At 38.0% G+C, this 72,089-nt stretch overlaps 3 protein-coding genes across 3 annotated transcripts; 2 read left to right on the forward strand and 1 right to left on the reverse strand.

Moving 5' to 3' along the window:
* The first annotated feature begins 21,788 nt into the window (after positions 1 to 21,788).
* LOC149254132 (FRIGIDA-like protein 3) lies at positions 21,789 to 35,231 on the forward strand. The gene is made up of 2 exons (XM_089454690.1): positions 21,789 to 21,915; positions 34,762 to 35,231. Exons 1-2 carry the CDS (start codon positions 21,789 to 21,791, stop codon positions 35,229 to 35,231), a joined length of 597 nt encoding a protein of 198 aa, XP_089310816.1.
* Positions 35,232 to 35,611: 380 nt separating this feature from the next.
* Positions 35,612 to 36,763, forward strand: LOC149254133 (FRIGIDA-like protein 1). Its single transcript, XM_089454691.1, has 5 exons — positions 35,612 to 35,720; positions 35,817 to 35,905; positions 35,994 to 36,065; positions 36,183 to 36,327; positions 36,414 to 36,763. Exons 1-5 carry the CDS (start codon positions 35,612 to 35,614, stop codon positions 36,761 to 36,763), a joined length of 765 nt encoding a protein of 254 aa, XP_089310817.1.
* A 2,397-nt stretch (positions 36,764 to 39,160) lies between these two features.
* Positions 39,161 to 45,997, reverse strand: LOC149254134 (pentatricopeptide repeat-containing protein At2g22070-like). Its single transcript, XM_089454692.1, has 4 exons — positions 44,755 to 45,997; positions 44,153 to 44,673; positions 42,620 to 42,769; positions 39,161 to 39,289 (listed from the first exon to the last, which is right to left on the reverse strand). Exons 1-4 carry the CDS (start codon positions 45,995 to 45,997, stop codon positions 39,161 to 39,163), a joined length of 2,043 nt encoding a protein of 680 aa, XP_089310818.1.
* Between the last annotated feature and the right edge of the window lie 26,092 nt (positions 45,998 to 72,089).

Here is a 72,089-nt window from a genome sequence, read left to right on the forward strand (position 1 = left end):
CACATATACTTTTTCATCAAACTACAATATACATGAACATATGGCCTTCAATTTGAACCATTTGAACAACTTTGCAATACACAAATTGACTGTTTTCTTGATCAATCCTTTAATATTACAAGCATTGAACTTCAACCTTTACTTGTTATAGATCTTATATAATATAGGGGAGGGTGTATTAAACCATGAATAACTCCAAAGGATATAGAGAGTTGTTAATTGCTTACATCCCAAAAATAGAGTAGGGGGTAATGCCATTAACATATAGAACTTTTGCTAACATGGGTAACTACTTGTATGCTGGAATACGATATTTTCATGACATGGCATGCATGAAAATATCCATGCCACTTTCCAAAACCTTCAAATTGATTAACTATTTAATTGTTGTTGTGTTTTATGCATTGTCACCTTGTGTTTGACTTGAGCATTGACCGTGAGTTGTTGCCTTCCTTGTTTAACCTAAAAGCAACCCAACCAACACTGATCCATCTTGAGCCACCTATAAATGAAAAACACATGGCATATTTCACCTTGGGGGTGCATAGATATGACAAATAATTATTTGGGTTACTAGATTTTGACTAGTGCTACACGATCTGATACTCACATTAGAAAAGGTGAGCTCTAGCTGAAATAACTCATTAAAAATAAGGAAAATCATTGAATTTAAAACCATCACACCTTATCGGCATGTGATCAACATAATGAAGTGACTGTGACAAAATGGGAATGATAATGGGCTATATGAGGGAGTAGAAATGGAAAAAATCACACTTTTGATAGTAGTAAATGTTATAGACATTTTTGTGTCTTACAACTCTAAGCATGAAATGTCCATAAACCAAGGGCTCCTAAGTCCCTAAAAGTGTTGTTCTAACTCCTAAAGGAACAAGGTCAACAAAATACAGCTTCTCCCAGAAGTTCTCCACCAGAAACTGCTCAGAATCAGTCAAATCAGGATCATTTCAGCTGCTCCACTGGCTAGCTGCGTTGCATAGCACCCAAATACACTAGCTAGGTGCGTTGCAATGCACCTAAATGCACTACCAGGGTGCGTTGAGCGGGAAATGACAAATGGCAGAGTCATTCCACGAGGTGGACAGACAATGGAAGCTTCCAGAATCTTCTCCAATGACACTTGCCTCACTGAATTCGACCAAGGATGAGTAAGAGGCTCTCAGTCTCCAAGTGGAAGCAAGAACTGACAGAGAGAAGCCACTAATCAATTCATGAGCTGACTCATCCTCTTTGCATACATCTATATATGGATCCCTCATCCCAGAGATCCAGAGGCTAGAATATTGTACATTGCAAAGAATTGCTGTTGGTTTTGAGATAGATATCAGAGTATTGGGTGATTTATGCTTTGTTGGAGGTGAAGAGGGGATTCTCTGCTGGGAGGTTGATGCTAGATCAGGAATCATCGGTTGTAACTCCTCCTGGATCTTCTTGTTATATCAATAAAACTATTTGAGTTTCTCCTACATGCTTGTGTATCATTGATGTCTGTTACATTTGTATGTTTAGCTTAAATCTGATCCTAAGCTTTTTATGAGTATGAACCCATGTCTTTGTATAGTTTCCTTCTTCTGTGATCTTGCAGGTACTTGGTGAAGCGGGGCAAGTAAGGGAGCAGGTAGCTGGAAGCTGTCAAAGAGGAGAGAGATTGGATCAAAGGACTAGCGCAAGACACAGGTTGGTTCATGTTATGAAACCAGCTCAAGAAAAGATAGAAAAGATAGATCAACGCCTTAGAATTCATCCTCTTCAAGGGGGCAACCTCCTTTACATTACATAAATGAACAATTCTTTGATGATACAAATGACAAAACCTCCTTTCTATATATAGGAGTCTAAGGAGTCACAATATAATCCAGCCGACCTAACAATAATAATATAAAGCCACAAAAATAACAATAGAGGGATTCTATGGGGCACAGAAATAATAATATGGGGGTAATAGGGGCACAACAATATAAATAAGGGGTATAACTACAATAGTAATGGGTAATCACTAGTATTATAGGGACCCAACATGCCCCTCTCCTTCAAAAAAGTGTTGTCCTCAACGCTTGAGTAGTTCTGGATACTTCTGCATAAAATTCTCATCCTCCCATGTGGAATCTTCAGCGGATAAGTTCTTCCACTTGATAAGATACTCTGAAATTGATCGATTTCGTAGCTGTCGAGTTCTTGTTTCTGTGACTGCTTCCGGTTCCAATATAATTTTTCCTTCCTCGTCAAGTTCTGGCAATATTGTTTGAACTGGGAGCTTGTCGCCTATAACCTTCTTTAAACATGAAACATGGAAAACTGGGTGCAATCGAGAAGCTGCAGGAAGCTCCAATTTGTATGCCATAGTACCAATCTTTTCCAACACCTTGTACGGACCATAATACTTTGGTGATAATTTATTATCCTTCTTAGCTTGCTTTAGGGACATTTGCTTATATGGTTGTAGCCGTAGGAATACCCAATCACCTACATCAAAACTTCTTTCACTGCGATGTTGATCTGCCTGTTGTTTCATTCTATTTTGTGCCAACACGAGGTTATCCTTTAAGAGTTGGAGGACTTGTTGTTGATGTTCGATGTGATGTTCCACTGCTTGAACCTTAGAATTTTCTCTTAAATATGATGTGATGGATGGTGGTTGATACCCATAAAGTGCCATAAATGGGGTCATTTTTGTTGCTGTATGGAAGGAAGTGTTATACCACCATTCAGCCAGAGGCAACCATTTGACCCATTGTGTCTGTTTATCAGATACAAAGCAACGAAGATATCCTTCCAAACATTTGTTTACTATCTCAGTTTGCCCATCAGATTGAGGATGATAAGATGAGCTATGAGCTAACTGAGTACCAAGACAAGAAAATAATTCTGTCCAAAAATTTCCAGTGAAAATGGGATCTCTGTCACTTACAATAATCTTTGGGTTTCCATGTAGCTTTTGAACTGTTTCCATAAATGCAGTAGAAACTGTACTGGCTTTAAATGGATGTGATAATGCACAAAAGTGTGCATACTTGGTAAGTCTGTCAACTACCACCATGATGACACTCTTTCCCTCAGACTTGGGTAAACCTGTGATAAAATCCATTGAAACCTCCTCCCAACGTTGGCTTGGAATGGATAAAGGTTGTAATAGACCCGGTGTCTTAATTGTTTCAACTTTATTTTGTTGGCAAACCAAACATTCCGCCACAAACTTTTGAATATCTGATTTAAGGCCATCCCAAAAAAATTCCTTCTTAACCCTGTGGTAAGTTTTTAAAAATCCTGAGTGCCCTCCTAAGGGAGAAGTGTGCAATTCCATAAGAATCTTTTGTTTTAGCTGGGAATTCTTACAGAGGTATAAGCGATCTTTGTACCATAACGAATCATTTTGCCAGCTAAATGTATCAGAAGTACTGGAATCTTGTTGTAGCTTTCGAATAAGTGCCCACACTTCTTCGTCATTCTTCCATTCCTCCCTTGCTTCGTTTATCCAATCTGGTTGGATAATAGAAATGGCACACAACAATGCTTCCACATCCTCATCCTTTCTTGAGAGTGCATCTGCCACCACATTTTGCTTCCCTTTTTTGTAGATGATTTCAAAGTCATAACCCAACATCTTTGTGACCCACTTTTGTTGCTCTTCAGAGGATAATCTTTGTTCTAAAAAGTATTTAAGGCTATCATGATCCGTTTTTACCTTGAAGTGTCTTCCCATTAGGTAGGGTCGCCATTTCTTAAGTGCATGGAGTATTGCCAACATTTCCTTCTCATAAATAGCTTTGCTTAAAAACTTTCCCTTGATTGGACGACTTTCAAAAGCAATGGGTCTTTCATCTTGCATTAGAACAACACCAATTCCATTTCCTGAAGCATCACATTCCACAATAAAGGTTTTTGTGAAGTCCGGTGTAGCTAAGACCGGTGCTTGGCACATTGCCTCTTTAAGATGTTTAAAGGCCTTTGTTGCTTCTGGAGTCCATGAAAATGAATCTTTCTTCAATAATGTTGTTAGAGGTGCTGCTATTCTCCCATAATTCTTAACAAACTTGCGATAATACCCTGTCAACCCAAGAAATCCTCGCAGATGCTTTATGGATGTGGGGATTTTCCATTCCTTAATGGCTTTAATTTTGCTAGGGTCTACCTTAACTCCTTCATGAGATACAATATGACCCAAATATTCCACCTCCTGGACTCCAAAGAAACATTTGGATCTTTTTGCATATAATTGTTTCTCCTCCAATAGTTGTAGCACCTTGTCAACATGTTCAACATGATCCTTCCAAGACTTGCTGTAGATTAGTATATCATCAAAAAATACTAACACAAATTTTCTAAGGAATGGTTTGAAAATTGAATTCATCAAACCTTGAAATGTTGAAGGTGCATTGGTAAGGCCAAAAGGCATGACCAAAAATTCATAATGACCCTCATGAGTTCTAAATGCCGTTTTTGGAATGTCTTCAATCTTCATTCTGATTTGATGATATCCCGAACGAAGATCCAACTTGGTGAAGTAAATTGATCCATGCAATTCATCCAGTAATTCATCAATGACAGGAATGGGGAACTTATCTTTAATAGTGAGCTTGTTGAGCTCCCTATAATCTGGACACATGCGCCATGATCCATCCTTCTTGTGCACCAATACTACTGGAGCTGAGAAAGAACTTTGACTCGGTTGAATTATACCAGCCTCTAGCATTTCTGCAACCATACGTTCAATTTCACTTTTTTGGACATATGGATATCTGTACGGCCTGATGTTTGGAGGAACACTTCCTGGAATCAGATGAATAGCATGATCATGATCACGCATAGGTGGGAGACCTTTGGGAGTCTCAAATACCTTGGAATGATTGTCCAGGACTTTTTGGAGATCTGGAGAAATAGATGATTCCAATGTGGAAACATCTAGCGAACATAATTGTGCAATTACACCTCTTTGCTCCTTTTTTAGAAGCTTTGTCATGCCATTAGAGCTGATTATCTTTCCTGGTTTCCCTGCAATACCCCTTAATTCAACTTCCTTTCCTTCCACAGAAAATTTCATGAAAAGTTCTTGAAAATTAAAAGCTATTGTACCCAAGGATTGTAGCCATTGGACTCCTAGTACAACATCAACACCTCCCATTGGAATGGAAAGCATTGGGCTAGTCAATACATATTCTCCCATGGATAGCTTGATATTATGGCACTTTCCAGAACAATTTATTGTTCCTCCATTTGCAATCATCACTTGACACTCTGGTGCTGGATATAGGAAGCAATTCAATTCTTTTGCTACCCTACAATGAATAAAATTGTGGGTGCTTCCTGAATCAATCAACACTATTACCTTTTTCTTCTTGATTTGTCCTTCTATCTTGATGGTTTGAGGAGTGGTAATTCCCGCCAATGCATTACAAGATATGGTCGGATTTATTTGTTCTTCATCTAGGCTTTGTTCCTGGAATATATTCTCTTCTTTTGACCTTTCTTGCTCCTTTTCTTCTTCCTCTTCACAATCTATGTAGAATAATTTCTTCTCAGCACACTTATGACCTTTTGTGTATTTGCTATCACAATTGTAACAAAGCCCTTTTGCTCTTTTTTCTTCCAATTGTTGTGGTGTCAACCTTGTAGGTTGTGGAAGACTATGGGCAACAACACTTCCGTCTTTATAGTTGTGAATGGTATGCTTCCTAGTTGCCATAATTTTGCTTTCCATTTTTCTTGCTAACCTGAATGCCTTCTCTAATGAATCAGGTTCCCAAAGGCACACATCATGTTGGATATTATCCTTTAAAGACCCTATGAACACATCAATCCTATGCTCCTCTGGAATATCTTTTACCCTTATGTTCAATTTTTGGAACTCCTCAATGTGCTCCATTATTGAACCCTTTTGTTTGAGACTTATCAATTGGCTAAAAAAAGTGTTGCTTTTTGTATCCTCATAATGTGCTATCAATTCTTCCGTAAAAATTGCCCAAGTGATAAATTGTTTACGAGAACAAAGCCATTGATACCATACAAACTGATTTGGTTCCAAATATAAATTTGCCATACGTACCTTTTGTGTGTTTTGCACATTATTGAGATCGAAGAATTGCTCCATCTGTAATATCCATGTGGCGGGATCCTTGCCATCAAACTTCCTCATATCGATTTTTGGAATGTGGTGATTCTTCGATCCAACATTAGCGTCTATGGAATCATGATTAACATTTCTTTTGTTCTCATCATGAGTTTCCTTTACTACCTTTTCACCATTAGTAAGTATTTCTTGTAAAAAATTAGTCAAATCTGTCTTCAAATCTGCCATGCCTGTCTTCAAATTTGTGTTCAAATCTATCTTCAAATTGTCCATCTTAGCTTCCATGCCATTCATCTTAGCTTCCACGCCATTTATCTTAGCATCTGTTAACTTTTGTGAGCGTGACATTTGTTGCACTTGTTCTTGTAATTTTGATATATCATGTAGCATTTCTTCCTCTTCTTCATGAGTCATGCTAGAGCTTTCAGGTTCCTTACTAGGTGTTTGCATTTTCTTTCCTCGGGGCATCAGTTACCGATAATAATGCTCTACTATGCCCTTTGAATTCCTTCAAAATAAATTTTCAAACCAAGCTTAAGTAAAAATTTAAAAAAATCTACACACCTTTTTTCACTTTGTAGGAGCTCGATATTGCTTCTGATGTATCTCTGTACTTTCCAGTCATCTAGTTTTGAACTTGTGACCTGTAGTAGCTCTCTGTGTCCTCTTTCCAATGCCACAAGTCTGACCCAAATTGGATTCTCCAAGGAAGAGTTATGCGAAATCTCCCACAGTGACTTGATTATAGACTAGTTCAGTAGAGCTAACTTGTACAACGTGCCGCGAGTCACTGTTTCAACCTTTGGATCTAAAAAACACCCACAAGAAACTAAAGTCCGTCCTCTTTTTGTACCTTTTTACGAAATTTCAATCTGATCCTCAGAGAGAAAGTTATGACGATTTTCCCCAGGTCACCTGTTTTGAATGTAATTCAGGAGTCTGCAAAAAGACCAACTTCCTCAGATCATATCTCCGAAAATATCACGCAAAACGCTCTGAAATTTGGACCCAAGGTTCAGCGCCAATTCTTCTCAAATGGGTTTTTTTTGCAACTTCTGAAACGTCACAGAAAAAAAGTTATAGCGAAAATTCCATGATGACCTGTTTGGAGCAGCGAAACCCTAGAATCCAAAGCTCTGATACCAAATGTTATGAAACCAGCTCAAGAAAAGATAGAAAAGATAGATCAACGCCTTAGAATTCAGCCTCTTCGAGGGGGAAACCTCCTTTACATTACATAAATGAACAATTCTTGGATGATACAAATGACAAAACCTCCTTTCTATATATAGGAGTCTAAGGAGTCACAATATAATCCAGCCGACCTAACAATAATAATATAAAGCCACAAAAATAACAATAGAGGGATTCTATGGGGCACATAAATAATAATATGGGGGTAATAGGGGCACAACAATATAAATAAGGGGTATAACTACAATAGTAATGGGGTAATCACTAGTATTATAGGGACCCAACAGTTCATCCTATTTCTCTTTGTTTATAGTTCATAAAGAAGAATACAAAAGTAGTTTTCTCTGTTTGTTTCTAAGGTCACTGTCACACCTTAGTGGGATAGGGTCGTTCTGAATAGACACTTTTCCCGTTAACAAAATGGCGACTCCGCTGGGGAACGTGTCTAGTTAGTTTGTTTGTGTTTCTCTTGTTGTTTGTTTCATAAACTTAGAAGTAGCAAATCGAACTGCATTTGCCATTAACAAATGCAAAGTAGACATCTGCTGCTTCAATCCATTCATTGGATCTGTTTCTGATTTGAACAGCTGATTCACAAATGATCTAATTGCCCTTTGTGATAGCTCTTAGACCTTCTTTAAATCTACCCTCCGATTGTGCATTACTGATTGCTTTTACTCGGCCAAAAACCATAGATTAAACTGCAAACCGTGACCCAAAACCCGGATAGAATTCTCGTTTCTGCCCCAGCGCAGGTACTATGAAGAGTTCCTGCATTTCAGCACAGTTCCTGAGAGGGAAACCTGAGTTGCAATCCAGTTTCTCTGTGTAACAGGTGCGCTGATCAGCCTAGCCTTGTGCAGCTGAGGTTCTTTGCTTCATTTTTTCCAGTTTTGTCTCTGATTTTTGCAGCCTGTGATCAGTGTATGTGTCTGTTTAAAAACCCCTTTTCTTTGCTGATATTCCACCTCAATTGTACAAAAGAAACTGTAGATTTTTTTGTGTGTTTGTTACGTCATTTACAGTTTTCCATTGCAAAAGTAGAATAGTCGTACTGTCGTCCTTTGATTTAGATCTATCGCAAGTGTCGATTTTGATCACAGGAGAAAGTTTATTTTCTGTTGACAGTCGATTATGCTTTTACTTTTACCTTTGGCTTGAATTTGTCACTTTCTAGTGTCGAAACGAGTATTTATTTTAAAATCTTAAAGTGTCGTAATCATCTCTACCTTTTGATTTCGAAAAGAAGCTTGTTTGTGTTTGTCACTTGAAAGAAAATTTAGATTTGTACAACAACTTTCTTTTTAGGCATCAATATTAAGAAAGTGAAAAACAAATCACATGCATGTGCATTTTCATATTGGCAGTCTATTTGGCTTGATTTAGGAAAAGTGCATCTACAGTGTGCTCTTTGCTCTTTGCGAAAAGATTGTGTCTTTCTTTTCCCTTAGTAGCTAGGATTTTCATTGTTGAAAAGAGATAAAAGCTTGTTTATCATCTTTAGATTGCATTTTAGGAATTACATATACACCTCGTGGTGATCCCGAAAGGCAAACTTCATAAGAAAGATCAACTTGAAATAAATTCAATGAACTTAACAACGCTTTGTAACTTAACGCACAACATTTAGAGGTCTAGGCTAGAGACGTATTCTGGCGTCGTAAAGCCTGGTAACTGTTGTCCTCACTGATGGTTGGGTGATTCCTCCACTTTGAGACGATAAGTGTCAGTACGGACTTGTGCTCCCACGTACCGTCGAGTATATATTGGGAGACCCCTATAGGCATAAAACCTTTATCCATAGGAAGCCGTGTCGGCCGCCCTACTGATCGCAATGCACCGAACACAGCATTCAGGAAGATCGACTGTCGTACCGTAAAAAGTATTCTGCAGTTTTGCGATTGGTTTGGTACTCCCTCTACTTAGACCTCCAGAGCAGTCCCTTTCGTTCCTTTTCAGACTCTTTAACGGAAAAGGTCCATCTGAGCACTTGTCACTTCAGGCTCATTAAAAATCGAAGGAGACTAGAGTCATCTTTTGTTTTTTCTCGACTCTTTAAAACTGAAAAAACAAGTTGTGTCAAAGCGTGTTAAAATTTATTTTAAACGGAATATTCATACCCTTTTCCTACGTTGATCTTTGGGTTGAGAAAATGGAGCCTACCAACCAAGGAATTCCCCTTGGTGGAAATCCTAGTCCTTTCTCCTCTTGGGGAGATGTTGGTGCGCCCCATATGGCCACATTGTCGCTTCCAGGACTGACAATTGGCTTGCCAGTATGGCTCTTCTCAACCAATGTCATTCAGAACACCACTATTCCTGAACAATCGAATCAGCAATTAGACGAGTCCAGAGTTACCCACCAGCCTTCTACTTCCTCTAATTCTTCCTCTCCTCCTTCCTCTTCGCTTGATGGAACTGGTAAAGCTAAAAGCCAAGTTCCTAAGGAGAAGAAGGGAAAGAAGAAGAAAGAGAAAAAGAAGAAGGAGCCAAAGGCGAATGGGGGAAAACGAGTGTCGTCTAACGAAAATCCACACACAGCACCGACCAGGCCTAAATCGCCATGTGTCATTTGCAAAGGAGACCACTTTCACAGAGATTGTCCTTGCATCCCCCGGATACTAAGGGACTGGTCTCCTCGTTTGCACAATCCGGTGTCATCAACCTCTGGAGATCATGTTGAAAGCACACCGTCGACTAGTGAAAGTGAAGCCCCAGGACAAAAAGGGAAAGCTAGATTTCCTTGTAAATTGTGCGAAGGCGATCATGCCCTCCACTGTTGTCCCTTCTTAGACGAAGCTAAAAGAGTTTTGGATGATCGTCCGGTTTCACCGTTACGACTTCCTCCTGGATATAAAAAACTCTTGCCGAGTCCGTCACTAGTTGAGAATCTAGCTGGCCCGCTCAGGTGGTCGGCTGAAGCGTCTATCATTGGAGATAAACCAACTGAATCCATACCAGACGAAAGTCAAAAGGTCGAGGCGGCAGTTGACCCGGTCTTGCCTTCAGAGATTTTATCTTCGGATGATACAGTCACTGAAGAGAACAAGGATGACACCATCCAAATTCTCTTCATCAACACAGACTCCGACGAACATGGGGGCAATCCACCCGTTCCTTTACCGCAGGAAGGAAGTTCGTCAGAGCCATACCCGGTTGTCTACACGGTCCCACCTCCAAGAAACTTAGTTGTCTCCTTCGACTGGAATCAACTAGGCAGACCCCGCCTACCAGCAAGTGTACCACTCCGAATTATCGTTCAAATATATAGAATGGTCATGGCTGGTACCATCATAGATGAGGGGGCTTCTGTGAGTATCCTTTCCTCTATTTCTTGGAAAGCGCTTGGTTCGCCATCGCTTTTGCCTGAGATGAGAAATCTGACAGGCTTTGATAAAGGAACCAGTCGACCTTTAGGGATCCTTCCCGATGTGCCCATAACATTGAGAGGGAAGACAGTTCACATGAATGTCATGGTAGTTCAAGGACCCTTGGATTATAACCTACTCCTTGGACGAGACTATATTTATTGCATGGGAGCCATCTTCTCCTCACTCTTTAGAGTAATGTGTTTTCCGCACGAAGGAAGAGTGGTCAAGCTCGTGGACCAGCTTTCGTTTCCCGGATCACGCATAGCAAATAGTCATATACCGTCCCTAAATGGTATCTTCACGCAAGAAATGTCTCGATCCCCAGTCCTTCCTCCCGATGAGCACGAGTAATTCAGAGGGATATGACTGAAACCCAGGGGACATGCGTCCTGGTCTACTTCGGCAGGAAAACTTTGGGTATAGGGTAGGTTTCCGCGGGAGAATAAGACTAGCTTGTACCCCGTCCGTCGGTGGAAGAGGGGTTATTCTAGAATAAGATTCTCTTGTCAAAGTTATGTGAGTTGGCGGACGTCGCCACTCACCTTTGTTTATCTCGGTAGACATCGCCGAAGAAGTGTTTTATTTGCTGTGTGAATAGAACAATCTTTGGGTAACCTGTAAGAGGTAGGCCTCTCTTGATAGAACAAATGTTTTGTCTGCAAATTGAGGGGTAACTTTGAAACTCTGTTTTATACCTGGGGGCATGCAAACCTTTTGGCATGCAAGCGAGGGGCGGCTATTTATTTTTTAAATTTTTAGGACCTCTAACCCTTTAAACTCGTAGGATTAGTCGTCACCAAACTTGCATAAAGAAAGGATGTGGGGCAAAAATCTAAAAGTTTCCGTTTTTATATGAGACATTCTTATCATATGACTGGATTAATCGAGCAGTTTTAGCACATAGTTCAAGCTCGTTAAAAAATAAACATAAGACTGAGCAAATGTTTCCACCCGCGTTTAAGCTCGTTAAAAAATGAACTATCCCCCGGTAAATAACCATCGTGAATGAAACATTTCAGTCATTAAAGCCTTGGTCGTGTTTGCACCGTCACCTCCACTTCTCCATTGGCCGATCATTCACCTCCATTTGATTGTTTACCCATTTTGAGGAACAGCTGCGAAGAGTGATTTCACTAGCCATCCTTGTGACACTACCGTGATTGGAAAATTCCAAACCTTACCTGGAATCAGCTGCTACCCATTTTATCACTCGTTCCTCAAAAGATGAGTCTTCTTTAAGCTCTTTTCAACTGACTTGTAAAATATGAAAAAATTGCCGAGTTTTGGCCTTCCAGCTCGTTAAAGCGACCGGAAGTGCTATCCCTCCTCTAGATTTTAATCTTTTTGGACCTGAGGGATTATTGCACAAAAAGATCGAGTGCTTGTTTTGTTCGGCTCGTTAAAATGATCGAAAATTCATCCCTTCTGTATTGTTTTATACTTTTTCGGACCTAAGGGATTAGATGACGAAAAAGGAATTTCGGAGTTACCTTTACGTACCTTTTCAGACTTTCTAAAAATGAGAAGGAACGAGTTATCTTTGTCGTTAGACTCGTTAAAAAGATTAATAGCGACAAACTTGTCTTTAGACGAGAACGAGTTTCACTATCGCTAGGCTCGTTAAAACATAGCGATGGGTTTGCCCGAAGGGAAAATTATAGAACAAGCATATGTTGTCCTCCTCAAGCTTGACAAAAATAAAGAGGTACTGGTCAGCAATGACTGGGGAAAATTTGGGAAGAAAACTCAAAGAAACTTTATTGGAAGCAAGTCGCTCTTGAACATGACACTTCCACTCTATGCCTGAGTCGGGTTGGGTTGTTTCATTCACCGGTCACATCGCCATGGTCTCACCATACCATCCACATTTGGGGTAAATGCTACCAATCCATCACATAAGTGTCGCCGACATGTTCAAGAGAAGTCACCTGTGTCCCATCCACTACCATACATCATACTTCATTCTTTCATGACCGCCACCCTGAACCATATATCATCAGATCGTTTTCACTTCCATCAAAATAATTTGCTCCGTTCCGTGTCATTGATGTGGGATTCATTAAGGCCCTCTTTTGACGGATCGCTTCTTGTCGAAATCAGCTCATTATCCAAGAAGTTGATCTAGGAACACCCCATTCAGTACTTTGAAGCTTGCATGCCTCAATGGCAAGTTTCTCACTTCCAGCGACAGGTATACATCAATGACCTTCGACCGAAAGATTTTGCGTGGTGTTCGACGCCAAGTCCTTTATTCACACCACGTGAATTGTACTGCAGTACCTTGAGGGTCATTATCATTACCGATGATTCCTCTCGCGCTTGTTAACAGTTTACATCATTGACTGGTAATCAAGCGATGTCTTTCCATGTTCGACTTCAAAACATTTCTCACATGGATCGACTTGTACTTCGAGTAAGATCGGACGAGATTGAAGACCTCGGATCTAGTTTCATCCATCCGGGCTGCGATATATATTCAGGAAAATAAAGACATTGAAATGTACAGCATTGCAGCACAGATACTCATCCTACCAAAAGGATGATGGCTCTATCAGAATCATCAGTCTACTATCAGACGATTGTGTGTCCTATGTACATAAAAATGAATTTATAAAGCTGAGCATGGGAATGCCCGCCTCAGCTAGATCATGAAAAAAGTATGAAGATAATGTATTGTATTGTATCTTATTACAGGTCTCCTCCCAGCATTGAAAGAACTTCGGATCCTCCTAATAAAGCATTTCACCTGATAAATGGCCTCATACTTTAGGGGGCAACTGTTATAGACATTTTTGTGCCTTACAACTCTAAGCATGAAATGTCCATAAACCAAGGGCTCCTAAGTCCCTGAACGTGTTGTTCTAACTCCTAAAGGAACAAGGTCAACAAAATACAGCTTCTCCCAGAAGTTCTCCACCAGAAACTGCTCAGAATCAGTCAAATCAGGATCATTTCAGCTGCTCCACTGGCTAGCTGTGTTGCATAGCACCCAAATACACTAGCTAGGTGCGTTGCAACGCACCTAAATGCACTACCAGGGTGCGTTGAGCGGGAAATGACAAATGGCAGAGTCATTCCACGAGGTGGACAGACAATGGAAGCTTCCAGAATCTTCTCCAATGACACTTGCCTCACTGAATTCGACCAAGGATGAGTAAGAGGCTCTCAGTCTCCAAGTGGAAGCAAGAACTGATAGAGAGAAGCCACTAATCAATTCATGAGTTGACTCATCCTCTTTGCATACATCTATATATGGATCCCTCATCCCAGAGATCCAGAGGCTGGAATATTGTACATTGCAAAGAACTGTTGTTGGTTTTGAGATAGATATCAGAGTATTGGGTGATTTATGCTTTGTTGGAGGTGAAGAGGGGCTTCTCTGCTGGGAGGTTGATGCTGGATCAGGAATCATCGGTTGTAACTCCTCCTGGATCTTCTTGTTATATCAATAAAACTATTTGAGTTTCTCCTACATGCTTGTGTATCATTGATGTCTGTTACATTTGTATGTTTAGCTTAAATCTGATCCTAAGCTTTTTATGAGTATGAACCCATGTCTTTGTATAGTTTCCTTCTTCTATGATCTTGCAGGTACTTGGTGAAGCTGGGCAAGTAAGGGAGCAGGTAGCTGGAAGCTGTCAAAGAGGAGAGAGATTGGATCAAAGGACTAGCGCAAGACACAGGTTGGTTCATCCTATTTCTCTTTGTTTATAGTTCATAAAGAAGAATACAAAAGTAGTTTTCTCTGTTTGTTTCTAAGGTCACTGTCACACCTTAGTGGGATAGGGTCGTTTTGAATAGACACTTTTCCCGTTAACAGTAAAGGCCTCAAAATGAAGGCCCAATGTCTCCCCCAAACTTGAGACTTTGCAAGTCCTTATGCAATCTTGGGGGAATAGCCAAAGTTAGATCCAAAAAGGTTCCTCAAAATGGATCAAAAATATGCTACCAACACCTCCCCTAATTATCATAATACAAGGGTATATTTCACACATCTCATCTTACTTGTCTTTTTAATCTAGTTTATTACATTTATAATATTTGTAAATCTAATTTAAATTTAGATCTATGGGTTATGGAAAACTACACATTATAAGTGTAAAATCTAACTAAATCATAATAGAAAAAAAAAAATTATAGTGGGAACCCAAGGATGATAATTCCCGTATCTACTTAAGGCTCCATTACCCATCCCTACAGTGAAAAAACTCCTAATCATGTTCATATAAATATTCTATGACAAAGATACATTTTAAAGAATCCATGTTGTGTTCATGGCCCTGATCATGGCCCTTTAGCTCAAGAAACTCAAGTTAGTGTCCCTCAATTTCTTCCTCGACCATGGTCTCAAACTCATCCCTAGTTCACAAAGCTTCAGATTATCCCTAGTGCACAAAACCCCATATCAATGCCCATATCCCACGTTAAGAATGATGATATCCTATACAAGGTATGTTTTGTGGTTTGAGGCCTTATTCATGTCCCTTGGTCCCTAGAGACTTCATCTAGAGCCTAAGGGCCTTATTTTCCTCCCATTACCATTGGAAAGGCCTTGAGACCCATTTCTACAATCCAAGGCATTTTAGGAGCAACCATATTCCACTTAAAGGCCAAATATCCTCATTTTCCAAACTTGTCCAATGAGGACCACCACTAGTAGACACAAATAATATGTATTCAATATATGTTTGTTGGTATATCTATTAGGTATATGTATCAATATATATGATAGAATATATAACAATAATATGTCAATATATATACTTATGTGTGTGTGTGTGTTTTGGTATGTATACTAGTTATATGTGTAAATATATGTGTTAGTATATATACCAACATATATATTGACATATTGCTAGGTGTGTGTGTGTACCAATCAACATATTATGTAGGTATATACATTTGTATATATACCAATAGATATATCGATATTACGTTCATATATATATGTCAGCACATATATATCAATATATGTACAAGTATATATACTAGTATATACACTAACATAATATTATATATATACCATATATTATATATAACAACATATTATGTCGATATATATACCAATATATATACTCACATATTATGTTGATATTTATACTAGTATATGTACCAACATACATGTAGTAGTAGTATATATATTGAATACATAATATGTTGGTATACTGGTGGTGGTCCTCATTGGGTAAGCACAATACATAGATATATTAAGAGATTAATACTTTAGTTTATGGTTGTAAAATCATCCTTACTTGGTATATTTTAATACTTTAATCATTATATTATATTCATCTATTAATAAATTGTTATGTGGTTGTCCCCAAGATGCTAGTGGTTTCCCTTACATCATGGTTAGGGCCCTAATACAAATCCCTGGCATGCCAAACCTCTAATGGTGTCCCTGTTATACTTGTAGGATACATATTCCATTACTTGTGTGGTGGTCCTCATTTTGAAAGTTTTCCTAATGAGGATCACCATTAATACACTGACATAATATGTATTCAATATATATACCACTAGTACATATATGCTGGCATATCTATATATATATATATATATATATATATATATATATATATATAGATATATATATATATGCTAGTCATAATATATGTTGACACATCTACCAACATAATATTAATATATCTATAAGTATATGCATGGACATATATACCAATATATATACTAACATATAATATGTCAATATATATACTAGAACATATACTTAGTAATATGTCAACATATATTCCCCCAGAGGGAATCTCGATTGGCAAGCCCATGAAAATGAGGTGTTATGATTAAAGAGATCAAGATTCAAATCCCCTCATCTGACAATTTTTTGTGGAGTGGGGCCTTCGTAGGCACCTAGGGGCTATAGTAATATCAGTTTGAATCGACCTCATGTCACGTGAGTACAAAATTGACCTAGTTTTCGATTCCCCTAGTCACAAAAAAAATGTGGGCAAGAATTTGTCGCCAAAATGGTGAGGAGCAGTGTATTTTTCATGACGAGCATTGGAAGGATATAGTGGAAATCTCTCAGGTGAAGGGAAGAGGTTCTCTGGATTCCAAATTTGGGTTGAGACCCTGTTCCTTTGGATTATTGACTATAGAGTGTTTAGGGAGTCTTCCAATGCTTGGTTGCAGGATTAATAACTATTTTCAATAAGCTTTGGACTCCTAGTTTAGGGTGGAGCCAATAAAATTATTGTTTCTTTGTTATTTTCAATGAGTGATGGTCTCTTGGTTTAGGGTGAAGCCATTGAAGGAATTATTATTAGGATGGAGGTGGTATAACTTTTTCATTCCTTGTATTAACTGGAGGGTGGAGATGGTATATCTATTGAATATTTGTATTAGTTGGTGGGTGGAGGCGATATAGTCTATGTATTCCCTGTTTTAGTTTGTAGTGTTGGTTATTTCCTTTGAGCACTCCTCCTCAAGCTTTGAGTCTAGCCTATATATGTGCATGTTATATAAATGTTCACAATGTTGTTGAAATTGTGTGTGTTAATAATGAGGAATGCTTATTTTCCTGTGTAAATGAAGAGGATGGCTAATTCATGTATTTATTATGATCTTGAATCTGTTCAATTTTCAGAGCATGAAAGGTGTAATTCTCTATTTATTTGGTTGTTCTTATCATATTAAAAAGGCTAGAAGTAGTAAGCCCTATGTTGTAGAACTATTGCAGGAAATTATGCCTTTCTTTTATGCATGACTATAATGTCTGGGATGGGCTTGAATCCAATTTAAGCTCAGAGGGATAGCCTACATATTCTAAGTATTAGAGGGGCCTTGATGTGTTTGTATATATAGATATATATGGTAAGCTCAACAGAGATAGCTTAGCCAAATGTCGAGAGTCCTCGACAAAGAATTATGTGTGTGTGTGTGTATTTGTCTATGTGTATGTTTGCTATAACCAATCTTAGGATGGAGTCACGAAATAAAATAAGTGTCGAAAGGAGAAAGGGGTTGAGATGGAGAAGCTTATCCAACAACTTATAGGAATAAATCCTTGTCTTGGGACATTGGGGTCTCGGACCTTGGGGAACCCTCGATTTGTGCACGAGCGCGGAAAGTCGAGAGATGGAGGCCAAAATAGAGCAATTTCCCAGTAGTTAATGTGAAGGGATCCTTGTATCGTGCCCGGGGTTGTGGATGGACCCCATATAATCAACCAATGATGGAAGTCATTGTATCAAGCTTTGACAATGAATATTGCATGGTTGCAAAGGATGAAGGCCTTAAGGCTGCAAAATGAAAAAAGTTGCCAACATATTTATAAAGGGAAAGTGTGATTTTACACTATGTATTAGGACTGGTGCGACCCAAGACAAGTGGCATGGTAAGGTTTAATCATGATGGGGTCACACCACGGTGACATTCCACATGCCAACCGTAATTGACCATATCGAAGATTCAAGGGGCCCAAAATCAAGTGGCACATGACACTCTCGGAGGAGGCCACGTGGATGGGATGACATCAGCATGACATCATCTTGGTCCTCAATCGGTGATCCGGATTTAAATAGGAATGCAACAAATTACAGAGATAACCATAAACACAAAGATGCAATAGAAATAATACTTCATTTCATTAATGTAAAATATTGAAATATGCTTACAAACAGAAATGGAAATAAACCAGCTAGGGCGATGGTAGCTTATCTCTGAGAAGAGATGTGGCAGCTACATGCCTCTGAACTGTGTTACAATGAGGCTCAAAGGCCTATTTATTGTTGAGAAATAATGGAAAACCCTTAACATCCCAAAACCTAACCCTAGAAGATGAAACGCCAAATTGTGGGCCCCGTTTTGGGTAAGTTGGTACATCAACTTCCCGGGGTCGTAACTTTGGCACCCGATCTCTATTTGATGCGTACAATAGCTTGTTAGAAATATCTATCCGAGCACTACAACTTTGGGAAGAGCAACATTCGTCCATGGACCCATGTTTCTCCCATATTTCCCAAAAAACGTCGTTTAGGGCCTCAAAACGGCTCCAGAAGTTCAAGACCTGAAAAACTACTAAAAATAGTAAATTGTGCTACAATTACAGAAATTGAAAAACTTAAAGAGACAGTTGTGGGGGTCTAGGTGGGATAGGTGGGTGGCCACCAACATCCACCTGGATCATTCCTCCCCCCTTAGGAAGCAATGATCCCCATTGCGTTGAGTTCCTCCATCTGCTGAACTTGGTCCCTGGTGAGCTGTTCTGCAATCTCTAATGTGTCCAATAATGGTGGGAAGCATGGTCGAGGGCGTTCCACATTGAACACTAGGTGTAAGCAAAGGAATGGAGGAATGTTGTGCTCCAAAGCATTGTTTCCCATAGCCTTGGTAATGATGTAAGGACCATGTCGGAGTGGTCTGAGCTTCTGATGGGTTCTGGTAAGGCATTTTTTCTGTCGATGCAACCAGACTTTGTCGCCCACCTGAAACTTGTGTGGTACCCCTGTGGGTGAGGAGAAGTTGTTCCTGTGTTCTTTCATGACCCTATCCCTCTGCTTCTGCTGCTGTGTGGAGGAACCCTTTGCGAGGGTCATGGATGTGGCGATGATCTTCCCCTTACCTTGGGAGCGAACCAGACAAAAAATGAATTTCCTAGTCTGGGAGATGAGCTTGCTGCCTTTCTTAGCAGTGATCAAAGAAGTGGCGGTAGGTGGGGCTACCTCCGGTATTCTGTATAATGAATTACCCAAAGAAATAATAACAGCACAAGGCCTTAATTCATACACAGCATGTTGCCTCCACAAGTATGGCTGGCCTAATAATACATCGCAAACATCCAGAGGTGTAACATCACACAATACCTCGTCTGTGAAAGGTTTGATGCTGTAGGGAAGGCGACACTATTGGCGAACTCGGAGATCTCGTCCTTGGTGAAGCCACCCGATATTGTATGGTTGCAGGTGTGTTGTAGTTAGTAGGCCCAACCGCTTCACGACCTCTGCTGAAATGAGGTTCTTTTGGCTGCCACTGTCGACAATCAATTTCAGCGGCGAACCCTTCACCCACATCTGTGAGTGGAAAAGACGCTCCCCCTCCTCTGGATCTTCGGGCTCATTCTTTTGGATCTTGGCGATGGAAACAGTGGCGCTGGGCTCCGCATCAATAATATGCTTCCCTTGCCATTCCCCTTGTCGGGTTTTGATTCAGGATTGGGACATGCATCTAATTCGGAAGCCTTCAGTTCGGCCACCAGCGACTGCTTGGTCTGACACTCACTTGTGTTGTGAGTGGGGCTCTTATGGAACTCACACCACTTTCCTGTGTCCTTCTTCGACTTCGTGGTGTTGTTCTTTTCTTGTGGCTTCGGCAGGCTGTCTTGGGTCACTCCGCCTTGGCTTTGTCCTTTGGTCTTCGGATTCGCACATCCAAAGTCTCTCTTCTTCTGTTTAAACTTTTGTTCGATCTTGAAAGCGTATCGGTACGTCGTGCTGAGCAAGGAGATGTTTAGGAACTCCATCTCTTCCTAGATGTATCTGTGTAGGCAGTCGCGGTATTTGAGTACCAGATGTAGCTCAGAATCTTTTTTACCCAACTGTGTGCGAAGGGCATGAAAAATGTTTGTGAACTCCGACACATCTTGGTTCTATCCCTGCCGCAGCGTGGTCCACTTTATGTATTTGTCCTCATAGCTTTTGACAAGGTAGTACTGCTCCTTGATCGCATCCCGGAAGGAATTCCAAGTGGGTGCGGCTGAGAACAGTGAGTTCGTACTTTCATTCTTTTGCTCGCAGTAGGTTTCCCACCAGTCCTTGACGTGGGGGGTTGCTTTGAGAAGAGCGAAAACAATCTTTTCCTGACTCGAAAATTCATGAACATAAAAATAACCCTCTAGCAGATTTAACCATTTATCTACAGCATCTGCATCTATCTGACCCTCGAATATGGGGATTTCAAAATTAACTTGTACCTTAAATGGTGTGGCATTTCCAGAGTAACTGTTGGAAGCTGATGCGTCGCCTCTGAGTAGCCGCTGAAGGATCTACGCAAAGTTGTCCATCATCACGTTCCTTTGTCGCTCGAGGGCTTCTTCGATCAAGATTTTGATAGGATCTCCTACCCCCTCATCTTTCTTTTCGTCCACCATGGGAGGTCGTCGAGATTTGCGAGGCTGGTCTTGCAAAGGTTCGACCAGTTCAAGCCCTAACTCCTTATATCCTGACCTCATTGGGGACATGCAAAGAAAAAAAGAGAAAGAGCAGACCGCTCTGATACCACTGATCCGGATTTAAATAGGAACGCAACAAATTACAAAGAACCATAAACACAAAGATGCAGCGGAAATAATACTTCATTTCATTAATGTAAAATACTGAAATATGCTTACAAACAGAAATGGCAATAAACCAGCTAGGGCAATGGTAGCTTATCTCTCAGAAGAGATGTGGCGGCTACATGCCTCTGAACTGTGTTACAATGAGGCTCGAAGGCCTATTTATTTTTGAGAAACAATGGAAAACCCTTAACATCCCAAAACCTAACCCTAGAAGATGAAACACCAAATTGTGGGCCCCATTTTGGGTAAGTTGGTACATCAACTTCCTGGGGTCATAACTTTGGCACTCGATCTCTGTTTGACGCGTACAATAGCTCGTTAGAAATATATATCCAAGCACTACAACTTTGGGAAGAGAAAAATCAGTCCATGGATTCATGTTTCTCCCAAATTTCCCAAAAAACGTCGTTTAGGGCCTCAAAACGGCTTCGGAATTTCAGGACCCGAAAAACTGTTAAAAATAGTAAACTGTGCTACAATTACGGAAACTGAAAAACTGAAAGAGACAGTTGTGGGGGTCTAGGTGGAATAGGTGGGTGGCCACCGACATCCACCTAGATCAATTGGGCTTTATGCATGCATGTGAGGGTCAGGGTGAGATGGATGGGCTAAGACAAGAGTAATTTTCCAGCAATCGACAGGAAAATTATCATCATGAGGTATTAGACCTCGACCCTCGACGGTGTAATGGAGGATCTTCACAGATGTTCGAAAGGGGGCAAGGAGAGATTAAAAGGGAGACACTAACAGGAAGACTTTTCTCGAAATTAAAATTATAACCCATCATCCCGGGACCTCAGGGTGGTAAGTGTTATACACAATATGGCAAGGGGCTTGAAGAGACGATGCACGGTATACATGGAATGGCTGTGAAACAATCCTGTGGGGTACCCGAGAAGGTTAATGATGTGGCAATGCCACTCGGGCAAACACGGCTACATGAACCTCCCCTAGAAGGTGGAGGGCTTCCACGTGGGTGACATGTGGTAGCACAATGCTGACATGGCTAGAGTTTAATGATGTGGCTTCAAATAGCCATATATTATGATTCATGAGTCAATTTTTGAAAAAATGTATATAACTGAAAATGTATCAAGAGCCAAATGTAATGGTGGTGTTATTTTCTTAGTTTTGAGGAGATTGAATTTTAAGGAATTTTGAGACCCAATTTCCATGATAAGTCTATTGAGGTAGGGTTTTATGGAAATAACACCCTCTTATGTGCTTAGGATGGTCTATGGGGTGTATGGAGGTGTTACAATATCCAATAGGCATATATTTCAGCCTCATAGTTTATACAGATGTAGATTGGGATAATAGTGTTGATGATAGAAAAAACACCTATTGGGGAACCTTCATCCTAGGTGGTTGTTTAGTCTCCTGACCCAACAAGCAACTAACTTCAATTTACTTATCCATAACTAAAGCAGATTATATTACACCAACATCATGTTGCACTTAGGTCTTATGGATGAAGAAAAATATCAAGGATCTTCAGGAATATTGTGATAAATTTGTTCCCATTATGTGTCATAATACCAACGCTATTAATATCTCTAAAAACTTTGTTATGCACTCAAATACCAAGCATATTACCCTCAAATATCACATTCTCAGAGAACATGTTATAGATCAGACTGTTAAGTTCGAATACATTCCAACAAATGAGCAAGTTGCATACATATTCACCAATACTATTTCTAAAGAGCCTTTTGAATATCTTAGAAAAAGGTTAGGAGGGATATCTCCTTCACTTGAGGGAGAAACCCACTAATTTTGCTCGTTCAGTTCTCTAGTTTTCAAATAAGAGGTCTTGTTGACAAGGGGATCTTAGATGCAATCAAAGGAGAAATAGGCAATAAGAGGAAGTCATTTTTTTGTTAGTTCGATAGAAGATATTGTAGCTAGAAGAAAAATCCATTTATGTTCATCAATATCAAGGGGGGAAATATGCATACATAAGAAGAGATAGTAGACAAGTGGAGTCCTCATTTCAAAAATGATGTAGCCATGAACAAGAGACGTTACAACCAGATTTAGTATTGGCATAAATGCCAAAGTGGGATATTGTTTGAATTATATTGCCATTGATCTCAAAGGAAGTATTATGTGTTGTCATTGACGTAGGTCAATGCTAAAATGTCATTGATGTCTAGGAAATTCCATGTGTTTGCATTGATTGTAGTGTTATTAATGAGAAAAGAAAGGAAAAAAGGAAATATGGCCAAACCCCAAATTTGTTAAGGATTGCGCAAGTTTGAAGGGTGCATTGTCGACTAGTCAAGATTAATGACCAATATGGATTGTTTCGAAGCCTTCAATGTGATCTCCAGTTAACATGAAAGGGGAAATCCCTGAATTTTTTAGATAGTGTGCATATTTGTTGGCCATATCTTCATTGTGCCAGGATCATATAATGAGGGTCCATTTCAGGACCTAATAGATTATCCACTAATTAACTTGTTTGGGGGGGGGGGGGGGGGGGGGCGTTGATATGTCCCTCGGGTTTTAAAACACCAGGACACGTGCGAGAAACCTAGGCATATTTGGGGGGGCCTAGTAGATTTCAGAAACCAACATCGATCCCCCATTTGACACATTGTTGATGTGATGTGACAGTGAGGCCTAATCGATTTCAGGCCGATGTGATGGGAAGCCAAACCCAATAGGAAATAGACAAGTGGAAACTAAGTGGCATACAGAAGGATCATTTTTAGCATATTATCATCATATAGTTGGTAGCATGACATAGAGACAAATGAAAATGTTAATGATATGACAATGTTGATGACATGGCAATGTTAAAGGTAGATTATGAAGCAAGTCAAAATATCTAAGTCCACATTCATATTCAAGCCCCTAAAAGACTCATATACCAAATTCATTTGGGTCCACATTCATATTTGAGTATCCAAATATCTGGTCAAATGTCATAGTACCTTTTCTCTGGAAAACCCTGATTCTGGATTCTTACATTGGCTAGTGGATGTACAAGTGGTGCCCAATTAGCACACAAGTGGTAGAACAACACTAGATAAGTGGCACTGATGCGGAAAAATTGATAATGTGGTAGCCTGAGGTGGCAACATGTGGCACTCATTTTTTTCCTTTTTGGATGACTAACTAGATGGTTTATGAATGACATGTGGCAAAAACATGTGACACGTTGAAGTTTTACTGTGTTACACATAGTAGATGTTGTGGTAGGCTTCGAGTTTGGTATTCGTATGTCTAGAAATATGATCATACGACATTGGAACCCCTTCAATGAACTCAGACTCGTGATTCAACGTCAATAACATAAAATAATTTGAGATTCTGAGTGCTTTCATGAGTTTCCTTTTTAAAAGGGATTGATTACTGATTTTTCAAAACAATTGTTTAGATTTTGGCCTTGGAATGTGCTCATGATGGCTTGGTGACTTAACCCCTAAAGGTAGGGTCAACGATTGGGTAATATGAGTAATTCGGGCCATTCAAATATCCAACCCCCTTTAGTATTTTCATTTTGGTGTGCGAAAATTGCTTAAGCACATGGTCTCAACCCATGGTTTTTTGACAACTTATGGTATTAGCCCCATAAGGGACTCCAAGGCACCTTATCTGCCTAGATCTCATTTATACTTATGCCAACCCATATCCGAAGCATATTTTTGTGGCCCTTCATCAAGCCATTCACATATAAATAAGTAGATATGGAAGTTGCAAGTGTGAAAATGGAATTGTGTAATATGTAGAACATCTAATGCAAAATAGAAGAGTTGAGAAGTTTGAAAATATGTGAGGAAGAATACAAAGGAGTTTAAGGATGAAATTTGATGAAGACGTTTAGGGTGTGGGGAGCCTATCCATGAAACAAAGTGTAACTGTCAGAGAGATAAAGTGTTGTAGCTAGCAAGAAGAGCACTATTGAAAAACTTTGTGGTATGTAATAATGTTGTCTAAAGTGAACACATTGAGAAGAATATGCTTGTGTTATAGTAATTAAGGGTGTTGTTGACTAGATGAACAAGAAGTTGATTGAATCTCAAAAAAATGAAGTTGATTAGTTCTGAATGGACCTATTGTGGAAACTCGAGATGTTGATAATATATAGGATGGCATATGTTATTTGATAATTTGCATGGTACTTTTATGATTGTATTAAGTAAATGTGAGAAACTAAATATGGATTTAGATATGCAAGTTATTTAATATTTCAAATCCTATTTGTTGTTGATGAGGCAACTAGAATGTGCTAACCAAAATAGCCATAGAAATTAAATGTTTGGTAAAATACAATAGGCATCAATCCATGAGAAGTATCAAAACACCTATTTCATGATACATTTCAAATTGTCAAGACTAAAAAAATCATAAAAATTAACTAAATTCTAACTTAATTTTAAATTATTATTATTATTAAATAATATAAAAAGAATCAATATATAAGTTAAACATATAAACATTTAGAAAAGCATGTAACAATATCCTTAACCCTCTCACTTTACCATCTAGAGTGTTAACCTATAAATAAGCATACTTTGTTACAATACTATGTGTTAATAACATGGCTTATCAATACCACATGCCCAAAAAACCATAACGCATTTCATATGATACTTGTTGATATAACATATGTTTTAATTAATCAAATTAGTTAGAAGACCAAAGGACTATGACTACTTCTGAGATAAATTTATCCTACTACTAAGAATATTCTAGAATATTACATAGAGATTAAATCTCTACCATTTACCTAATAATTATAATAATTAAATTAAAACTATAAAAACCTTATTTTAAAATAGACAAATCTATTAACATAATTAAGAAAACAATCAATCTATTGATTTCCAACAAAAATCTACTTGATGACTATAGTTCACATTGAACCCTTCAAATGTTGAGAAATAAAAATTAGAAACCTTGAACCATGCTAATAGACAAAATGATGCAACATGCATTTGGAAAAATACACGAACATCCCCAAAAATATATAAAAAACCTCAGAGACCTTTACCTAGAGAGATCAATTGAAGCCAGATGTGCATCTTTGTCTCTTGGGATGTGTTTGGCTTTAAATACCTCAAATCTCATATGCTACATAGGAGTGGGAAATATTTACACCTACCTCATATCTCATATGCGACAGGGGAGTGGGAAATATTTATACCAATTTATATTGTTGCATGTTAGCATTAATAAAACAATTGGCAATCCGATTGAGATTGATACCTTTCAACCTTTTTCAATACTTAGATATTGTGTTTTTGCATAAATGTGATACCATGTTTGCATATATTTCTGCGGATGCCTTAAAAAGGAATGCCAAAATAGTTAAGCTCAATGGAATATATTTATCAATGATGCAAATCATGTAAGACAACCTCAACGATTGACAATGGGATGTTGAATGAGATGGAAAAATATGTAAGAAATCACTGAATATAATTAAATTTGGTGTAATTTGTGCAATCAATTATTAAACAGAGAATAAAGTGATTCAATTGCTTTTTTCATAGCTGACCTCTTTTAAGAGTACTTCACATATCATAATCACACTTAACAATCCTTCCAAAATTATCATTTAAATGGCCCTACCAAATGCATCTTTTAACATTGCTTCATAACTAAGCTTATGTAAAAATTAGGCTAAGATAATCAAGATACAATAATAATAAAAAATGCATAGAATATTTTATAATATGAAATAGATACTCGATGCAGATCAAATTTTTCTTGCACGAGATTTTTCATGTTACAATTACATAGTTATGTGAAACATTCAATCCATGAGTTAAAGACATAATATTTGTCAATTTCTTTTATGTTGCAACATAAGATTGTGATCTTGTGACTTGTAAATGTTGTAGAGAGAATTTCATACACCTTTTGAGCTACACGTATACACCTTTTGAGCTAAACGTATAAAGTCAAAGTATATGTTTGTCTATGCAGCAAGGCAAGTGAGAGGAGTAAATTCATTGTAAATGATCTCAAATTCAATTAAACCAGTGACAACATTCAGTGACAACATTCCTCAATAGTGACATCAAACTTAACATCAAAATTAAGATAAACGATATTGATTACAATTATGTTTATGCTCAAATTGAATATTAGGGAGAATTTTGTGTGAAGTCCATAATGAGGCTGTGATAATTAAAAGAAATAATCTTAAACCCAAGAAGGATTGATTTCAACTGTTTGACCACTATATTTCACCCTGCACTGAATCCAAATGCAACCTTGTTAACTTTTACAACACAATCTCCTTTTCTCTCAAGATAATGCAATGTTCGACCATGATTTTTCTACAAATGAAGTGAAAGTGATACAATTGCATTGAAATAAAAACCATGGCAGAGTGGGATGACCAAAAAGGAAAACTAACAGAATGGCAAAACAAGGACCACCTTGTCATTTACTGGTGAATATAGTGCAGATCAGTAAGCTATGAACAAACCTTGCAAGCTCCACTTCTACATCCTTACGCTATCGGGAGTGGCTATCCATTGAGAGCATCTTCAAGTGGAATCTATTGTGCTACATGCCCATCATCTCTTACATTATAGACTCTGATGTTGGGAGAAGATTTTTCGGCCATACAAAAGCCACGGGTTTCATGCCATGGCAACAATGCCTGATCTCCACTACCTCTTTAAGAAAAATCCAGTGGAGGGATGGTTGAAAAAGATTGGGAGCAGTGATATCAATCTTGGGGATATACAAGGATTGAACTAGGGTCACCTTGGGCACTACTATAATAGGGGACGATGTGGACGCTGGTGTGCAAGAGGTCGGGCTTATCAATCCCAGGACAAAAATGAAGCAGAGAACCATTGTGCCCCTATTCAACAAGTTGTTGCAAAAATTCTTTGCTCAATTTTTCAACTTGAAATCCCAGGTTGGTCCAGATGTAGCAACATTGTATGCATTTAAATTCATGTCTTATCCACCACTTGCATTAGCTTGTGGGAGTCTGAGCTATTGAGATGTCGACATTGGCGGTATGATGGGTATGTATGTCATAAACAACAAAGATAGAGAGGGGCCAAGCTGGCCACGTCGACAAGTCCAGAGAACCTGCAATCGAGATAAGTTCGACAAAAGTCCAGTGGGGTCATGATAACTGTGACAATCAGGTTAGCAGGACAACTATGCAAGAAAGATGTGTAAATATCAAGTTAGCGAAAATTAGGGTAAAAATTAAAATCTTAATATAGAAGAATCACTTCAAAAGAGGTAAACTTCCAAAACACCCAAGGATGATGATTTTCCGCAGATGCTTCCATCTTGATAGCCAATCTCATCATAGTGAATGCCACCATTGTCATTATAATTCCAAAACTAATGGGATATGAGACGAAGTATTTAGCAGGGTTATATTATTTTTGGTTTTGAGTCAAAAAGCTTTGACTTATATTAAAACCAAAAATTGCTATAAAAATTTAGTAATGTTTTTTAAAAATTATATTAAAACAAATATTTGAAAATATAAAATTATTTTCTGACTTTTTAACAAATGAAATTTTTTGTTAATTTTTATGTGGTTTAAAATACATTTATCATAAAAATAATTTAAAAAATAAATAAATAAAAAATAAAAAATAATAATTATACTTTAGAAACCATTGTCATTGAAACAAACAGAGTCTTCAACATAAAAATCTCACCACTTGCTCATAATATTTCGACATTAAGCCCTAACAAACACTATTCAAAAGTGGTGGTTATAAATATAACCATAGTCAACCTGGAGAGAGTAGTTGCCTGCCCCATTTTTTACTCTTAGAAGAGTTGGTGTCTAGCATGGCCGAAATCCTTGTGGACAACTGGATTGACATGTCATGATATTTAATGCTGCTTTTGACGTGAGCATGTACAAGGACTGCACATGTTGTAAATATTCGTTGAAAATAAGTAGCGTGCTAATGTGCATTAAATGAGATGGGGTTGAGTGGGTGTCTAACACGACTGAAATCCTTGTAATATTTAATGTCGTTTTTGACATAGGCATATACAAAGACTTCACACACGGTAAATATCCGCTAAAAATAAATAGCTTGTTAATGTGCATTAAGTAGTATCGAATTATCTAATAGTAAACATACACAACTCATGCTAAAAATAAATAGCTTGTTAATGTGCATTAAGTAGTATCAAATTATCTAATAGTAAACATACACAACTCATGCATATTTAATACTTATTAGCAAACTACTTATTTATTGTCATAAATATCGATGGGACTTCTTTATTTTGCAAAAGTCTTAAAATGAAACCTGGGGCAGGCACTTATTGGTTCACATTCGTATAACATACTTACAATTGAAGTAGGGTGTGGATGTCTACTTTATATTTATATTTATATTTATATTTATATTTATATTTATATATATATATATATATATATATATTTAATTAAAAGAATAAAATTAAAAATAAAGAATTAAAAAAATCGACTTTTCCAAATATTTATTTCAATGATTTACGACAACTTTATGTAATGCTTACGTGGCATTAAGGTCTTTATATTTAAGACTGTTTCATTTGATACCTTTGATGATAGATTAGATTGTGAGGTGAAACAAGAAAGCGTATTCCGTTTGTTTTTTCATTTTTCTCCTGATGTGAAACAGGTACACATTATAGAAATTATAATTTTTCTATAGTACACATATTCTTTCATCACAAAAGTATATATATATATATATATAAAAGGTACACATTATAGAGATTATAATTTTTGTATAGTACACATATTTTTTCATGACAAAAGTGTAAATATATATATATATATATATTAATTACTCAAGTAAAATAATTTTAACATAATTAATCATAATTACATTTTATGATTTTGTTAGTGTGTAATTAAAATGTATCATGATTTTAATCCTATAAAATCAAAATTTTATTTTATTGAAATTTTTTATTTTAGAGTTTGTGGTTTTGTTGTTTTGCTTAACTAATTTGTGAGTTTATTGAAACTTTTTATTTTAGAGTTTGTGGTTTTGTTGTTTTTCTTAATTTATTTTTGAGTGGGATCTTATATTATAGTTAAAAAAAATTATTTTAAATATTAATTTAAATTGTAATTTTTATGTATTATTTTTTTTAATTAAAATATATTTTTTTTTATCAATTTTGTGATTTAAATTTATAATTTTAATATTTTTAATTAAAAAAATTTATAATATTTTTTTGTTATTTTAATTACTAATGATTTTTATTATCAATTACTTTTTACATAAGTACTACGACTTCTTTGCTTTGTTTGGTTTAAAACCCAAATATCTATATAGCTATATTCCAATCGAAATTTTGGACAGTTAAAATGGAGACTTTAAATTTCACAATTTATGGTAAAATATATCCATTTTTTATCAAGAAAATTAAAATTCCACACTGCGTTATTTTATTTCATATTTTCACCATTCTAAGTTCGATTATTCATTAATGTGCTTGAAAATCCCACATATTTTGGTTAAATTTAGATTCGATTACTCGCTAACGTGAATCATCTATGGTCACTAAGATCCCGGTTTTGGCTCAAAGTTCAGTGGGAGGCGACTATTATAGGAGAAAGACGGGAGAAGCGTTTGGGCATTACGGAAAATCAGGAGAGAGGTGACTGTTGGAAATTGACGGCAAGAACGACTTTTGGCAGGAAAAGGATGGGTGCCTCCATCAATCTGACAATCCGTCTTTTCCAATCGCCCTTTCTAACTACTACACCTCTCGCCAACAATAGTGCCTCCATCACCGAGCAATCCATCCTCCAACTATTTCCCTACTCCAAAAAGTGTTAACCCAACATTCGTCTCCTCCTCTGTTATCATGTGTAGTGGTCACATCTCTCTAATCATTTCCCCTCCCATGGGTATAACACTCTAAACTCCTTTGGTCCCTTGGTGCTTCATTGCCACTTCTTTGAGGAGACGGTATTTTGTTGTTGGCTATGGATCTTATTTTGTTTTGTTTTTTTTGAGATAGTAGCTATGGCCATGACTCATGTAGTTTTTTTTGAGATAGTAGTTATTGTCATGACTCATGTAGTGAATGAGGAGTTGAGCATAGATTTGTTTTAAATACGGATCTAACATGAGTTGTGAGGGATCCAATTTCTTCATGTGTAATTCTTTTTTTTATGAACAGACATTAATTAAAAAAAATTGTATAATTATTTTTTATTTTTATTTTTATAAATTTTTGTTTGAGTCTACATTTTCAAAATTTCAACTTTGATGACGCCATAGTGTTACACATCATACTGGGTTGTAAAATGAGCCTCTCTGCTCAATGATGTAGATGGAAGACGTTAATGGAGGAAAACCTTAGTTGGGTACTTGTAGGTCTCAACATATTGTCATAGAAAGAAAAAAGCATCCCTATGAATATATTATTTTATAAATAATTAGTTCTCTAACTTTGAAAGCATCCCCATGCCTTTTTTCATTCTCCATACTACTGAGATTTCATTGGGAATAATAAGGTACCATTTGTGTTCATATTGTGGATATATATTGAGGAAAAAATGATTTAAAATATTGAGCATATAATAGGGGTAAATGACTTTTATATTGGAAGGTATAAAAAATGGAGCTCAAAGTTAATGGAAAAATATAAAAGGGTATAAAAAAATGTTTATGAAAAAATGGATACCTACAATATCTGAAAGTAGGGGTTTTTTTAATTTTAAAGAGGTATTGGGGTCATATTTGTAAGGGGTTAAATAATATGATTTTTAGAGATATTTTTCAATATGTAGTCAACTTAAGGGTATTATTTAGTATGTCACAAAAACACGTGATATGTGAAAGGTTCATTGAGTGAAGCCCCCATGACATATACAAAGTAGATCGCACAGAGCATGATGTAATAGATACAAGATCCCATTGTAATGTGATAAAGAGAGCATATGATCCAACTATGACAAAGGATACACCCTATAGAGCCTTCATCAGACAATGCAAAAAACCTAGAAAGATTCCAGTAGGAAATTAGTTCACATAAAAATTGACAAAATTGGATGAAGTGGGAATAAAAACTAGTAGTGACAAAGGAGACACCCTGTTGAGCACTCATGAGATGGATAATGGATATGGTATTAAAATAGGTATTGCAAAACATATGCTTCACTTGTTGAATTGAGGCTTCACTTACATTTGTCATTGTATATATACCTCCTCTCCATGATCAACGACTAAGAGATAGCCCACTGCTTCCTCTTCTCTCCATAAAATTGGTTCCATGGAATCCCAATTTCAAAAGAGACCATTTGATTTGTATATTTGAAACATGGAAATAATTTTAAAAATGTTTAGGGTCAGTGTTATGGTGATATATCCAAGAATAAGGTAAAATGAGGCAATTAAGTATGCATTGTGGATTGCCCAAGTGGCACAAGGAAGAGGATGAAGAGAATGGTTACATGTAATAAATCATGGTTTTCCAACTAGCTCATCAATCTCAAGCTTTTTATTGAGCTTCATTTTCATTTTTTATGTCTATAGTGAGGTTGTAAATGATTAAAGAATTTGTTTAAAAAAAATCTTGTTGAGCCATTTTCTTATTTTTTTTTTTTAAGGAAAATACGCTTATGACCATACTTATTTTTATCAAAATAACAATATTATGTGGATCAAATTATGAACATAATTTATATATTTAATTGAAATCAATAAAACTCTGCAACATAAATTATTATTGTTATTTAAAATAATGTTTAACTTTTCAGGTTGTTATTGTAATATTGTATTTTAAAGATTAAGAATATGAAATTTTACAAACCAAAAGGCCATCATTTTGATAAAAAATTTTTTTACCAATATTTAGTTTTCATTTCATACAAGTCTTTGTATTAGTCGGCGCAACCAAAAAAAATTAAAGCTATGCCACTGATTCCCTGGTATTAAAAGCAGAGTTCAATTTACTTTAATAATTTTTAACTCTTAATTTTTTGTCAAAATATTTTATGAAAACCTATTTTAATTTAATATTTTAGAAATAGGAAGTTTAACACCTGGATGGAAAGGCATTGGTCAGTTTATTCCGTTCCAAGAAAATTCTTTCTATGATAGAATCTGAATCAAGAAATGATCCATTTAATGTTTTAAGTTAATACCATGTCAATTCCGATATAGCCCAAAAAAACAAAAGAAAGGAAAAAAGAAAGAAAATAAAATTTATTAATGTCAATGACGTAATTACCCAATGATGCTTGCACTGGTAACCCCCGCAATTTAACTACTCACAATTTTACCTGGAAAATCGGTCCAAGCAAGCAACCTCGAGCAAAGGTTTGCCGAGCGACCTTTAGCGTACATGTAGGTGATGTCAATATGGGTCAAAATTGCGTGACGGCCTCCATGACTAGTCTGGTATGTATATTATGACATCCTTATGGGAATAACTAGCATTTGCACCAAATGTTGCAAAGGAAACGCCGTAAGGCATAAATTGAGGAACAATTCCGACATGGGAATGGGAAAATGTACATAAGACGCAGATATGTAGCATAAATGAGATTCTAAAGATGTATAAATTGAAGTTTATTTAGGGTGCTTAAGTCTATATTTTTTTTTTAATTATTGAATTAATATTGCATATAAATCTCATAAAATTCAACCAACTTATAATTGAGACCTCTGATCTCTAAGTTTGACTTTGGGTCATTAACATGGTAATGCACTGTCTCAACCACTAAACCACATAACAACAAACAAAAGACTACAAAATGTTACGATCATTACTATAGTAAACCCAATGACTCTACACACAATAATTTATTCTGTACTCGAAGAGAATATTGCTTAACCATATCAACAAAAAGATTGCAAGGTGGAAAGCATTATGCAGAACAGAATCTCTGTTATTATAACTTGTAAGTTGTAGCATTGTTCCAACCAATAAAACTATCTTCACATTTTGGAAGATCAAATGGAAATAAGTTTTGAAGAATTCAATAAAAAACGTCCAAGATCATTGGATCACATGATTAATGGTACCCTGTCCTATGAATCTAATATTTTTATGCACTTACAATTAAGGGAGAAAACAAGGTCCAAACAATGTATACCACAGGGACCAATAAATAGTATATTTGCTAATCCTTGCTAGGATCAGAAAAAACAACATTACTTCTCCTTAAATCCTTCACAATCAAATTATACAATTGTTGTACAACACAAGGCCCATGTTGTTGTCAATAGTTCTGATTGAGAATGCAACCAGATTCCTTCAATCTCATACAGTGATTAATGCACCAATTATACAATTGTTGTACAACACAAGACTCATGTTGTTGTCAATCAAGCAATAGTTCTGATCGAGAATGCGCCAGATTCCTTCAATCCCATATAGTGATTAATGCATCAAACACAGATGTACTAGTTGCAACGACTTTTATATCATTTTGCTAATGTTGTCATGTCAAAATCAATGTGATACAATTAAGTCACCTTTAAGAAGAACCTCATTGCAATTTCTATACAAGGATGTCTGTCTTATCATTACTCATTCTAATTTCACCTCTTTTATTGTCAGACTTCACGAATTAGCCTCCAAATGCTTGCTTCATCCACAGACCAGTCAATTACCTTTTATAAATATTTTGTTTGAGCATTGGAACTCAATAACATTTACAAAATTATAAAAAGTTTATCTCCAATCAATTTCTTTTCTTTTCTTTTTCTTTTTCTGATTTCCACTTATTATTGTTATATAAATATCTAAACTCATTTTATAATACTTTAAAAATAGAAATTTTCAGATATTATAATCCCTAAATCCTTTCTTCCCATTCTTAATGACTTTTGCAATTGGAAATAGGGCTTTGCAATGAGGTTCCCTCTGCATTAAACTCTGCAACTGACCCACCACGGTTAGTGTTGGAGTCCTTGGAGTCCAAGGACCCTCCAAGTGACAAGAAAGAGTCTGGGCTCCCGGCTCTACGCCGGGCCTGTACATTATTACTGGAATCTCTTGTACTTGTTTTGGCAGATCCTATTTTGGGTGTTGAACATCCAGTTCTGCCCTTAAATATAAAGGAGCAAGCCAAAAGTATTGCACATGAATGGAAGTCGAAGATAAACCTTGAAGGTGGTGTTGCCAATGGCAATTCGTTGGAGGCCCAGGCCTTCTTGCAACTTCTAGCTGCTTTTGGAATTACGTCAGAGTTTGATAAAGATGACTTATGCAAGCTTGTTCTTGCAGTTGCACGGTGCAGGCAGACACCTGAACTCTGTCATTCCCTTGGACTTGAATCAAAAATGCCAAGTTGGTTGGCTGGTGTTCTATAATGTTAGCCTCAGTGGCTAGGCTGGCAAAATTTCCATCCATTTTGGTAGATAGGTTTTTTGTTGTTTTTCTGGCATTCATGGCTAGCTTGGTTTTTTTGAGGGACTGGTGGATTTTATCAGTATACTTGGTTGTGGCTGATTGAGTTGAAGATAAATTTTGGTAATCCTGGTTGTAGTAAACCTTCCCAACGTTTTTTGTTTAGTCCAGTGAACGGGTTTCTAAGTTGACGGGGTTGGTAGTCTTTTCTTTAGATCTCAACATTTCATATGCAAGGCAGATATTGAGTGGCCTCTACTAGGTAGACATCTTTTTATGAGGTAGAAAGTTGTATGTAAGTTATTTTGTTGATATTAATAAAGGCACCTGAAGATGATCAGCTATGGTAAAGTGTCATAAGGCCTTTCATGAGTGGGGAACTGTTTACTTACGAAAATGGTCTCAAGCTGACATAGCTGTTATCTTTATTGACAAATCTGTTGAAGTTGTCTGTATTGTTTTTTCTTTCACAGTAAACTGTCTTTTGGTATTTCAAATGTTTGTGACATATTCAGATTAACTGAAAATTTTGTGACAATTTCATGCAGATGTTGTAGAAACCCTGGTCAATAGTGGAAAACAAATTGAGGCAGCCAACTTTGCTCATGCATTTGGGCTGACAGAGAAGTTTGCACCGGTTCCTTTGTTGAAAAAAAATTGAGGCAGTCAACTTTGCTCATGCATTTGGGCTGACAAAGAAGTTTGCACCTGTTCCTTTGTTGAAGGAATATCTGAAAGATGCTAAGAAAGCTTCTCAGGCAAGTTTAAAAAGCGGGAATAACTCTACTGTTGCACAAGTACGATTTTATTACTGTTATACAAAATGTCTTGTTATGTGATGATCATTTTGGCTTAGTATTGTTGGTTATATCGAAAGTTCCTTTTTTGACCGATATTTTTATTTGCTGCTACAGAATGAAGTAAATACAAAAGAGCTTTCTGCTTACAGAGCTGTTATAAAGTGCATTGAGGAGCAGAAACTTGAATCACAGTTCTCACCAGATCCTCTTCAAAAGCGTGTAGCTCAGCTAGAGAAAGCTAAGGCTGATAGAAAAAAAGGTCTGCAGGTGTTGTTAAGTCTCAACCTAAGCGTCCTCGTGCTAATGGAGGAAATGTTGGTGTATATATGCCTCCGTTAAGTGCAGATGAAAGAACTCCGACTCTTTATGCTTCTTCCAATGGTGCAGACAAAAGCTTTTATAGGTCTTTGGATAGAGTACAATATTCTGGTGCAGCTCCAGGTGTTACATCCTACAACTTACAGGGCCAAAATGCATATGACAGATCAAACCAAGGATTATATGGAGCAGGCTATGGTGTTGGAAATAGGACTCCAGTCTCGCTCTCAAGGCCATATATGTATCCATCAGATAACATGGGGCCTTCGTTGTTGGGTTCCGGTTCTTACAATTCCTTTACTAATTACAGCAACCATCACTTTGGTAGTAGACTGCCTGCCCCTCCTCCAGCTTATCAGTCTTCTTTTATACATTAGGTAGGTACGGTGCTTATCTTACCGTGGTCAAGCAAGTTTTGATCTTATCAGGCCCCATAAAACCTTTTCTATTGGATGTGGCTGGTAGTAAGCACTTAGCTTTGAAGAGGTTTTTTGACTTTATTTCTGTAAATCTAAAAGATTGGCAAAGTTCATTTGGCAGCTTTTCACAATTTTCAGTGGTGTTTTCTTCTATTAAGGAATTTTATTTTTGTATGGTATTGAGTGCTTCATCACTTTCCCAGGTTACTATATACTATAGTGTTTACAATTCAAAGATGATTCTATGCATAATTATGGTATTTTTTTTTTTGTTTGACAAATCAGAGAGGATCAATCTGTCTCTTTGTGGAAGATTAAAATTTGGTGAATAATATATCATTTGTGATCTTGTTCGGAGCTCATAACACAAGACTTTCAATTGCATTTGTATGCCGAGGGTTGGTCTTGTGCTGAATATGATTTAATTGTCCACTTGCACGTTACCTCATTGGTACCTGTTTACTCTACGCCTATGAAGCGAATCAGATTTTATTTTGATTAGTCCAATTGTAAGGCTATTTTTGAAACTGGACCCTGCCCCTCTTAAGCTGGACCCTACCCCTCTTAAGCTGCTGCATGATTTAAATCCCCCTTTTTGAGCAGAAATGATTTGTAGTACTAGTGGTATAGTTGTTATACCCTGCATTAATATTTTTGTGTTCTCTGTAACGAGGACAAAGCACATTGGAGTTATATGTCCCATCTAGAACTAGCAATTGTCTCAAAAGGTAGAAAGAGAGGCCGATAGGATTATTAAATTAGAATTGTTGAATTTCTCTAGAAGAGATGTTGGTTCAAGCCTACAAGGAGCAAAGAGATTTGATGTTTGGAGTTCTATGCTTTTTAGACACCATATTTCTTTAAATACAACTTAATTTTAGAAAAGTTCAACCGCAATGCAGTTCTGCCATGCAGACATACACTTAAATCGCTATTGGGCTTATGATATTGACAAATTCAAAGTAAACTGGTATACAAGAGAATGTACCAAGCTAAACCACAAGTTACACATCTTCAGACCTAAAAAAGTACATAACAATGGTTTGGCATATCAATAGCGATATCATAATTGCTTTTCCTTTCACATACATACAATTGCTCCAAAGGCTAGGACAAGAAAATTGTCAGCTCTAGTGAGCACCAGTGGGTCACCAAAACGAGTGACCACTAATGGCTTTCACATTTATACAAGGAATTGGCAAGGGACTTTACATGGACTCCACTCAACTTCAGACACAGCTTCAGCCAATATGGAGAGTGATTGAAATTGAACATAGCTAAGTAGTGGCATTGGCTCACAGTAATACACCAAGTATAAAATATTGAAGCTTTTACAAAAGCAAGGAGTAAGAAAAATTATGAAGCTCAGAGAAGTAGATTTAAATCAATCAAAGCTTGTTGAACGGCTATAATGTCCATAGAAATAATCTTCCAATGTTCTGCTCTCATGTACAAGATTTACACTTTGATCTAGACTACTGTTTGATACCAAATCATCATCAACTCCAAGCATTGCAAGTGATAGATGAGTTTGAATGTCACAACTCCCAGAGTTTTCTCCAGATTCATCCTCAATCAATTCATCTAATTCCATGGACATTGTCAATTACCTCTTGGTCCAATAAGGTAGGTCATCTCCTTCTCCTCGTAGTAATTTCAAAGTCTGCAATAATAAGTTACAGACAAACAATGAGGAAGAATAAGTTCACGTTCTTACATTAACATTTATCCATTGTTTGAAATTTCACAAAGTCAGTTTAATGAAAAGGTAAGCCACTTTATTTGGGGAAACCAAAGCTTTCAATTCAAATCTTGCAATCCAGATTTCAGCTAGGATAGCGATTCTCAGGAAAGCTATATACTCTCTTGATATTGGAGCGAAAGCAGATATGTTGGCTCTTCTTGCCTATTCAGGGAGGGGTAATTTGCATACTGAAGCTTTGGTTTGAGATATGATGTAATCTCTTTTGCTAATATTCAAAGAATATTATATTTCATTAATGGAAAAATAGATTATTGGCAATTGAGGCTTTGAATATTTTTCCATAATCCACCATCAACATTTAGGGCTAACCTGTTTAAGGGTGATGATTTTACAAATTGAACTACTAAACAAATGTTTAGATTACAACCCTAAACACTAGGTCTAAACACCCTTTACTCTATGTCAGAAGGATATCAACTCGATATTTCATGTGCCATTCTTCGTTATGGGAAAAAACAATTCTAGCACTAACTCCTCACAGGAAAGGAAATGTCTTCAAGCAACTAAATTTGACATAAGATCAGAAACTGAAACATATATATGCAACTAATGAGAATAAGAGTAATTACTCTGTTCATTCGAGGTCGAAACTAAGCTGCCTGTCTCAGACAACATGCTACACCAATGACCATTCTCTTCATCTTCCTCATGTCATAAGCATCTTCCAAAAGTGGATCTGCAAGTTCTTTTACAGAGCCAGCTGCCAGTAATGGCCTTGCCTAAATTTTGAAATTTACAAGAGATTAAGATTCTAAACCAAGACAAAGAAACCAAAAGAATCCAAAATTATCAAATACAAAACAAGCAGCCTTGCCTAAATTTTGAAATTTACAAGAGATTAAGATTTTGAACCAAGACAAAGAAACCAAAAGAATCCAAAATTATCAAATACAAAACAAGCAAGGACACTAGAGCCCTACCCACATAACCAAGTTTTCTTGGCCTTTAGGATTCTTGTCATTGATTGGTTTTCTTCCAGTTATTAGCTCTAGAAGAACTACTCCAAAGGAATACACGTCCATCTTCTCATTAACCTTGCCATACATGAAATATTCTGGAGCCAGATACCTGAAATATGATAGCAGCTAGTTTTATGAAGGCTTGATTATAAATGACATTTATTTTCCTAAGGAAAGAGCTGGTGTAAAGAAAGAAATGGATATTTACCCAAATGTACCTACAACATCACTACCTATTATTGTTTCTCACCCCCTCGAGAATAGATTCACTAATGGATTCCCACAATCTGAAATAGAATCCAAGGCATCAAAAGGTAAACCTAGGATACCCACTTATTCAAGACATGTTCTCTAGAGACTGTCACTTTGCATTTAAGTAATATCATTCATCCTCTTATGCAGATCTCAACAAGTTTCCTTCAACCGATCATCTTGGGTACCTGCTTGAGGTACTGGAGAATAACGAAGATGAGCCTAAGCGGGACAATGATGATCAAGAAAGGTAGAGACCCTCATCCACAGTCTGCAGTTCTGTAAAATAAAGAACATGACAAAGATTTTACTTAGAAAACACGCTGTCAATAATGGGTTCCTGGAAGTAGTTGAATAGAAGCTACTTTGTTTTGTTTTGGTGATTATTATAAAAAGGTAATGATCAGTGAGTTTCTTTCCTTGCAACAGCTATGGACATAACCTTCCAGAGAGTCCATTTTCAAATCTTAATGGATCCAATGGTATTAAAACAGTATTATATACTACAGAGAAAACAATGGGGAACATGCCCACTATTTCCAAAGTTTTAACACAAGCATCATCAACATCTGCTATCGATAAGGAACTTACTTGTTCTATATGCCTGGGTACTTAGAATATTCATTTTTTTTACATTGTTATTTCAATGATTTATCTGTATTCTAACAACAGACAACAAAATCTGAACCTTCCAGAGAGTCCATTTTCAAATCTTAATGGATCCAATGGTATTAAAACAGTATTATATACTACAGAGAAAACAATGGGGAACATGCCCACTATTTCCAAAGTTTTAACACAAGCATCATCAACATCTGCTATCGATAAGGAACTTACTTGTTCTATATGCCTGGGTACTTAGAATATTCATTTTTTTTACATTGTTATTTCAATGATTTATCTGTATTCTAACAACAGACAACAAAATCTGAAACTTCTACCCATAAATCTATGTGCAGATGCCGTTGTGGAGCCGAAGCAATTAGTGTGTAGCCACTTATTTTGTTTCAAATGTGTGCCAAAGGTGAGATAAACCAAGCACTCATTTGCATTATTAAATCAATATATTTTTGAAAGAACATATATAACTGATTCAGGCTGCCATTTCTGTGAATTCTGTTGGTGCAGGTAATTAAATTGTCTGAGGAGTGCCCTATCTGTGTGCAACACAAGGGCAACCAGGTCTTTAAACTTTCTGCAAGGAGAGATTTACAATTTGATTATTACCCTTGGGAAAGAGAGCCAGTCCCACACCAAATGTGTGGTAGTTATACAAAATATACATCATGATACTCAGCTTGGTCCATTTCTCAGATGGCACCGGGTCTAAAATATAAAACAATTTGAAAATGGTGCAAATGCAATCCTTTGTACCTATATGAAGATACAGATAATGTACACAGTGCCCCGGGATACATCAAGGTTCTGCCCTGGGGCCTGATTTATATTTTGTTTTTTCCGACTGAGATCTGCATCCCCACTGAATTGGGATTTTCAAACTGAGCAGGCAGCCAGGAAATTTGTCTACAGATAACTATAGAAAATTCAGAAGATGCCAAAAAAAGTATAGTTTACAGGAAAAGTGTTGGGTATTTTAACCTAGGGAATAATTATTACCTAGTCTAGTGAACTACTGCTGCTACTATTGCTATGACTTGCAGTTTTAGAAAACAACTATAGCCGTGATCAAGTTGTAATTCTTCAGTATAGAAAAATGTGTATAGAAAACAAAAAAGCATAGAAGAATTATGGAAAAGCTCCCTTTCATTGTGGCTCAAAGTATCATTTGTTATAAAAAGTCTTTGAATAGTACAATGAATGACGAAAAGATTTTTCACATGATGTGTATACAACTTTCATACATTTGGTGCTGATGGTGATTTTTATGTGGATGAATCATATTTGGTGATATATTATTTGTTTGAATGGACTTTGTGGGACACATATATATAGATAGAAATTAGATTCTTCAATTCACAGACCAATTAACACACGTACAGTTATCACATGCTGGGCTGACCTGCACTCAGGCACCACAATTTGTAGTGCAAGAAAAAGATATTGTTCTGCACGGTTCTCTTTTGAAACTTTCCGTCGTTGGGTTTGCTGCAGAAACTGAATGCGTTAGTAGTTACAAGTATTGTCATGATATGTATCAACAAGTGAGTGTGTGGTGGAAAAGGCATAGTTGAGTTGAGACTTTAGGCCTCCCTCTGGCTGTCACAAAACACCCCATGACTAATGCACATTGAGCACCTTTGTTACATGGTTAAAACGATTGGTAAATTAACTGTCATCCACTTTTTGCAGCCACTGAAGGGACAGAATGAATCTCAACATCTCTTCTGTGTACCATCTGACCCACCTTCCACAAAGCATTCTTACCTTGATGATACCGCAGCTGGCTCTTCTTGCCTATTCAGGGAGGGGTAATTTGCATACTGAAGCTTTGGTTTGAAATACGATGTAATCTCTTTTGCTAATATTCAAAGAATATTATATTTCATTAATGGAAAAAGAGATTATTGGCAATTTAGGCTTTGAATATTTTGCCATAATCCACCATCAGCATTTAGGGCTAACCTGTTTAAGGGTGATGATTTCACAAATTGAACTACTAAACAAATGTTTAGATTACAACCCTAAACACTAGGTCTAAACACCCTTTACTCTATGTCAGAAGGATATCAACTAGATATTTCATGTGCCATTCTTTGTTATGGGAAAAAACAATTCTAGCACTAACTCCTCACAGGAAAGGAAATGTCTTCAAGCAACTAAATTTGACATCAGAAACTGAAACATATATATGCAACTAATGAGAATAAGAGTGATTACTCTGTTCATTCGAGGTCGAAACTGAGCTGCCTGTCTCAGACAACATGCTGCACAAATGACCATTCTCTTCATCTTCCTCATGTCATAAGCATCTTCCAAAAGTGGATCTGCAAGTTCTTTTACAGAGCCAGCTGCCAGTAATGGCCTTGCCTAAATTTTGAAATTTACAAGAGATTAAGATTCTGAACCAAGACAAAGAAACCAAAAGAATCAAAAATTATCAAATACAAAACAAGCAAGGGCACTAGAGCCCTACCCACATAACCAAGCTTTCTTGGCCTTTAGGATTCTTGTCATTGATTGGTTTTCTTCCAGTTATTAGCTCTAGAAGAACTACTCCAAAGGAATACACGTCCATCTTCTCATTAACCTTGCCATACATGAAATATTCTGGAGCCAGATACCTGAAATATGATAGCATTTGCATTATTAAATCCATATATTTTTGAAAGAACATATATAACTGATTCAGGTTGCCATTTCTGTGAATTCTGTTGTTGCAGGTAATTAAATTGTCTGAGGAGTGCCCTATCTATGTTCAACACAAGGGCAACCAAGGCTTTAAACTTTCTGCAAGGAGAGATTTACAATTTGATTATTACCCTTGGGAAAGAGAGCCAGTCCCACACCAAATGTGTCGTAGTTATACAAAATATACATCATGATACTCAGCTTGGTCCATTTCTCAGATGGCACCGGGTCTAGCTGGCTCTTCTTGCCTATTCAGGGAGGGGTAATTTGCATACTGAAGCTTTGGTTTGAGATACGATGTAATCTCTTTTTCTAATATTCAAAGAATATTATATTTCATTAATGGAAAAAGAGATTATTGGCAATTGAGGCTTTGAATATTTTGCCATAATCCACCATCAGCATTTAGGGCTAACCTGTTTAAGGGTGATGATTTCACAAATTGAACTACTAAACAAATGTTTAGATTAAAACCCTAAACACTAGGTCTAAACACCCTTTACTCTATGTCAGAAGGATATCAACTCGATATTTCATGTGCCATTCTTTGTTATGGGAAAAAACAATTCTAGCACTAACTCCTCACAGGAAAGGAAATGTCTTCAAGCAACTAAATTTGACATCAGAAACTGAAACATATATATGCAACTAATGAGAATAAGAGTGATTACTCTGTTCATTTGAGGTCGAAACTGAGCTGCCTGTCTCAGACAACATGCTGCACAAATGACCATTCTCTTCATCTTCCTCATGTCATAAGCATCTTCCAAAGTGGATCTGCAAGTTCTTTTACAGAGCCAGCTACCAGTAATGGCCTTGCCTAAATTTTGAAATTTACAAGAGATTAAGATTCTGAACCAAGACAAAGAAACCAAAAGAATCCAAAATTATCAAATACAAAACAAGCAAGGGCTCTAGAGCCCTACCCACATAACCAAGCTTTCTTGGCCTTTAGGATTCTTGTCATTGATTGGTTTTCTTCCAGTTATTAGCTCATAAAATCTCACCATGTTTCTTTTTAGTTTTTAGATGTCAACTGTCTCCCACAGCAAAAGCATATACCTGTTTACCAACCACAAGCCAACTACATCTCAGATTCTTTTTTAACCTCCTGGCTTTCATCATTTTTCGCACCTTTCCAATGTCATTCCACATACCAACGGTAGCATAGATATTGGACAGTTGAACATAAGGTGAAGGGTTTTCGGGATCCAATTCAAAAAGCCGTTCTGCTGCATATTCTCCTAATTCTATATTCTTATGGATTCTGCAGACACCAAGTAATGAACCCCACACAGTAACACCAGGTTCTACTGGCATTTTCTTGATAAGCTCTTGGGCATCATCAAGCCTCCCAGCACGGCCAAGGAGGTCAATCATGCAGCTGTAGTGTTCCATCACAGGTGTAATGTGATAATGCTTACTCATTAAATCAAAGTACTGGCGGCCCTCATCCACCAGCCCTGCATGACACCAGGCAGACAAAACACCAAGAAATGTGACATGATTTGGGTTCATACCCAACTGTAGCATTCCTTCAAATAGCTCAAGGGCTTCCTTAGCACATCCGTGTATGGCATACCCTACAATCATTGCAGTCCACAAGACAACGTCTCGGTAATGTATGTTGTCAAATACTCTTTATGCACTCTCTAGACACCCACACTTAGAATACATATCTACAAGAGCACTTCCCACAAAGGCATCACAGCTGTATCCACTTCTAATGATGACTTCATGGATCTCTTTGCCTTCTTCGAGAGCTGCCAAGTCGGAACACACCGGGAGAGTAACAGCAAACGTCTCTGCGTTTGGGTTCACAACGGCCAGCAGCATTTGTTGAAACAGCTTCAGGGCATCCTCTGTGCGCCCAGCTTGTGCATAACCAGCAATCACAGCATTCCATGAGATGACATCTTGTTCGGGTATCTCCCAAAGCAGTTTCAAGGCTTCATCATGATACCCATTCTGTGCATATCCTGTAATCATTACATTCCACGATACCACATCTCTTATGGGCGTTTTCCAAAAGACTTTCAGTGCCTCTTCAACATATCCACTCTCAGCATATGCTGAAATCATAACATTCCATGAGACCAGATCTCTTTTTGGCATTTTGTCAAACACAATCAATGCATTGTCAATACCGCCGCATTTTGCATACATATCTATGAGGGCATTCTCAACATTGACATCATATTGAAATCCACTTCTAATTATTTCTTCATGGATCTCTTTCGCTTGTTCAAGTGAACCCATGCTCGCACATGCCCCTAGAAGACTGGCAAATGTGATCTTGTTTGGCCTAACACCAGATTGCCGCATCTTACAATAAAATGTCAAGGCGTCCAGCCCATACCCTTGTCTGGCATAAGATGCAATCATGGCTGTCCAAGACACCACATTCGGCTCGGGCATTTGCCAAAAGAGATCCAAGGCTTCCTGAAAATATCCATTCTGCGCACATCCCGTAATCATTGCATTCCACGAGACGTCATTTCTTTCAGGCATTTTCTCAAACATTTTCAGGGCTTCCACAAGCTGGCCATTTTGAGCATATCCAGCCACCATGGTATTCCATGATACCACATCTGGTTCGGGAATTTTGTCAAACACACGGCGTGCAAACTCCAGTTCTCCACATTTTGCAAACATGTCCACCAGGGCATTTTGCACAAAAGCATAAGACTCGAATCCACCCCTAATCACTTCTTCATGGATCTCCTTGCCTTTTTCAAGATCACCCATGTGGGCACAAGAAGACAAAATACTGGCAAAGGTAAACTCATTTGGTTTGGTACCTACCCGTTTCATTTGATAAAACAGATCAAAAACCTCCTCGTTATGATCATGCCTACTATAAGCCACAATCATCACTGTCCATGACATAACGTTACGTTCAGACATTTGATCCAGAACCGTGCGGGGTAAAACTACTGATTTTACCAGTATTGGCTACGGCATTCGCTGAGGCCATTCCTAAAACAAAAATCTTAGGAGGCTGAAGCTACATTTGGCGCATTTCTGAACTAGATTTGGAATGAAGAAAGAAAATTTTCGTAAAATGCCTAAATAAATTTTTCACCGAAAACAAGTTCTCAGGTGTAAATTTTCAGGTTAGCTTGGAAATAAATATTTCACCGAGCTACATACATTTTCTGGCCAAAGGAAGGTTACACAGCTACATTTGGTGCATTTCTGAACTAGATTGGAATGAAGAAAGAAAATTTTCGGTAAAATGCCTAAATAAAATTTTCGCCGAAAATAAGTTAAGTTGTCAGGTGTAAATTTTCAGGTTAGCTTTGAAATAAATATTTCACCGAGCTACATACATTTTCTAGCCAAAGGAAGGTCACACCACTAAAATTTAAAGGCCAGCAAATTATCTGCAAGTAATGCATGTAACTTTGAAAAGGAACAGGTTTTGCAGGTTAAATGTTCGAAAGAATCTGGAACTTGTGCCGATCCGCGTAATGCCGAGGTCCTTCGAAGGTTAATTCGCCTCGATCAGTCTCCGATAAAAATACAAAGGAAGCGAAAGCAAATTTAGACCAAATCCGGATGTACACGGTCCTAAATGATGACAAAGTTGCAGAGATGATGATTGCCATTGTGAAAGATTCAGATTGAAGGCCAAGGAAATCGAAACTCCAGCGAAGCCATCACCACTGTCTGTGAAGGGTTTCGAGCGGGTAATCTCTCCAGCATGAGATAAACAGGGAGTTCAACCAGCGCTGATTAAAATTCCAACTATAATGATCTGATCCAACGGCACAATCTCTTTTAATCGTCTAACACATCAGATCAATGGTCGAAAATAGGACACGGTGGCATATAAGGGAGTTCTTCCCAGAGGGAAACGCCTTACGGCGTAAAAATCTACTCCAACAATAATAAGTTTATGGAACAATAACACTCTAAAAGTGTCCAAAGAATCAAAAATGCAACGAAAGACTTTGAGCATTTTTTCGGTTATAACTTTATCTATTAGATATAGTGAATTTACACCTTATTATATATAAAAAATCTATATGTTAAAACGAATAGAATTAAATATTTTTAACATGCAATATTTTAACAAGCATGTTATCTTAGAAATTGTGCATGGGTGGGTTATTAAGTATGGAAATTAATAAATATATAAAATATGGAGTTTTATTTTAGTTAGTATATTTTATCAATTAATAATTCATATTTATTTTTCGTATTATGTTTTAGTTTAATTATATAATTAGGTTTAATGTTATTGGATATTTTTATTATAATTATTGGGAAGGGATATGTTTTTGAATGGAGATGTTTTTAAGGGTAGATATTTTTATTTAATAAATTTTTATTTTAATTTTTGGATAATTTTTTGAATAAATTAAAAAAACTGTAATAAGTAAATAAATTTAGTCATAGGATTTTGTCTATCTAAGTGAAATGATAGTGATTAGGGTATGGAAGGGCCAAGGGACTATAACAGATTCCATGTTATTTCATAATATATGTTTTGTGCTATGATGAGTACTTAATGATTGATGAGATATGAAAACGGCATCTAGCAATAAATACATGATTTGAAGAGAGTAATTTAGTATTGATGTAAATGATGGATACTAATATATGGGGGATCTAGGGTTTCTAAGATTGATCCCAAATGTTAGTGGTATATGTTCGATGACGTTATCTAAGAAGGAATGACAAAGGAGGAACTTACAAATTTCTTATTAATGATAATGAATGGTAGTCATGGTCACTATGACCAACACAGAATGAGTGAATGAATTAAAATGAGTAATAGATAGATACTTTAGGTAAGTGAGTGGGAATTTCACAAACAAGTCAACCATAAGCAACAACTACCATAGAACATGACTGGAGATTTGGATTTATGAATAATCACGATGAAATAACTTAGCTTAGATAGATACTTTTATGGAGCATATAAATAATGTCTTGTATACTTTTGTGGAGCATCTAAATAATGTCTTATTGTTATTGATACATCTAAATCATACACTATGATCTTAGTTATGGTTTTAGTTAACTCTTATGTCAACATAGGACTATTGAGTATAATGTTGGGATGAGATTTCATGATATGATGGTATAAGGATAATGATGCACATGTGGTTCTTATTTATTTAGTTGTTATAATAATGATGTTGTACGCTCATGTTGGATATGATATGCATAATGTGGCATATGGATTATGATGTTACGATATGAGGTTATATTGACACGTGGTTAATTTATTATGTGATGATATGTCTTTGATGTTGATATGTTGATATTATGATGTGAAGCACATGGTAATTATATGAAGATTTATGACATGCATAATTTTGTGATAACAATGATGTTATGTTCTCATGATGACATGCAAGACTTGACATGTGGATTATTTCTATGATACTATGGTTATTGTTAATTCATTGGATGTATGTTGAGATGTGGTGATGGACAGGAAATCCACAAATGGGCCGATAGGGCCGGTTTATTTGATGATCTTGTAGGAGCCTATACTTGCGAGGGAGAATATGTAACACCATATGGGCTGGGGACAAACTCAATCAACACTACATATGCCAGTGGTTCTTTTGTCTTGTATAACTCTTGATGGATAGCCCTTGAAGGGCTATGGGACCATCTTGAGGAGGCCAAGTGCCTGATATTGTAGGTTAGGTGCCTAGTATTGGATTGGGATGCCGAAGTCTAGTGGGGGTGTAAGGACTTCGATGCCTGGGGCTGTGTGCCTTAGTAGTTGTGGAGGGAGTGGGCCAGCTTTGCGAGATGCCCAGAGTCATTCAGTACCGTACCGCATGCCTGCCTTGGGGCAGATGAGGTCTGAGTCAGGCGCGAGCCTTGGGGCCAGCCTTGGACTAGGATACAGACTAGGGGGCATATGCCTGGTTCCGAAAGTGGGAAAAAGGACAGAGATTCCTTGAGATTTCCTGTGTGTTGTGAAAACTTTCGATGCCTTCTGGTATACTAGTTCAGCAGAGGGTGTAGGGTAAACATGAAGTAATAACTAACTAACTAAATACAATGTTAAATAATTCAACTTAACTTCGGGACGAAGTTCCTTAAAGAGGGCGAGTATGTAATGTCCCCTAATAATAATAAAAATAATAATATAATATAATATTAGAATATAAGGAAATAAATGATAAACAATAAAGAAAACATAATAATAGTAAATAAATAATAAATAATGAAGAAAATATAATAATAATAAATAAATAAAATAGTAAATAACAATATTAGAGTTTTAAATAAATATAAATAAAAATAAACTATAAAAATAGTAAAAATAAGTAAAGTTAACAAAAAGTACAGTAAAATAAGAAAGAGTTAAATTAAGAGAACTATAAAAATAGTAAAAATAAGTTATCAAAAGTAAAAAGGAATAAAATAAGAAAGAATTATATTAAGAGAATTACTAAATTAAGTTAAACTTAAAACAAATAAATAAAAGTTGCATGTTGACACATGGAGTGTGTGCATGCGGTTACCCTTCCAATGTTTGCTCTATTTAATAGACGGTGAGGAAGATGAGAGATCATTCCATGATTCCATCATCCATTCTCTTGGGAGAAAAGTGTTGTGAGACAAAGGATTCCTTGGCAGTAGTACGTTGATTGAGGGCTCGGGGGTGGCCAGTTGTAGCAAGATTATATGCAGCTGAGCCTATAGTTGAGTGGAGAGTCGTCTCCAAAAATTTGTTGCGGTTAGCAGGATTCAAATAGTGTTCAACTCCGAAATCACAAGTAAGGAATACTATCGCCACAGGTAAGTTGTCTCTGCTCATATTTTCGAAATTCTATGTTAAATAGTTGATTAATTGTGTGTTAATTATAAATCACATAATTGATCTAATTAGTTGCATGTTTTAATTTTGGGGTCGTTACAGCTTTTCATATACAGGAATATAAGTATGTCTATAATACAACTAAAAGATGTAAAACTAATTTACAATCTTAAATTTGATGGAAATGAAACATGATACACCTGCACAATTAGAAAAATCATTGTCATAAGGTTGTATATATAAGTTAGCAATCTACAAACAAAAAACAAAATCATGATTTCAACATATGCATATAAGCTCTACTTATAAAGAAGTTTCTCAAATTAGCCCCAAGAGTTAGCTCAATTGCTTTTGATGTGAGATGCATGAACTCTCCCTTAAATTTGAGGAGGTCACAGGTTCAATTCTCTTGCTCCTTGGCTTCTCTTTGGAAAGGCTAATGGTTTACCCCACTTACCACCCAAAGATGATGGGGATATAATTGGTGGGTATTTTGTTACCATCCTAAAATACCACTACCCGGTGCTACTATCAACCTTCTTGGAATCCTACACTGTATGGTTTTAATTGTGATAGTATTGAGGTGAAGTATGATGGATATTTTGTGGCTTAATATGCTAAGTGATTAATTATTCATGTCTTCTTGTTGTGAGTTTAAATGGGCTAAGTTGAGTCAACATATTAGTATTATAATTATTATAATTAAAATTCAATGTAACAATGTCATCCATGCACCAATGTAACAATGAAATTCATGTAGCAATGTAGAATTAATATTATGTATAACTTTACTTAAGTAATCATATAGTCCTTGTTAAAATAATCTTATATTAAGAGATATTTTCTAATTAATTACCAATATATTTAGAATTAAAGATAATTAAAAAAAAAATGCAAAAAAAGAATAACATATATATTTCAATGGGTATATTGTTAAGTTAAGATTGGTTAATTATACAAGTATCTAAAACAATAAATAAATGTGAAAATTGAATCAATGGGAAATAGTCAACAAAACTATTATATTTAAATTTGAGTTAAAATTATTAACTAAGATGAAAAACTATACTTTCTTCTCGCTGTTTACTAAGTAAGTTGTACACATGATATTTCAAATATCTTGCTCTCTGAACCAACAATTTTTGGAAAAAAGTAATCTATACTCAATTAAGATATCAGTTTCATTATTTAACAAGTCAATATTATTATTCTAATTTTATTATATTGAACTTAATTTAATTACAAATTTAAAAAATATTAAAAAATCAAATTCCTAAATATTTTCAAATTCTACTATCAAAATAAAACATCATTGTCTAGGGTCACTCTTTCGATACCATGCATCCACACATCCATCTTCTCTTCTTTTCTATTCCATCTCGTTTTATTTTATTCCTTTTCAGTGTCTTTTTTTTTTTAACCACATGGTGAATGTGTAACTGCCAAGCCTAATCTCAGGAAGACCCATGATCAAACCTTAATATTCTTACAAATGCATATCGCTATAGTTATAGGTACACATTGTAAGAGGCGGAATTGCAGAAAGATGGACTGCACCTGATGAACATTGGAGATGTACCTCATGAATTGCCGCATATTGGCGGTCTCCTTTGAAAACATTACAACGCCTCATTTCCCCTAGCCATTGTGGACACGTGGTTAGTGCCGCACATTGATCTGTGGTCATGCCCCAAATTCATTTACGTTCTTCAATTTTTGACCTGTTAGGATGGCTAACACATCTTTAGCACCAATCTCGAACTTATGCCTGCCTCTTAACATATATTTATAGAAAACTGTTAAATTTCCTTTGCGCATCATTCCTAGAGCAGGAAAGGCAACCGAGCTTGTCACAGTATCACTTAGTTAAACCTCTCAAAAAGCAAGGCTATACAGTCGACTCAATCAATGAATAAATTATCATGTTAATATGTACGCTTTTTTGGAAATAGGTTTGTAAAATTATTAATTGAATAGTAGAAATTTAATTTTTACTCTAAAAATTGAAATTTATTTCAAAAATATTTATTTTCTTAATTAAAGTAATTAATTAAAAATTTATTAAAATAAAGTATTATATAAAATAAATTAGTTTTTTTTAATATATAGTAGTGATAAATCATAATATTGACCTGTAACATTGTAACAAATATTCTTTACAAATTAAGAATTTCTCTCATAAAATAGGATAAATGTTCAAGATAAAAAAATTTGTTGCATGCAAATATTTTTAAATGTATATTTATTTAATTTATATAATAATTTTTCATTAATTAATAAAAATAATTTAAAATAAAGTTGTTAGTTTGAGTGAGGTTTACTCCCTATCAAAAGGCTCAAATTTTATGGGAGGGGTTGAAGATGGAAGTTATTTTCGGGCAATTAAATAATCCCAAAGGGAGTCCAAACTCTACCTAGCTTCACACAATCCTAATGAAAGTATCCTACGAGTGAATAAATCATTCTTACCTCCAATAGAATAGCTAGACTTCTGTAAGCTCAAGCTCAACATAATTACACAATAAATAAGCAAATAAATAAAATTATATTTTAATTTTCCAATAATTAATAATAATAATGTAAAATAAAATTATAATTTTTTTTTCCTAAACACAAATCAATTAAGTTTTTTTTATACTACATATATTGCCTGAAAGACACTCTCTAACCCAGTATGGAAGATGGAAGAGATGTTGTCATGCCTAGTCATGTTATTGTTATGTTATGTTATCTAAACATTTTTTTGTAGATCAAAGTTCTCTATTATATTATCATGGAAAAACATAGTACAAAATGTGTCTCAACGGCTCCCCTGGCTTCACTCTGACCAGATTTTTTAGCTAGGAAAGTCGGAGTATGCAAAAGATATAACCAATTAACCATTATTTCTGGAAGGCTGATTATCCATACAAAGCAAAAAGAAGAAAAAATAGACAAAGGATCTATAATCATCATATCACGAAGGTGGCTGAGAAGGAAGCACAAGAGGTGTAAGATATAAGCATTTAACCATTATTTTTGGAAGGTTGATTATCCATACAAAGAAAAAAGAAGAAAAAATAGACAAAGGATCTATGATCATCATATCATGAAGGTGGTTGAGAAGGAAGCACAAGAGGTGTTGCAAATAGGCCAGATCTCTCATGCATGTGGAAGTCAATATGCTCTACTTGGGCCTCCAACTCACCTAAGTGGTCATTGGTGTGACGGTGGCTCTGACGAGCATTTTCTAATTGTTCCAGAATTTCACTTTGGCTGAATTGGATATCATTCATGTACGCCACCAACTCATTTATGTCTTCATATATATGCTTCCTAAGGATGTCGAGGTTGGACTGGACTCCTCATAGTTGCTCAACAATTGATTCCAAAGAAGATGGTGCATCCACAAGACCCGGGGAGAGGCCATGTGCATGGGCTACCTCCCCCTCACACTCCTCGCTTGCTGAATATGCCATGTACGAGATATGATTGCTAGCTCAGTGCACTACAAGGCCTTGCTTCCCTCCTCCACAGTGAAGCTTGCCTCTCTGATGAGGCATTGGTAGCGACACAAAGCAAATCCTAATCGAGTACACAGAAGGGATCCCGACGATCCCGAAAGAGTTTCCCACCGAAACCCGACCAAGAAACCCAAGGACCCAAAAGATGTAGGGAACTACACCCAAAGATAAAACAAGACTCACACTGAACAAGGGTGGCTTGACTTATGATCAACCCCAAGCTAATTTTGCTACCCGAAGAGGAGAGGCCTGACTTCAAGAAGCGCAAACACCTTACTCCCCCAACCGAGGCCCCTAACACATTAGAACACAACCAGGACCAATAGAAATTGATGATGACCCTGAGGAAGAAACCAGGGGAAGATGAGGCCGAGGAGAGACTAGACAAAAAGAAACTTAGATTAATGAGATTAATGAAGAACAAAATGAGATCAGGCTCTTGGAACACAGGGATTTTACCACCCAAGAGCCAAACGATAAAACCTCCCCACCTCAGATACTGAGGACCCCCAAGAGTAACTGCACCAATATAAGCCCACACCCAATAGCTTTCACAAGCCCAATTCCACTCACCTAGAAGGAGATACAACCATAGCCAGAAACCGAACACGGCCATAACTAGAATTACACATGAAGGCCATAAACAAGGAGACAAATATACATGTACTTTATAGGTGGCTTGGTTGGAAGGTTCACCGTGCCATTGTCTGTAGCCAAATCTCCCGCAATCATAGCTAAACCAGAAACAAGACCATGAAACTCCACACAGTTTCGCCCCACGGTCCCAAATAAAAACTTGGGAACCCAACTTGAATCTAGCTTATACAAGGCTAGTTACCGCTACGTTATGCCAACCATCCCATATCCCTAGCGAGCACGCATGGCAATCGATGCTCGAACTCACCACCCCACAACCAACACTCATCACCCATACTGTTAAGTCTGCACCTCATTATATCAACCACGAATGCTTCTAGATAGTTCGGACGACAGACGTCGTGTCTCATCACTTGGTTATCTTCATGGAGTTACCCGTTGAGTGCCTCGAGGGGAAAACCCTGAGGCCAGTTGGCCACTTGTTTTCCCACCCTCATCAGGGGAAAAATAAAATTAAAATAAAAATAAAAAATAAAATCAAATAAATAAATAGAATAAAAGTATTAATTAAAATATTTTGACTCACTCAAATTAAATAAATAAAAAAATATAATTATAAAGGATAAAAAATAAAAATTATAATTATAATTATTTATTAATAATAATTAAACCAATCTAGATTTATCTTAATTATAGATCTACCAAATGCAAAAAAAAATAAAAAATATCTTTTCACTTAAAAGATAAATTGACACCTCACAAAGTCTGATCCCTGATGATATTTAATAAATTTAAAATTACTTTAAAATTAAACTGATAATAAATTCAAGTGCATCGATCAAATCTCCACTCATTTCTTGATATTGCTATTTTACAAAATAGATTTTGTAATTTTATCAAACAATATATAAATAAGAACTAAGTACTCTCACCATTACTCCCAACAACATCATCTCCATCGCCAGCGATAATACGCAAACCAACGTCACGAGATTACTGATGCAATGATTTCCATGAACATTATTTTTTACCTATGTTACTAGTATTTTAGTAAATATTAAGCATAATATTTGGTTTATTTTTTTTCATTTTATCTATTGGATGAAAATAAAATAATATTAAATTAACAAAATGAAAAACTGCCACACCGATCATTAGCTTAGCATAGTATATGATGCTTTATAACAAGTGAGTTGTTTTGTGCGATTGATGATAAATATTTCAACGTCGGTTTAATGCACACTCACTGGTGAATGACACCCCATTTATGGAAGTGTTTTAACCAAATTTTCAGTTTTAATCCATACACATTTACACTATTTGGTTGCTCCAATTATTATTAAAACTGGTAGTTGTCTATAATGCGATTTTTTGGAGATTTCGGTGACGGAATCCGGCAGAAGAAATTGAGGTTAAATCTTGATTTGTTGCAGTTAAAATGGTTTTTTAACTGCATATTTGGATTCAGCACCCTGGAAAACCCCTAGGACGCTTTGATTATGCAGAAACTAGCTATCAAACTTGCGATTCCAATAAATTGCTGCCGGATTTTGACCGGAAAAACCCACCGGAAAAGCTTCCAAAAAATCGCATTATATACAACTGCTTAAAACTGCTCCAATTATTATTAAAAAAGTTTTAGTGCATGGATTGGCGGGTGAATCACATTCATGCGGGGAAGTGTTTCCCTTATTTTAAAATAATTTTTAATAAAGACATATAGTTAATATTTTTTGCCGCTTAATATAATTATTAAGCTTTGAAAGATATAAATTAATTATCACATTTGAACAATGGTTATATGGTAGATATTTTGATTATTTTAAGTATAGTTAAATTAAATTTATAAACAAGGAAGACATACATGAATGGAAAAACAAAGCCTAGTCATACAGTGCCATATAACACTGATAATGACCTTAAATTTATAGTATGTAGATCTTGGAATCAAAATAGTAAAACTATACTTCAAAACCAAAAAATATTTCAGTTTAATACACTGAGAGAATATTGAAAACTACAATGCCATACAATACTGATAATGACCTCAAACTTATAGTATGTAGATGTTGGAATCAAAATAATAAAACCATACTCCACAACCAAAAAATATTTCTAGTTTAATACACTGAGAGAATATTAAAAAAGTGTAAAAAATAACCTCCTGTATATCGTTGGGTGACATCTGATTTACAGTGCCATACAACACTGATAATGACCTCAAACTTATAGTATGTAGATGTTAGGAATCAAAATAGTAAAACCATACTTCAAAACCAAAAAATATTTCTAGTTTAATACGCTGAGAGAATATTAAAAAAGTATAAAAAATAACCTCTCGTATATCGGTGGGTGACATCTGATTTGTAGAATGATAGTGATTTTGAAATTTTATTCTTGAAAATTTAATTGAAATATATATCTTTTAATTTGTAATTTTAAGTTGGGAAGTCTTTTCAATTTTATTTTATTTTTGAAATTTTTTAGAATATTGAATTTATTTCTATACTCATACTAATTTATTTAAATAAGAATTAATTTGTTTTATAATTTATTTAAAAAAGAATTGATCTCCCAGACGGAAAAAAAAGCTCTGATGCAGAACTCTGCCAAGCGCTGCCAAACCCTAGCCAGTCGCCGCCCCTGACCGCTTACACTGTAGCCGCCGCCGCACCTCTGCTGGTCGCTTGCAATGGAAATGGCGGTAGGAGGGGAGAGCTCTGCCTCCCCTCCAAAAAACTCTTCAAGCTCTGACAAATCGCAGCACGTACAGCTTCTGTTCCCCTCTGGCGCAGGCCCAGACGAAGGACAAAACGGACACCAGAAGAATGAAGACAAGACACACACGGCCCCGACAGAAGAAGAAACTGCAGATAAGGAGATGCATAACAAAGCCAAAGCGTCGCAGACAAAAGCAACTTCGGCCACCTGTATCCCAAAAGCCGCTGAACCCATCAAGGTTGACTTGCCTAGCCACCGCATCAATGGTGAGATCCAGTACATGCAAGATCACGCACTCATCGGAAAGTTTCTAGGTTTCTGGCCCACGGAAAAAGCCTTACAAGGCTGGATAGCTTCAAAATGGAAGCCCAAAGGACAAATCACTCTGCAACTAGGTCCAAAAGGCTTTTTCACAGCAATCTTTCACTGTGTGGAGGACAGAGTGCGGATATTCGAAGGAGGCCCATACTTCTTCAACTCTTCAGGTCTCTATCTCACAGAATGGAAACCAAGATTCAACCCCGACAAGGAAGATTTCAGCTGGGCTCCGGTCTGGATCAGGATGTACTCCCTCCCAGTGGAATACTGGAAAGAAGAAACGCTGGCGGATATAGGCAACAAACTTGGCACCTTCATCCGAGTCGCGGCTGAGACAAAAACCCGCAAATATACCTCATATGCCAGGATCTGCGTCCACATGCACCTGACCAAAGCTCTAGCTGATACGGTAAGACTCTATCACGATGATTATGAATGGACACAATCTTTAGATTATGAGCATATTCCCTTCCGCTGTCGCAAGTGTCATGAGCATGGCCACCTATTCCGAGATTGTCCATTGAATTCTCAGTCCAAAGCAGCTGATGCTGTCTCTGACAAAGACTCTGAAGGTTTCATAAAAATTCCCAACCGCCGTAGGCATGCCAAAAAGAGTCAGCCAGTCATAGACAATGCTCTCAAAGCTGACTCCCAGAACAGATTCTCTGTTCTTGCTACGCATAACAAGCAAGACCAACCCAGTTCTGAACCCCCACTTAATACCTCTTCGCCCTCTTCCTCCCTCAACCCCTCAGACCCCTTGCAGCCCTCTGATCCTGCTCTCTCGAATCTCCATCCAAACCCTTCTTTGGAGAAAGGAAAATCGGTGTCAAGTCTCAGTCCCTTCTCCTTCTCCCAAGAGAAAACTTTACTAGACAATAAGCAGCAAGACTATGATATGGAGACAGATGCTACTCTGGCTCTCAGTCTTCAGCAAGAAGCAGATGAGGAAGAACTAGGTGATACTATTGTCATGGAGGAAGATCAGGTGGATGTTAGTATAGATGGTTTAGACATCTTCACACTTGAAACGGCATGCAAACAGAGAGAATACAACTCAATTCCCCCCTGGCAAATAGACAAGCTGGAAGGAGTCTTAACCAAGGTGCAGCATAATAAAAGCCTTGGCATACAGGGAGGCAGCCCATGGGACGGAAAAAAGGTGCTCAAAGATCCCAAGAAACGAGGAAGAAAGACAGACCTTCAAAGAACCATAGCAATAGGTGAAATACTTATGGAGTCGGGGCGATTCCCTAAGTTGACAAAGTTCTATAAACCCAAATCTCAGTTTACATGAAGTTAATATCCTGGAATGTGAGAGGACTCAACAGCCCCTCAAAACATAGAATGATCAAAAACTTGATTCAACAAGAAAAACCAACCATAGTTTTTCTGCAAGAAACAAAAAGCAGCACTGAAGCTATTGAAAGAATTCGCGGCAAAGTCTGGGCAGGAAGCAGCGCTATCTCAGTAGACGCCTCTGGAGCCTCAGGCGGTTTAGCCATTATGTGGAACCCGCAAATCATCACCTTATATGACTTCCATGCCACTCTCCATCTTATTCAAGCCTCCTTCCACCTTATTGGCACCGGAATCCATGGGCATCTCACAAATGTATATTTTCCTCAGACAATTCAGCAAAAACTAGAACTTCTGGAAACGATCTCTATCCTCAATGAAAATAGGCAATTCCCGCTATGGATTGGGGGCGGCGACTTCAACATAATAACATCCATGGCAGAGAAGCAGGGAGGAAGAATCAGGCTCGACAGTGACAGTGAGGGACTCAGAGAATTCATTCAAAACAATCAACTCATGGACATACCAACCTCTAATGGAATTTTCAATTGGACTAACAAGCATCGAGGTATTCATCACATTGCCTCCAGGCTTGATAGATTCCTTCTTTCTGACAATGCAATCCACTTGGGAGGAGATTTCAATGCTTCCATTATTTCCCAAAGTGGATCTGATCACTGGCCAATTTTGCTTCAATGGTCCAGGCCAGGTAATCGCTGCAACAGACCTTTCAGATTCGAAGCATTTTGGTTCACAAATGCCACTTTTAAGACGGTAGTCAGCGATGCATGGGCAGCTTACATCCCGCCAGAGGGAGCCAAAATGTATCAATTCCAACAAAAATTAAAAAATTTGAAACACGTCCTCAAAGTGTGGAATCGCACAAATTTTGGTAACATTCAGGAGAAGCGCTTACAATTGGAACAGCAAATGCACATACTTCAACAAACTCTCATTCTTGAAGGCAGATCAGAAGAACAAGCACAACAGGAACAGATACTCTGGAACCAAATTGAGGAACGTAGGAAACAAGAGGAAATACTCTGGCGGCAAAAATCCAGAATCAATTGGCTCAAAGAGGGGGAGAAGAACACAAAATTCTTCCACAAAGCCACCATTCAAAGGCGAATGCACAATAATATCACGTTCATCAACAACCAACAAGGTGAAAGAATTGAGGAACATGAGGACATGGAAAAGGAATTCACAGGGTATTTCAAGCAAATTTTAACGGAACCCATTGAAAACAGGGATGCAGCAAGCAGAGCCATCACGCAACATATTCCAAGCATCATAACCGAGGATCACAATAACAAACTACTCCAGCCCACGACCTTGCAGGAAGTTGAAGAAGCCATGGCTCAACTCAAAGACGGAAAAGCGCCTGGACCTGATGGCTTTACAGCCAATTTCTTCCATGAATTCTGGGAACTAATCAAAAATGAGGTATGGGACCTCGTTGAAGAATCCAGAAGCATGCATTGGATCCTCCCAACCCTCAATACCACCTTCATAGCTCTCGTACCCAAGGGAGGAGAACCCAACAGGCCAGAAAATTACAGGCCAATCACATTATGCAATGTAATTTACAAGCTAATCTCAAAGGTCATCGCAAATAGGCTCAAACCTCTCCTGCCCTTACTCATATCTCCGGAACAAACAGGATATGTGGAAGGACGGCAGATCATGGATGGAATCATACTATCAAATGAGGTAATACACTCATTAAAGATTCTTAAGAAACCAGGTATGATTCTAAAACTCGACCTCTCCAAAGCTTTTGATAAGCTTAGTTGGAATTTTATTCACAAAATGCTTTTAGCCTTTGGCTTCAGTGCAACCTGGACCAGGTGGATTATGAACCTCATCACTTCTCCAAGCTTCTCTGTTCTTTTAAATGGCTCTCCCTCCTCCCCCTTTCGACCCTCTCGCGGCATTAGGCAAGGGGATCCTCTTTCACCTTTTCTCTTTGTTCTAATGGCCGAAGGCCTCAACAGACTTCTCAAATCAGCCGTTGCCTCACAAGAGCTTAAAGGTATTTCTATCCATGGTCTCAATCCTCTGTCTCATCAGCAGTTCGTTGATGACACTATGCTATTTGGTCATCCCTCCTCGAGAGAAGCCTCTGTTTTTAAGTCTCTCCTCTCCCTTTATTCTGATGCCTCTGGCACCTCCATCAATGCCTCGAAGTCTCAACTCTTCTTTTTTAACACCCCCCCCTCTACTCAAAGGAATATTGCCAGAATTCTGGGATTCACCATATCCCATCTGCCATCTAAATACCTTGGAGCTCCCCTCTCTGACTCAGCTATCAAACATGCTTCCTGGCGGTCTCTCCTTGATAAGCTAGAATCAAAACTCTCATCGTGGACCTTTCGTGCTCTCAACATGGCAGGCAGATTAGTCCTGATCAAGTCTGTCCTTCAAGCTATGCCGTTGTACCTCTTTTCCACCATGGCAGCTCCAAAATGGGTCCTTAAAGCCATTCGCAACCTCCAGCGCAACTTCCTATGGGGCTCCACTGGTAGGAATCGAAAATGGGCTCTTGTTAATTGGAAAGAAGTGTGCAAAATCAAATCAGAAGGAGGACTAGGACTTCGGGATCCGCTTCAAAGTAACAACACAATGGGAGCCCGAATGTGGTGGAACTGGATCTCCAAGCCTCATTCACCTTGGGCTCGATTATGGCAAGTAAAATATGCTCTGGGAAGTAACTGGAACGATCTCATCAGAATTAACTCCACAGCCCAAGGATCACCAATCTGGAATGATGCAAAGACTCACAGTCACTTCATTCAGGAACACAGTTTCTGGGAAATCCACTCCGGCAAGTCAGCCAAGTTTTGGGAGGATTCGTGGTAGCAGCTCCCCAAACTTGCGAATCTATTCCAAAAGCCCCTCTGGCAATCTTATATGCAGCAAGAGAACCTTATTCAGGTTCACCAATTTTGGCAACAAACAGAGCATCATGGATACCAATCATGGAAACCAGCAAGAAGCTGGCAGAGGGATTGGGAGGGCGAAACATACTCAGACATGGATTAGGAACTCACCCATCGCAGAATCTGTCACTCAAACCAGCAGGATAAGCTCAGATGGGGTCATATGCACAAAGGCACATTCACCACCAAAGAAGCACATCAACTGCGCTATTCAGACACCCAAGCGGATAAAGACCAAATTTGGGCACGAGTTTGGTTACCAGGGCTATGGCCTAAAATCTCTACCTTCTTATGGCTGCTAAGTAAAAAGCGCATTCTTACCTGGGACAATTTGATAAAAAGGGGATTCATTGGGCCTTCTAGATGCCCAAATTGCAATCTCAACTCTGAGACAATCAGCCATTTAATGGAGACATGTCCGCTAGCAAAGCAACTTTGGGAGAAAGTGGAGAAATGCAACAAGAGAACAGAACCCAGGGGCGAGGATGTAACGGAAAATATCAGGAATTGGGACAAGAACCCATTCAAAATCCAACTTCTCAATACTTTATGGGGGATAATACCAGGCTTTTTGTACTGGATTCTCTGGAAAGAGCGCAACTCCAGAATCTTCAACAACACTTCCCGGACAATCGACACTCTGTGGCTCATCTACAAAAGAAATATCCAAGAAACCTTAGCCATAAGAACCTGGTATGATTCAGACATGCCAGAAGCACAGCAAGAGAGGGACATTTTGAAAGAATGGAACCTTGACCTTTCCGCCTTTGCAAAGGTCATTACCCGTCCCCCACGCAGCTCCACCTCCTCGTCCTCCTGGTCCCCACCAGCTTACAACTCATTCAAGCTCAATTTCGATGGGGCAGCTAAAGGTAATCCTGGTCCTGCAGGATTCGGAGGAATCATCAGAAGCCATACAGGAGCACTTCTGCATATTTATTCTGGTTCATTAGGCAAAGACACTAACAATGTAGCTGAGCTGGAAGGACTCTGGCAAGGGATCTGTCTAGCAGAGCAAAAACACTTCTTCCCTCTTGAGGTTGAGGGCGATTCTCTCATCCTAATAGCAGCAGCCAAGAAAATTCAGGCAGGGGCAACAGCAGTCAAGTTAGCAACCAGCTGGAGATTGCTAAGCAGGTTGGAATCCCTGGAGGCAAAGCTTAAGAATCCACAAAGCATAACCTTCCAGCATGTGCGAAGAACAGCAAACCAGGTAGCCGACAGAATGGCTAACCAAGGTGTTTCTCAGTCATCACCATACTTCTCCGGCTCCTTGGACATGGTTGATGATGAACAACTTAAAAAGGACTGCATCGCTTTGGTGCAAAAGGACCTCTCCCTCCCGGATGCGGGTGGTTATAATGCATAACAGGTCAGTGGCTCGTCATAAGGGCATGTGTCAGCCCGGACGAGCCACGTATACCAGGACGATTCACATATGGTCTAGCCGCGTGATGCATTTAAGAATGGAGGCGATGGTTTATTGCAGTGGAGTCCTCTCGGAATTTACTGCCCTTCTTGGTAACCGGAAAATGGCGTTACAAAGCCATGGTATCTCTGTCATTCTCCCGCAGTTTGTGTTGGCCCACGTTCTGGTTCTTAGGGAGGTTGTGGTGGCTCACTCTCTGGTTCTGAGGGAGGTTGCGAGGGGGTATTCTTGCTCTCTGAACAATTTGGGGATGTATGACATCTCTGTCATTCTCCCGCGGTCTGGCATAAGGTTTGGGCGCTCAGAGGTTGTATAGGCTCATGCTCTGGTTCTGAGGGAGGTTGCGAGGGGGTATACCTGCTATTTGCACAATTCAGGGATGCAGCATGAGCGCCAAAGGATGATAAGTCGGCGTGGCAGTTCCAGAGGTCGGGCTTCGTCTCAGAGGCAAGCCCCCTCCCCCTCCTCCTCAATCGAGGTTTCTTCCGACCGCAGACGCTCCAGGGGACGGGCAGCTGGCAGAGGTAGAGCAGTGGAACACCGAGAAATTATGGACTGTGGGCACTCTGCGCATCCCATGGTGAGATATCGTATTCCTTGTACTCTGTCAAATTCTACTTTCTTTGTTACGGTTTCGGTGGAGCATTGCAGCAATCCTGGAGGTCAAGACGATGCTCTTCAAGCCAGCCCTCCGCGGATTCATGGGTCGGCTCCCTCAATTGATATGCAAGTTCCCGCCATTGATATGTTGCGCCCTGTCCAAGAAGGCTTCTCCCCAGATCCTGGGGCAGGCCCAAGTGAACCTGCGCAGCGAAACATTCTCACCGAACCGGACATCCACAAGCTTCCCAGATGCAAAGCGGAGGAAGATCCGCACACCACTGATGATGACTAGCTCGCTCTGCAGTTCGCCTCAGGTCTCTGAGAAAGGAATTTTTTCACTGTCTGCTCTCACCGCTATCTTATATGTGTCAGGTCTTTGTCCTTATGTAATTCTGTCCTTATCTATTACAGTGCCGGATATCTATAGTTGTTCCAGTCTCTATGTGTTTCAGTTTCGGCTAATCATGTATGTTCAGTGTCGGTCTCATGACTGTCGACTTGGTTCAGTGTCGGTCTTATGTAATTTTGGAGATGATTATTCCTGAGCTTACTGTCAGTCCTTCGACAGGAATCACAGGGCTACGGCTCTGTTGTAACACTGATGATGTAAATTTTGCCTTTTTTGTAATATAATAGCTTAGTCTGATTCAGAAAAAAAAAAAAAAAAAAATTATTTAAAGAAGAATTAGTTTTTTTTATATTTTTATTTAAATAAGAATTAATTTGTTTTATAATTTATTTAAATAAGAATTAGTTTGTTTTATATTTTTAGTTTTTATTTTTCAATATAATTCCTTTAAATAATGGTTAGTTTGTTTTAAATTTTAAATTTTTATTTTTCCAAGAAAAAATTCTTGAAATTATAAATTTAAATTGTAAAATGTATCGTAAAGGTTTTTCAAAAGTTTAAATCTGTTTATCTTAAATACATGTTAAAAAAATTCAAAGTAATAAAGTCAAAAACTCAATGTTTTGAGTGACCCTGTTATTTTTACCCTGACTAGTTGGAGGTCGAGCTCTTGTCTTACTGGACAACGCCCAAGGGGAAATTGATTATGACCTCGACTAGACCTAGGATTTGGTTTGCATGGGCCTACAGTTGTTAGTTTAAATGATGTCAATACGAGGTTCGAAGTATAATTAATAACCATTGTATATGCTAGGGTGTTAATGGCCACATGGGTATAAATTGAAGTTTCTTTCATTTAAGTTATTTTCTCTCCCCATGAATGGTTGGGCTGGACTCAAGTCAAGTTTATCCGCTAATGAATTGGTTGGGAAGTTTACGCCGACCAGTCTCGCGAACTTAGGGACCCACGACCCCAAGTCGGTGTCGGTCTAGGGTTTTTTTTTTTTCCTCCGCGGAATTGATACTCCTTTGCTTTTACTAGAAGTTATGTGTTGATTGCAAAGAATTAACCAATAGGGAGGCTTCATTCAATAAATATCATATATAGAATGCATGAGATCATGTCATGTCTTACCAATTTATATGAGCTTGATACCATGAATAATTTATCATCCTCTATATTTCGAAGCCTCCCTTTGTAATTATGGGAATTCTTGCTTACCTAAAAGTCTAAATTCAAGTCTAGTGTGATCTCACAGTAGTTGGGAGTCAGACTATAATTGGCCTTAGGGGTTTAGATCTAGGTTTAAGTTACTCTGCACTAATCAACAAAACCTTATATTTCTCGTCTTTTCGGTAACAATCTGCATAGTGCAGACATCAGTCTCACTCGAGACAATATTGGGGATGCTAGAACTAGGTTTCTGCATCTAGAGGGGCTATGTAGTGTGGTTGTAGGGTTTCTTTTAGTTTAGGGATTAATCCGACCTTCACGAACCGTTAATCTTATTGTTATAGTTCTAGAGAGTTTTCCTACTTAACAGACTTGCAAGTTGCGCGTAACTAGTCTAACATGCATTATTTATCATAAAAAATAGTAGTTGAACCTTCGCAATGCAATTAAAGAAGGAATATACAAATGAGAATCATAGTCAAGAAAAAACACAAAAACTATGCGAACATATAAAAATACACAGATTTGTTCCAAATTCTTCTTTATTAATCCAAAGCTTCACTGATACAATATTTTTGACCCTGCACACACAGCTGTAGACTTACCAAGGTTTCCGCACACATAGTTGCAGGAGCCTTCCCCTTCGCCCAAATATAGAAAGATATCACAATTCCAAAGCCAAAATCATATCATAACATGAATTGTTGCCTTTGACTCACTAAGACAACCCTTTATATATCTTTTTCCCTTACAATACCATGGTTTGCAAACCATGGGCGAAGCTCAATATAATCGAATTTATCCCATCCCCTTACAAAATAAGGAGCTTTAACCCGCCCTAAAACGCCTTTGACTCCTAGAACTCTGCATGAATCATGCTCCGCTCCTCAAAATGCAGAGGCTTTTCATGACTTAGACAAAACTTGGACCTATGGGACCCCTACCCAACAAGCCCCCAACACAAAGATGTGACTCGTCCTCAAATCACTCAGACAGTATGTCCTAAACCTTTTCTTTGAGGCTGTTGTATGCCAATTTTAATGGATGAAGTGTCTCTATGCACTGCGTTGCAACCTGTCAAACTTCCTCTACGAGCTTCTTTGTTGTCGGCCCTTCTATTGCTAGACCAATTGTTCTTTGAGTCTGTTGCATGCTCTTTAACTTGATCTCCATTGTTTGTGAGAGATGAAGGACCTCATCTTCCCAAGGTTGCGTTCGAGTGGAGATTATCTGTGCCTTCTGCTGCAACTCATCAATTTGTCCTTGCAGAAGTGTTCCCTCTTGAAAACAGGAAAATCGTTGCATAGGTGCTAGGGTTCCCCTTGTTGCTTTGATCTCATCGAACTACAGTTGTTTGTCTCGGATTAATGCCTCGATCTTTTATACATGTGGGTCCTCTTGCAGCGAGGCCCATATCTCCATTGTATCCTAAAAAATTTGACCGCAATCCTTGACTGCAATGGCGATTTTATCCTTGTCAGCTTTTATTGCAGCTTCACGGTGCTCTCGAACTTCAAGTGGTGTGGTTGGCTGTAGCTTCACCTGGAGTTCCATAATCTGCATCTCAAATCTGATTTTGTCCACCTCTGCCTTTGATTCCCTGATCGCTGCTGTAAGATTCTGAAGCTTATCTTCTAAGGTTGCTTCTCCCTAGATTTGTAGCCCTGGAAGCACACTGCAAGCCTTAGTAATAGCCTCTTCCAACTACGGTCTACGCTCAACTGCCTCGTAGCGATCCTAGAGTGCTTTATTCTTCTCATCAAACATCTGTTGGTTGTCGTTTTTGACTTCTTTTATGACCAATAGAGCTCGTTAGTCTCGTATCTTCATTTCGTCAGAGGCTCCTTGGTGTAAATCGTGCAATGCCTAAATGGGGAACGTCGCAAGGTTGAGACTTAGATTTTTCCAGTACTACACGCACTCCTTGTCTTCAACTGTCTCAAAATGTAGAGAGCCCCCTGGTAGTTGCACAACTCGGAACTCATATATGATTTCTGTAGTGGTACGAAATTTTTTCATGCACGCTTGACCCATGCTCGTTTGAGTCACACTCACTTGAACCGCACTCGCTTGAACCACGCTCGCTTGAACTTCCAACTTCTTGAGGCCCTGTTGGACCTCTATCAACATTGCTTTGTACTGGTCCTTAATGTTTCCCAGAATTCCCCCGTCACAACCTAGACTCTGTCTCCTATCTCATCGATGTCCCCCTTATTGAGGACCATCGGCTCTGTGCCAGTAGATCTATCTGACTTCTGCTTCTTCCGCGCACCTCCAACACTTCGCTTCTTCCACCTTTTCAATATAAACAAGGAATTGAAGTCCTCCGTGTCCACAAAAGGGTCTTCACCACCCTAATCTCCCTCACTAGTGGTTGATTCCTCTTGTTCAACTTCGCACTCTAGTTCCTGTGCGGTGTTCTTCTCAAGGTCAATTGTGACCTTCTGAGGCACCTTCTCATTTGCCGCTAGATTTTCGGTCTACGCACCTCCAGTGGCTTGCATTGTCTTACATGTGCTAGCCTACTCTAGATCCTCTACAGTGGGAGTGAGCCAATTACTAGACCACCTACTTATTATGAGCAGGATGTCCTCCTCAGTAACTATAAATGGTAGCTCATACCATACTGCCTCCAAATATTTCTTCACGCGGATATATACATGGTGAAAATCTTCTTTAAAGTTGGCAATGCTACGATATTCTTGAAACAAACTTGGTGATAGCCATGGCTTCTGGATGATCACCGTGCACAAATCCATCTCAAATAAGACCCAGAATAATTTGTTGTTTGTAAACTGGGTCGGTTCCTTAGACGCCCATAGCGAGGCATACTTTGCAGCCTCGCACACATCAGGGTCCACAGTGGGGAACTGTGACTCGTCCAACATTCTCCATGCTGTTAGTTTGATTAGGAGAAATAATTATGCGTAGTGGAATTTCTTCCCATCTTCTTGCGCTTCTCGACAATCGTTCAAACATTGTTGAGATAAATACCCTACCTAGTTAAACTGGACCCCCTTGCTGCATTGTGCAGCCAAAGATACAACTGGGGTCGACACTTCGTCCACCTAATACTTCCTCATTATCTTACCAGCCAAAATGTGTGAGGAAAAATTCATAGCTGGACCACTGATAGAGCTAATAGCATATCCCTGGGATTTCTTAACCAGGCTGAAATCGTTCTTCGTCTGATCAACTAGCTTTTTCTCCTGAGACTTCCCGACAAATGCATCAACAGGGTTTTCTCCTTGATAAGGCAACACAGTGATCCTTCTAATTAGCATATCATCATTGGGGATATTCGTCCCGAGCCAGAGACACCCATCATGTATTAATGCTAACAACTAGTGCACACAAATTGTATTTATGTTACTATGCCCAAAGTGTGGAACATAGAGCATATTTAGCAACCCAACTTGTTGAATTCTACTGCCCACAACAATGCTTCGACCCTTGTGACTTCAGCTTCCTCATAGTAAACGACTTTCAGATACTTGTTGGGCTCGAATTAGGGATACTTGCTTCAATCATTCAGATCCCATTCCTCCATGTGTAGTTGTGGCACCATTGCTAGCAAGTCTCCCTCAATCCGTACGTCCTTTGGTAACAAGGGTGTAAATACCTTAAATTTTATAGCATCTGGGTCCTTGGTCACCTTTGAAGTTGGCTTCCATAGCGGCATATAGGGTGGAAACTTGGAGAATGGTTCCACCTCGTCGGCACTAATATCCTCTATTCTTCCAACCACTTATTCCTCAACCAAATCTTCAAGCTCCATCAGTTTCTTCAGCTTATCCATTCTCTCCTTAGACCGTTGTTCCATGGGGATTTTCTGTGGTGATTGCCTAACTGGAGGCTTTTGTGGCTTCTTCTGCTTCTTGGCTGCAACTGCTACGACGACAGTAGGATTTGTCCTCAGTGATCTTGGTGCAATGGCATGTACTGGTGGTGTAGAAATCATAATGAATCCTATCTCTTTCATAAGAAACTCTTGCTCAATCTCCTTCCAACTCCAACCAGACATGCAACAAAACGCTCGGCTCACAGTTAGGCGAAAAATCACACTTCGAATTCTCAACAAGAAAAGTGTCTAAATGTGGAGTGGGGTGCCATATTTATAGCCTTTTTCAAATTCAAACACCTCAATTTCCTTCAGATCCTCCTCATAAATGTGAATTTGGCAGCAGATTTGTCTAGATATGCTCCTTAAATGCATTTCCCCCATTCCTTTTAACAACAATTTCTTTGTCAAATCAACTGTAGCAACCCCAATGGTCATATTCTGAGAAGACTGCGTCAAACCCTTCCCTGCAATGCTGTTACCCCTTCTTCATCACAACTTACTCCATTTGCGCCATCCTCCTGAATACCGTGCAACCCTCCCTCTTTGACAAAGTCCTTCTTTGACAGAGTACTTTAGAGTCATGTGCTTTCTTCCAACTGCTTGTTGCACTAAGATTGTCCTATGTTTATATAGTCATCACGCAATCCCAAGGAAGGAATCGTCCTTGTAGATCTTGAACCTACTCCCATTTACTCGCACAACAAATAATTCTCCATTCAGCTTCACGAGTTAAACTGTGCCACCACAAGAATTGAACTCGTGACCTCCAAATTCGCAGCACAACACCTTACCACTAGGGCACAGGTGTTCCTTAAACGTGGCGACGACCACGCTGGAGAATATCGCAGGGGCATTATTCGGCCCAAACAACATGATTGTATACTGAAATGATCCCCATTCAGTAGAAAAAATGGTCTTACTCCTATCCTCGGGCGCAATCTTGATCTGATGGTACCCTGAAAACCCATCTATGAAGGAGTAGGTCTCTTGTCCTCCAACATTATCTAAAAATTCATGAGTAAATGGTGTTGGGAATGGGTCATGCACACATGCATTGTTCAACTTTATTAAATCAACACAAATCCTTATTTCTCCCTTAGTCTTTTTCTCCTGCACTACCATTTGGCTTACCCATTCAGATTCTTCCACAGGTTCAATTATTTCGACTGCAAGCATGTTATCAAGTTCTTGCTTCACATTTTCCTTGTATTTTGGGTTTAGCCTATATGGTCGTTCTTTTACGAGTTTCACATATGGCTTCAAAGTGATCTTCATTACACCCAAATCGCCTACAATGCCTTTCATCTCTGAAAATTTCATCGGAAATAGATCCTGGTACTCATGCAGTAATTCAACAACCTTTCCTACTATATCCTCATCCCAATAGTCATCGATGTGCACAAACTTGGGCTTTTCCTCTGAGCCTATATTGACTTACTTTGTCTTAACAGGCTGCGATATGTCAAGTATCTCAACATTTTGTTCCGCAACCTCGTTCTATCTTTCCAATTCAGGGATGTTGATGTTGCATGGGTCCTCCTCACTTTCTTCCATGGTTATATTATAGCATTCTAGAGTGTGTTGTAACTGTGCATTCCATTCAAGCTGTACCCAAGTTGTAGGCTCTTTCGGTGTCCGAAAAATTGCTGCTTTGATCTCCTGAAGTGCATCATCTATACACTGAAACCCATCTCCGAAACTAAAAGTCAGTAGGAAGCTTTTCTTCATATCATACCAGTTAGCGATGCCATGGCGCAGTTCCATTTCCAGAAACCAATTCATTGGTATTACATCCAAAGTATGATAAAATATGTGTACCCACTCTAGTTGAGGTTCTTCGCCCCACAGTTTAGCCCAAGGAGCCAAATGTTCTTGAGGATCATCCCTACCATTATATTTCTCTGCGAGCCTTGTGTTTGCATAACCAAACCTCAGCCGCATCAATTGGCGATACTCCCTCCAATCTCCTATATTATCTTTATTTGTGCCCCAACATCATGTAGGCGTAGCCCTCAAAGCTATATCCAAGGCCTGTAATTGTTGTTCTTCCGGTACATCCCTTTCAAACTCATCAAGAGATAAACTCACATCACTTATCTGATCATATTATGGAAAATTACGTACCTCAGTGGATATGCAGCGAAAGGATTTTGTCAATATATTACAGCATATAATAGAAACTTCGTGCAACTGGTTCTTCCAGTTCTCCAATTCTTAATCCGAGCCTGAATGACATGAACTATCATTCTCCCATCTTATCCTTCCATCTTCAATGGGGTTGATCTAATCCTCATCTCACGTAGTTAACTTATAGATGTGGTCAATATCTTCATCATCATATTCTTCGCGGACGGGTTCTGTATATCGCACTCCTTCAGAGGGATCTAAAGGAACAACAACCTTGGTACCATTATTTTCAAACGCCATACTCCTTTTCTTCAAATTGATTATTGCATCCATATCGAAAGCCCAATCAAGTCCAAGTAACGCTGGATACAGGTTGTTGTCATCCACAATCTTAATAACTTCAAAGTATGCTACTACGTTTGCTCCTTCAATATCCATAACAACTCCATACAATCGACCCATCGGGATGATTTTTTGCTAATTGGACATGCACAGTTGAATCGGTGACCATTGCAACTTGGGTTGCCCCATTTTCTCCCAAGTCTGCTTCGACAATACATTTACATAAGATCCCAAGTCAAGAATTACCTGATCCATTTCGAACTCACCGATCTGCACAATCAATCACATCTCTCAGCCAATGCTTTTCGTATTTTTGTTTACCCTGTTTACTGTGCGTTGTTCAAGTTGTGGTGTTTCTTTACCAGCGCAATTATCAATTAGCTCTTGCAATCCTTCTACTGCTTTTTGATTCCGTAGCAACTTCATATAGGTCTACAGAAAAGACTTCAGAACGATTGGATCAGGGCTATCCATTATGGTAGCGCCATCATAATTATTCTTTCATGGCATTAGTTGTGTCCTGGATGTCGAAGCTCTTAGGTCCATGGAATTCTTCTTTGCTTCCATGAAGGTTTCTTTCTCTCTCTGCATATTGAACCTAATACTCTTCTCTCCTGCCTTCCTAACCCATGCATCCGCCACAGGATTTTTACCCTCTGCTTTATCTTCTCTTGTATCCACACCACTTCACATCACTATATTAATGCTTGGATCATCCTCATGTGGTTCGGATCTCATCATTTGTAAATTCTGTGCAGGCTGTTGATTCTTATTTTCCTGCATCTTAGCCATTAAAACAGGTAAATCCTCTATCACATGGTCAAACTATCTAGAATACTGACAGGAAGGGTGAGTGGGGTTCTAAAAATCCCATGCAAAATTTCCATCTTCACCATAGTTATAGCATATGATCTGACCCCGACCTTGTCCAGTGCCCCATCCTCGACCATGTCCT

Source organism: Pinus tabuliformis, chromosome 7, assembly GCF_031772625.1.
Source record: "Pinus tabuliformis cultivar Carrire ecotype Pingquan chromosome 7, CPIR1, whole genome shotgun sequence".
Classification (NCBI taxonomy): domain Eukaryota; kingdom Viridiplantae; phylum Streptophyta; class Pinopsida; order Pinales; family Pinaceae; genus Pinus; species Pinus tabuliformis.

Bases quoted from the DNA above. Each gene is read 5' to 3' on its own strand.
- LOC149254134 (XM_089454692.1), bottom strand. From the start codon at position 45,997: ATGTCTGAACGTAACGTTATGTCATGGACAGTGATGATTGTGGCTTAT. The intron at 44,674-44,754 runs GTGGGTGTCTAG...CAATGATTGTAG, and splicing joins TGTAGATATGTATTCTAAGT to GGTATGCCATACACGGATGT. The intron at 42,770-44,152 runs GTATATGCTTTT...TTCAAAATTTAG, and splicing joins GGCTTGTGGTTGGTAAACAG to GCAAGGCCATTACTGGCAGC.
- LOC149254132 (XM_089454690.1), top strand. From the start codon at position 21,789: ATGCACGGTATACATGGAATGGCTGTGAAACAATCCTGTGGGGTACCC. The intron at 21,916-34,761 runs GTGGGTGACATG...AATTGGAAATAG, and splicing joins AGAAGGTGGAGGGCTTCCAC to GGCTTTGCAATGAGGTTCCC.
- LOC149254133 (XM_089454691.1), top strand. From the start codon at position 35,612: ATGGTAAAGTGTCATAAGGCCTTTCATGAGTGGGGAACTGTTTACTTA. The intron at 35,721-35,816 runs GTATTGTTTTTT...AATTTCATGCAG, and splicing joins CAAATCTGTTGAAGTTGTCT to ATGTTGTAGAAACCCTGGTC. The intron at 36,066-36,182 runs GTACGATTTTAT...TTGCTGCTACAG, and splicing joins ATAACTCTACTGTTGCACAA to AATGAAGTAAATACAAAAGA.